The following is a 72,089-nucleotide window of genomic DNA, read 5'->3' as shown; positions in this document are numbered from 1 at the left end:
GCTGTTATGGGCTGAATCGTGTCCCTTCAAAATTCATACATTGAAGTCCTAACCCATAGTTCCTCAGATGTAACTGTATTTGGAGATAGGGATTCTGAAGAGGTAGTTAAGGTAAAATGAAGTCATATTGGTGGGCCTTAATCCAATATGACTACTGTTCTTATAAGAAGAACAAACTTCTTAGGACACAGACAGACACAGAAGGATGAGACAGTGGAAAAAGATGGCCACCTGCAAGCCAAGGAGAGAGGCCTCAGTGGAAACCAACCTTGCCCACATCTTGTTCTCAGGTTCTAGCCTCTAGAACTATGAGGAAATGAATTTTCATTAAGTCTTCCAGTCTGTGTCACTTTGTTATGGTGGCCCCAGAAAATGAGTATACTTGCTATCTTAATTTCAGTAATTTGAGGTGAATTTCTTTTAGATCTGTTTCTATAAGGCAGCATAAAAATGCTAGATAGCCAAAGGTGTCAGAAGTCACTGCCCTCCTCTTTTTCAGGTGTTTTATTTATTTAAATCTGTTCAAATAGTGCCAGTAAAATGGCAGCCAATTGTTTAACTTTTAATATCTTTATTGTATTATTCTTAATATACTTGAAATAATTTCTTTAGTGATTTCCTTTTCTTTGTAATTAGATGTAGTGATTAGATTATATTGTAAGCTTGAATGATCTACTTAAACAGTGCCTTGTTGCTTACTCATTCTCATCTTTTAAATTGCCCTGATGAGCAATAAAACCAAAGAAATTGAGACTATAATATCAACACTTGAAAATAGCATATGACTCTTTACCCTCCTCCTCCCTCGTACACAAACTCCACTTTTTGGAATCATTGTCAGGGTCCACCAAGCTTGAATGGCTTTCAACAGCCTCAGTTTGGGCTTGCTTAATGAACAGTGGGAAAGGAGCTGAGGTCCCCTGACAGCCTGTAACCTTTATCTAAGGAGATTTTTCTAGAATTTGTTATGTACTGGTTTCTTTAAAGCAAACTAAACCGAAAGGATTATATTCAGGTTTTCTTCTTTGAGAAGACAATACACAGGCCTGATCTTCATGACTTTCTCTTTACTTATTTTCTATATAAGTTTAGAAAAATCAAGAAATATGCTAACCAGCTGTTCTCAGAATTTTCTGAAATTTTTTTTCTCAGTGTGTGATTTTGAGACATGTTGGCAGGAGAAGAAGGTGTGAATATTCAAATGAATTTTCCTAGAAAGGATATAAAAATCTACTTTAAAATTTTAAAAAATCTCTTTAATACAACTTCTTCCCTGCTGGAAAGTGCAAATGCATTAGGTGGGAACAAATCCCTATTGTAAGAGCTACTTAAGGGTGTTCTACAAATATTCATACATTTTTTTCTTTTATTTATATAGTAAATATTTTTCTTTGGTTTCATAAATACAGGCATTGCCTAGGCACTGAGAATGTAGTGAGGGAGAAATATAGATAGCAACTAGGTTTATGAGTAGCTTACAGTTTAGTGGGGAAGACAGACTTCACACAAATAGTAACACAAATAATCACCTACATTATGACATAAATGATTAATTGTTGGTTCTCTCTCTAAGGGAGAGAAGTAAGTACTGAGAGAATGTGAAATAATGGAATTTGTCCTTGTCTGTATGACTAGTAAGGCTAAGAAGATTTTCCCAAAATCGGTGAGGAAGGAAGAGCCTAAATCATGTAGTGCTAGGTTAAAGATTTTGGCCTATATCATAAGAAGAATGAGGAAACATAAAAGGGCTTCAAACAAAGGAGGGTCACAATCAGAACTGAATTTTTAAAAGATTACTACAACAGCACTGTAGAAAACAGATTGGGAGCAAGAGGAGATAGATGGAGGCAAATGACCTGACTTTCATCAGTAGTCTGTGCTAGAGAGCATGGTGACCACACCGTGAGTGTTGACAGTGGGGACTATACAAAGAGAACAGATTCTGAGATACTTTAGTAGAATTGATAGGACTTAGCATGATGTGAGGAATAGAGATAACTCAAGGATGCATCTACAATTTCTGGTTTGAATAACTGAATGGGTGGGGGCGCCATTTATTAAAAAAGGATATATATTGGTTGTGCTTTGCAGACATTAAGAGATTATATATGTATCTTGAAAGTTATAGGCCCCATCAGCCCAAGGTTATAAATAGAAGTTATACAAATACTAATATTAAAATATCTCTGGTTTAAAGTCTACTTACCCAGTTAGAAATCCCAGTCTCTTGTAGTAATTCCTAGGCATTCTAAAGGGTGTGTGTGTATTTGTGTGTGTGCGTGTGTGTGTGTATGTGTGTATCTATATCCATGAAATAATCTGGGACACTGGTCCTTGTTATCTTTTGCTATTCCAGAATGCCATTTTGATGATTCCACCCCCAAAGGTTGAAGTCTCATCTGTCATATCTTGTTGGGTAAATTAGAATTAAAATATTAATGTAAAATTTATATTTTGACTGAATATATCTTAATAGTATTAGAACTAGGGTCACCAGATTAAAAAAAAAAAAGACATTCATTAAATTTGAATTTTAGATAAAGAACAAATACTTCTTTAGTAGAAAGATGTCCTGAACATTGAGTGAAGCACACTAAAAATTGTTTGTTGTTTACTGGAAATTTGAATTTAACTGGGCATCCTGTGATTTTATTAGCTAAATCAAGTAAACTGTTTAGAACGCATACTTAGAATTCTGACTGTACTTTCTAATGGTTACATTTATTAAAAAGATGTTCTTTTCATCTCGAAAATTCCTCAGTTGCCTATGTTTTCCGAGTGGCAGAATATCCTTATTAAATACAAATGTATTTGCCGATGAAAATACTGGGCAGCTCTGTGAGTCAAATAACAGGGTGGTAAGGAGGCCTTTGCTTGTAGCAGAGTTCTAAATTTAAGAAGAGGGATCTAGAGGATCTGTAGCTGCTTTGAAACATTTTCTATGATCATGGAGAGCAAAAATAACTCTAGATGATTCATGGTCAAGATTCTGAGTTGTCCTGAAGACTAAGGGCATTCGTTCTTTCTTTGAAAATAGTATTTCGACTATTTAAATTTATGAATTTACTTCTAAAGACAGCATTGGTTGCATCTTTGTATGTATTATTTTCACTGCTCGTTAAACTATTTTTCTGCATATTTCCTATGTAAGCCAATATAGAGAGAGAGGATTAAAAAATTCTTAGTATGTGGGGTTTCCTTCAGTAAAAATCAATATATATAATGGTAAATTGCTGGAAAGTTGAGCCATAGTGCCCAGGTGTACATTCAGAGTCTACAGTTTATGAACTATGTGAAATTAAGCAAATTACTTATACTTGCTTTTTTTCATATTTCTTCTCCTATGCCAAAAGATCAGTATAAAAGTTTAGAAAAAGCAATATATATGTGTATATGTGTGTTTGTGTGTGCACCTCAAACTAGCAAATGCTAAACACAAATTAGCTCAGTTTTACTTGATATTTATTTTATTGAAGAAAATGTGGCCTATATAGTTTCTTCGTTTTTATTTATGGACTATGACTGCGTGTGGTACATATCTAAAAGCCAAATGATTATGGTAATTACTCTATGGGTCAAAGCCATTCTGGTTTTGTCAAAGATGAAAGGAAGCAGATTACGATAGGTTAAAAGATAGTTGAGAGTTTATATATTTTATAGCTTTTATTCTCCCTGTGAGGTGGGAAGCAATTAGGCCTTAAGCTGGTAAGAATGGAGGGAAATTTGATGAGTAGTGGCAATCATGCAAATGCCATCATCACGGAGAAAAGAATGTGCCTAGGGATACTTGATGAATTATGGAACAGCACTGAGAGCCTCCCTTATGTTGGAGACCATTAATTTGTAGTACACATATGATGCATAGTGTTACAGTCTTGTCCAATACCGCTCAGTGATTCTGTAGAAAATATGAGTTGTTGAGGGAAGTTGGAGTGAAAAACCAGAAGGTAATAAGTTTAGAGCATGGGATAGGGCAATTAAAGTGATGAGTAGGCAAGAAATAAACCCAACTCTGGGAAGATTGGGGGTTACTATGGAATTACATAGTGCCTGTAGGGTGGTAAAATGGCATTGGAAACTGGAAGCAAAGAGCTGTGGTCAGTAACTGTGCTATTGTGATGCAGTTCTATGTGAAGACATGATCTAGGAGCAGCCATACAAGTGAGTTCTGGGTTTGCAGTAGAAAGAGAATCATGGAAAAACTTGAGGGAAATTCTGAGTTTAGGCTTTCATCATCCTAGAGATGAAATCAGAGTCAGGGAACTATACAGTTTCATCCATTTTTGACACTGCTGAGGCATCCTTTCTTCTGGCTTCTGATAAACCATTCTCTCCCTGTTCTCATTTTACCACTTCAACTTTTCTATCATATCTTTTTGGCACCTTCTCTGTTTTGGCTCAGCCCTTGAAGACTCCCCAAGGCTAAATTCATGGCCTTTTCTTCACTACAGATCTTAATAAATCCTGTGAAGATAAAAAGTGGTGCAAGAGTGCGAACTGATGAAGTAGAGACAAAGAAGTCACAGGCTTGACTGCCTGCAAGGAAGAGAGAGTGAGTAAAAAATCATCAAAACCTAAAGCCAACATCAAAAAATCACCTGCAAAAGAGCGATTATTAAATAATGCTATACTTCTCATTAGTCACAACCTGCATATTGGGGAATACAGGATAGGAAGGCTTTCAGAGTGCTGAGTGAAAATGATTTTGAGATTAGGATTATAGTCTCAGTCAAATTTTCACTCAATTTAAATGATGTCATTTTTCTATATGCTGTAATTGGGAAAGTTAATTAATTATGCATTCTTTATGATGAAGTTATTTGAGGGTATATTCCAATAAAATGATGTTGAAAAAAAAGAAGATAGGTAATACAAGAAATAGTGGAAATGATTCAGGCATCAAATGAAAAAAATCACAATATAACAGCTGTATAGTAGACCTCTTTTTAAAAATTTTGACACAAATTAAAATGGTTCAGTGGGCTCCAAGAATAATGTCTTTAAGAATGATGAGCATTTTGAGAGCTAGAGAGAACAAGTAGGAAGCTACAGACACCAGGAATATTATGAAGAGCCTATATGTCTGTTCTCTCAAAAAGAAAAAAAGAAGGAGGAGAAGCCTCAAAACTATATAAGAAAACTAATATTTCAAATATGAGGTAGATTAGTATGAAATCTAATTGCGGTTGAAGGATAGACCTTTTGATCTTGATGCCAGGAACATTCTTCTTTGAATAGCACAAGAAGAAAGACATGTATTTTCATTATATTACTTGGTAATGAATAATATCTGCATATTCATAACAATTTAAACTGTTTTATTGACTTGCAATTTTAATCAACCTACAGACAATGTATAGGAGAGATTCTGATTGAAAAACAGAATATGAATTCTATTAGCCTTGACAGTGTAGAAAAGTGAAGTTATATTGACAGTGTACTAGAAGAGGGAGAAGGAAGGGTACAAGTCTTAGTAACTGTTGAAAAGATAAAATAATTATGCCAACACAAGACATTTGTCTCCCCCAGCCACTCAGACCAATGTAGGAGAAAGAAAGAACGCTTTTACCAGTGAGTAAACATTAGAGATTGCCATGTACATAAAGCTAGTATGGAAATGTCTATAAAGTCTGGACAGACTTTCACACATATTTATACAGAAAAGTCAAAGAGAGAATAATGAAAACTTCTCTTATCTCCTTGAAAGATAAGAGGAATTACCTTGTGACTCTCTCCTGAACAACTTGTCAGAGACTTCTCACTTAATCTTGGACATGTATGTTCCCAGTTTCAAGGATCATGCAGCCCACAACCTTGCATTGTAGGACTAAAAGACCTGACTTCTTATCAGACTTATTAGGTTTTCAAGGTGACACCCTAAAGAGGAGAGGGTTGGGACACAGTGTCCTTCTTCCTCTTTATTAAACAAAGGAAGCTTGATCTTCTTACCCTTGTGATTTGAAAACCTAATGATGTTACCTTATGAAACATCATCTTACAAAGTGAGCAGTCCAAGGATACAGTCCATGGTTAATGGAACAAAAAATTAAAATTTAAGTATAATATATGTTATGAAGCATAGGTACTAAAAATAACAATCTAACTAGAAAAATTGAGGAAGAGTGGTGAGAATCTTGTGAGATAAATCCTCATCTATCATGACTGAAAAATCAATGGAAATTATCTAAGGGTGATAAGTTAAGAAATAGCTATGTAAGCGTATTACTTAGCAGTATGGAGGTAACCCATAAAGCAACTTAACACAGAAATAGTAAAAGGCGATGGCTTTTAGGAGCATAAGATTAGGGTAATGGAAGATGGAGCTGTTAATTGTTATCACTTCTATTGATTTAGAATGCTTAACAAAATGAATATTAAAATTTGGTCCTTTTTAAAAAGACATATTTGAAAATTTAAAAAATGAATGCTTCTAGTACAAGTAAAAATGAGAATGTAATATGCTTTGACACTTTCATTTCCAATTAATTAAAATTTTCTATAGTCTTAAGAGAAGTCTTAGTCAAGTTCTATGTATTTTGTCCTATATATTGATCACGAAGTTGGCACAAAAATAAAACCATATTTCCTTGAAAGGTAGAATTGAAGCTCTATTTTCTTTTAAAAGAACTTTGACATGAGGGAAGACTTAGGAAGAATTACAATGACTTCATGGTGCTAATTAAAATATCTCTAATAAAGACCACAAGTTGAGCACCATAGTGTAAGGATTGGCCCTTAAAATGAAATATAGGATATTTCCATGTTGCTATAAAGTTTTGAGATTATATATATAAAAAGAGGATGAGTAAAGGAAAATTTCAGTTGACATATTTTCTAGCCAATGAAAAATGAAAGGTTATTTCTTGTGCTTGAAGCAAGTACAAGTAAGTCATTCTGTCAACAGTGACTATATATAATCTCTTTCCCTCTTGTATGTTTCTCTCTCTCTCTCTCTCTCCCTCCCTTTATTTCTCTTTTCATCCATCTACTCTAGGTGCACACACCTTTATCTGGTAGTTGCCATAAAAAAAATCCTCAAATAATCGATGTCAAGCAGCATTTTAAAAACAGTAATAATGCATTCTGCTATTTCTTTCTCTTTTTAATGTAAGGTTTCAAGCAGTTAATGTCAGACTGTGTTGTGAGATATGCTGTTTTACAAATGTACCATGTAGAAAAGTTGTCTGGTTTGGTCCTCTAAGAAACCAAGGAGGAAAGAGCTAATAATTTCCTGGAAATTGTATTTGGTTTTGATAAGCAGGCTTATTTTTCTCCCCATCCAAAAATTTATTATACGTCTTTGTTCCTAATATTTCCTTTAATTGGCTATATTTTTCAGAGGAGATAACTTTGAACAGGATTTAATTAATGCAGCAGACATGAGAACTTACTAAGAGAAGACAGCACTTGCTTGATCACCGTGGTGAACTGAAGGGAAGTGTGTACATTGATTTCTGCTCTCTAGTAGCTTGTAGTACTCTGGTTGTAAGGCACATAAGTAACTGTGGGGAAGTGCAGAACGCTATCTATTTTAGAATAAATGGAATAAGGTAGTACTATGGGTGCAAGGAGTAAAGAGAAGTGAATTAGGGCCGAGATAAGGAATTTTAGGAGGCTTCCTGGAAGGGGGTGGTATTCGACACAGCCTTTATGAACTAGGATGGAAGTTGGTGAGGGAGATACTCCAGGTAGAAAAATAGAGTGTGAATAAAGGTGTAGGGGAAACAAATGAATTTGGAGAAGTGAGCACTCCAGTGTGTCTAAAGTTTTAGGTCTAGTTTGTCGAAGATTTAGAGGTAAGACTAAATATCTCTCATTTAGGAAGCATGAGGTAATGAGAGCTAAGGCGAGATCAGTGGGTGGAAGTAAGCTTGTGGAGAGTCTGCAAGTCGAGCACCTTGGACTTGATGAACCAGGGGCCTTCCAGGTTTTGAAGAGGAAAGTGATGTGAAGGAGAAAGAAAAGGCAGCAGAGAAGAAGATCACTGGAAGAATCGGCAGACTAATTTAGTAAATATTTGACATTTCTCCTAATTTTACTTGTTGCTCTTTGTTCTCCTCTTAAATCCATGTCAGGAAAGCAGATTTATTTTTATTTTTTTAAAATATTTCATTTTGTTTATTTGACACACACACAGAGAGAGAGAGAGGGAGAACAAGCAGGGGGAGCAGCAGAGGGAGAAGGAGAAGCAGACTCTCTGCTGTGCAGGGAGCCCGATGTGGGGTCGATCCCAGAACCCTGGGATCATGACCTGAACCAAAGCAGATGCTTAACTGGCTGAGCCACCCAGGTGCCCCAGGAAAGCAGATTTAAAAGGGGTTGTGTCCTGCCCACACCTGTGCAAATAACTCTGTGCACCTTTTAAGTGGAGTTTATAGAAACCAATGAAAAGCATAACCAATTTTGCTCTCTGCACATGCCCTGTGTATTTTCCTTCGGCTGTTCCTGTTCTCTTCTAAGCATCCTGACAGAGACCAGCCCAGCTAGCACATGATATTCTTCCCTGACTGATTATTTAGTTGTAGAAGCAAACCCAGTTTATTCTTAGCTTATGAGAATTACTACCCTATCATATTCCCTGCTCAAGCCCTGAAAGAATCCCAAGTAAAACACATCCTTATCTGTAGTCAGTAGAACAAAAAAGAGTTAAGAATTAATCTTTGTTTTATATAGCTAGAAAGTCATGCAGTCAAGTTCAATTTCAGAAAAATACTTAGAAAAGGCAGATTGATAGGTTTTTATTTCCCTAATTCACACACTAATCTTTAGGGACAATTGGTATGATAATCCATTATTTACTATTTCTGTGTGGTAACAATGTTCTCTGCAAAGAAGATGATAAAGAGAATAAAAAATTGCATTTTCTTAGAACTGCTCACAGTTGCAGTAGCAACTAGCTGATATTTAATTAAGGATCGGTCAGTATTCTATTATCGAGCATTAGGACTGGCCCTTAAAATCATACTAGATAAAAATGGGAGAAATAAGGTTTCAGACCAGAAGTGCTTTCTGAGAAAAATCATTTACTTTAAACTGATTATTTTGGTATGAATTTTCAAAGTGGTGCCTCTAATAGGATTATTGAGCAGAGAATTGAATGCTTTTTCATTATTAAAGAAGTGCCATTAAAAGTTGTGGTTTTTCAGGTGGCTTTTTATTTCCTTTGCATTAATTCCTCAGCGTTTCCTTTGTAGATTATTAATAAGCTCTGAAAAGTTTTGGCATAAAAGTAAAACCATATTTCCTTGAAACATAAAATTGAATCTCTATTTTCTTTTAAAAGAATTTGACATGAGGGAAGACATAGGAAGAATTATAATGACTTCATGGAGCTAATTAAAATATCTCTAATAAAAGACCACAAGTTGAGCGCTGTAGTTTAAAAGTCACTTCTGTTACATATTATCTTTGCTTCTCCATTTTAAAGGTGATCTTAACGTTTATTTGGGCATATTTAATGTGAAATTTTGAGACCTCTTTATCCACTCAGATTTATTTATCTAATTTTGCTTCACCAAATGTTGATGTAGGCAGATCCTTCATATGCTAACAAAATTTGTAAAAGAAATTTTTACATGTTAGTGTGAAAATTAAAGATATTAGCTAATTTACCTTATTATTGGTTAATAAACATTTTTTTGCTATATCCAATTTCATTTTTGGGTAGCAGGGCAAGTATTATTTTTCTACTCAGATAAGGAGGTCACAGAAAATTAGGTGATTGTGTCAGAATCACACCAAGAATAAATGATTGAGCCTAGGAGTCAAATCTTCCGATTCTTGGTTCAATACTCTGTGAAGAAAGCTGCCTCTTACTACTAAATCAAATTGACAGTGTAATTTGGCGTTATAGAATGGACACTGTTTTGGGGAAAAAGCAGAATGACATTATTATAACAAGTTCTGAAATATGGCATGTTCTCATCACGTGAACTATTATACAAGGCTGCAATGTACTGATGATAAAAGCAAATCATATTGGTGAATGTGGAGTTAGGCCAAATTATTTGAGTTCTGAGGTTTACTTGGAGCCAAAATATGTGTGTGTATGTCTATATGTGTGCATAGATGTTTGAATGAATTTGATAACATAGCATAAATTTTGCCATTTATTCATTTATTTATTTACTTACTTATCTTTGATATGTCTTGCCCTATGTAGACGGTGAACCCTTTGGTGGGTGACAGGGACCATTGATTCTTTATCATTTATTCCTAGTGTCTGTTGCTCTGCCTCCCTCAGTAGTCCTTTAGTCAAAAATCTGTTGAATTAATTGCATTAATAAATCTTTACTGAGAGTGAAGGGAGCTGTTTGGTTTCCTTTTCTCCCCTAAAACACTTATGTCCATGCTTTCAATATCTATAAGCAATAGTGTGGCTGGAAATGGGCTTTTATAGGTAATGCGCTAGAAAAGGCCTTTGAAGTTGAGTGTCCCAGTATTTCCTAACAGGAAATGCAAATTGGACAGAGGGCATTTCCTTCCACACTCTAAGTCCTAAGCCAAATCTTGCAATTTTCCTCAATGCTTGTTAAGTAGCCCAAAGATCCATTTTTACAATAGATTAAATATTTGACATTTTTCACTAGTTCATATTCATATTCTGAAAGAGTTCCAGTGCCACCCAGACATGCACGTTAAAGTGTTTCAGTCCCATATGTTCATTCTTCACGGGATATGTATTCCATTACTCGCAATAAAAAAAGTAGAAAATGTGTAAATCCCTTATATAAAGCCCTTAGCCAGAAACAATTCTATCTCCGTGGAATTTCATAAATCTTTTCTGATTTATAAGCAAGAACTATACAACACTCTGGTGATATTTCCAAAGCAATTCCTTATCTTTTCTCTGAGATTTCTTTCTCAGTTCTTTTAATATTTCCAAAAGGCTCAATCAATGTTCCCAATCACTAGGCCTTAGAGAAATTACAAGTGAATTTAAAAATATAATAAAAATATAATAAATGCTCTATTATTTAAAGTGTGTAAAGGTACTATCACCACCACAGAGGAAAAATAAAAGCATGTACAGCCTGATTTTTCTCCTTCAAGCTTGGACAATTTTCAAGTACTCTACTTGGCTGCCATGAAAAGAGATTCTTTGAGTCTAGTGCAGGAGATCCCTGTTGTAGATGTCATAAGGGCAGAGGCAGAGAAGACAAACTTCCCAGCGGAGTTTGGCGGAGAACCAGTCTTGACAAATATTCTTATAAAAGGTGAAGTCAGAAAGATTGAACTGGATGGAACATAAGCTTGCAAAGGGCTCAATAAACATTCAATAAGTGAATAAAATAAGAAAAAAGGGAAGGAAGGAAAGAAAAAGCAACTAAAGAAAAGTATGACTGTTTATCTCTCTGGGAGGGCTTCAGTTTTGATGTCTCTGCCGCCTCCTCAAACATTATTTCAATTTAATTGTAATTGATTTTTCTGAGAATACTTTAAATATCCTTTTAAAAAACCTCAGTAGCTTCAAAGGTTGTTGAAATTGCCATCAGAGAGGTGTTTGTCTCTTTAACTAAAGAAGCCTCTAAGTGTTTACTGGTGCTAAATGCAACATCAGCTTTTAAAAGAAGTGGGAGTGTGTTTCAAGAAACCCCTGTAGAGCACTGTTAAATTCTAGAGCTTTCATTTATAAGGAAAAGTTCTCTATTTTTAAAAAAGAGTGATAAATAATTCTTTTATAATTAAAGAATAAATGATGATAGCCATGATCTTAAATATAGGTAGAAACATATGGTTTTGTTTGTTGATTGAAATTGAAAGTTAAAAACAGAGACTGGATAGAAGGAAATAGGCACCTTTTTCTCATATCATTCATTCTCTCTTTTGGCTGAGAGAGGGAGAGATTAGATTCAGGGTTCTGATAAAATGTAAATTGAACAAAAGGTCCATGGCAATTACGTTAGCAGGAATTAAGCTGTACCCTTCCCGCTGAAAATCACTGAACAACTTGAAGATTGAGGAGGACCACAGAAAGGGACTTGTGATGCCAAACTTCATTATATAAAGTCTTTGAACTGCGAATAAGCTCCAGAAGGGATATGATTGCAAAAATGATTTCAGCATTGTACAGGTTGTACAAGATTATACAAGTGTGAAAACTAGTCTAGGAGTTTAAAAAATGGTTGCTTATAAACTTTTTAAAAATATTTAGAACTAAATATAATACTCTTTCAAATATATATATGTAATATATATAATTATATATTCTATATAATACACTTGACTCTTATTAGCCACAGTAGTTTTGTTCTATGTTACTGCGAACACTGAGGTAGTGGATATTGAACCCTTTCTCCTAGGGCAAGTCCTCAGAGCCTCTGATCACAACGTTTTCATTAAATGATCAGTACATAATCTTGTTTTATGTGTGTTTCTGTTTAAACATACCTTATATAATAGATGTTGTTGATTCATTAGCATTGAACTCATGGCCAACTGATCTATAACTCACGCCTCAATGAAGCTTATCTCATGTACACATTTTCTCCCTAATGCTCATAATAGCCTTCTCACGCTTAGAAGCAGAGACAGCACAGAAGCAATATTCTTGGGGGCCATTGTAAACACTGAAATCACCAATGAAAAGCACAAAAATGTGAAAAACGTGGCACTAGGTACACCCCTAAAAGGACACTCACAGTATGAGAGTTGAAATTAGAGGGTAAAGTGTTGCCTTGTGTCATCTCAGCTGGGAAAATATATGACAGGTGACTCAAATTTTTCACAACCGTGCATATGCCCATGCCCACAAATGACTATGAAGGACCCCAAGTACTGATTTTGAGGTTACACATGAATTTTAGCTGGCAGACAAATTCACAGATATGGAATCCATGAATCATGAGGAATGACTGTGTGTGTGTGTGCATCTGCTTAAAGAATTGTTTACTCTTCAATGGTAACTGTTCTGTGAAAATAAAACATTTTGCTAAAAAGGAAAGGAAAGCTGATTTTAAACACAGATTTTTCTATGGATTTTGAAAAATTCATAGTGTCAAATGTCCACCACCACATTTCCACCAAACCAAAGTTCTCCTGGGGTACTCTTGTGTAGACAACCTCTCTTCCTATGTCACAACCCTTAGAAATTGCTGGTCTCTTTTCTGTACTAATAGTCTTACTTTCTAGAAAGTCTTCTAAAATTGGGGCTCCTGCGTGGCTCAGTTGGTTAAGCGTCTGCCTTTAGCTCAGGTCAGGATCTCAGGGTCCTGGGATAGAGCCCTGCATTGAGCTCCCTGCTCAGTGGGGAACCTGCTTCTCCCTCTGCTCCCTCCTCCCCCGGCTCATGCTCTCTCTCTCTCTCTCCTCTGAAATAAATAAATAAAATCTTAAGAAAAAAACCTCCCACAATTATTAAAAAAAAGTCTTCTAAAATGAAATCAGGGGCGCCTGGGAGGCACAGCGGTTAAGCGTCTGCCTTCGGCTCAGGGCGTGATCCCGGCGTTGTGGGATTGAGCCCCACATCAGGCTCCTCCGCTATGAGCCTGCTTCTTCCTCTCCCACTCCCCCTGCTTGTGTTCCCTCTCTCGCTGGCTGTCTCTATCTCTGTCGAATAAATAATAAATAAAATCTTAAAAAAAAATGAAATCATACCTTATGTAACCTTTGGGTCTGGCTTCTTTTACTTGGCGTATTTATCCATATTGTTGTGTGCTTCATTTTTTCCTTACTATTACTGAGTATTCCATCATATGGATGTACTACAGTTTGTTCATTCGTGTATTTGTTGAAGAATATATGGTTTACTTCAAGGTTTTGGAGATTATGAATGAAGCTACTTTAAACAGTCATATATGGGTTTCTGTATGAACTAAAATTAATTTATCTTGGATGAATACCTAAGAGTAGAATTGCTGTTCTATTTGCATTCCTACCAGCAACATACGAAAGTTCCAGTTGCTACATATCCTCCCTAATGCTTGTTAGTTTCATTTTATTTTCTTTAAATTTCAGCCATTTTAATGAGCCTTTAATGATGTCTCACTGTGATTTTATTTTATATTTTCTGAATAGTGATGCTGAGCATCTTCTCATAGACTTATTTGCTATTCATATATCTTTTTTAGTGAAGAGTCTATTCAAATCTTTTGCCTATTTTTAAAACAGTATTGTTTGTCACCATAGTGTTGAGTTTGAAAGTACTTTAAATATTCTGGATACTAGTCTTTTGTTAGACATGGGGGCTTCTCTTCGCATTCTTTTCAGAGAAGAAAAGTTTCTAATTTTGGTGAAATTTAATTATCAGTTTTTCTTTTATACATTGTGCGTTTTTTTTGCCATGTCTAATCTATCTATCTATCTATCTATCTATCTATCTATCTATCTATCTATCTATATTTTTTTTGCCTAATCTAAGGTCACAAAGATTTTCTCCAATGCTTTCTTCAAGAAGTTTTATAGTTCTACATTTTACATTTATGTATGATTTATTTTTAGTCAATTTTTATGTAAGGAGTGAGGTATGGGTCAAGTTTTATTGTTGCTTTTTGTGATGGATGAAACTCCAATTGTGCCAACACTACTTGTTAAAAGGTATCCCTTTTCTACTTAATTGTCTTTGTCACAATTGTTATTTGTATACATCTGTGGGTCTAATTCCAGACTCTATGTTTGGACCTTTGGTCTGATTGTCTATCATGACACAGGTACCACCCTGTCTTAATTACTGTGGCCTTGTAATACATCAGGAAACCAAGTAGCATTCAGTCTGTCCTCAAGGAAGGAGCATCACCTCTTGAAAGGCAGAAGAATCAAAGAATTTGACAACATATGTTAAGCTATCACAGGGCTTTTTTTCCCCAATAGAGGTATTTTCATGCTGCAGATTTCCCCCAAGCACTGCTTTAGCTTCACAAATTTTGACATTTTGTTTTTATTTCCACTTAAGAATATTTTTTAATTCCTTTGTGTCTTTCTCTTTGTTACACGAATTATTTGGGTGTATGTAGTTTAATTGCCAAGTATTTGGGGATTTTCTAGTTACCTTTTTACTGCTGATTTTCAGTTTAATTCTGTCTGGCCTGAGAATACTTCGCATGATTTCTATCCTTTTAGATATGTAAAGGTTTGTTTTGTGCCTAATAATATGGTCTATGTGAATGTTCTGTGTGTGCTTGAAAAGAATATCTAGTCTGCTATTGTTCGATAGTGATCTATAAATACGTATTAGATTAAGCTGGTTGATAGGATTTTCTGTATCTATGCTTATTTTCCATCCATTTATTCTATCTGTGATCGAGAGAGAAGTATCGAAGTCTTTGGGTGTAACTGTCTATTTCTCTTCTCAGTTTTACTAGATTTTTGCTTCCTGAATTTGGAAGATTTGTTGCTAGGTGCATATATATTTAAAACTTTTATTTCTTATTGCTGAATTGACCTTTTGTAATCACATATTGACCCTCTTTCTCAGTAATTTCCTTTGATCTGAAATCTACTTTCTGACATTAATATAGCTATTCTAGCTTTCTTTTGATTTGTGTTTATTCCATAAATTTGTTGCCACCCTTTTTACTTATATGTCATTATATTTAAATTGGTTTTCTTGGAGACACAATATTCTTAGATCTTGATTTCTTTTTATTTAATTTGACGATCTCTGAATTTTAATTGTTCTGACCATTTTCATTAAATGTAATTATAATGTAGTTGGATTTATGTCTACCAATTTATTATATTTTCAGTTTCTCCCATCTTTTTTGCTTGTTTGTTTGTCCTGCTTCCCTGTTATGGTTTTTTCTTTCTTTTTTTTAATTATTCAAACATTTTTAGCATTTCTTTTTATTATATCTAGTGACATTTTAATACATTGATTGGCATTTTGTTTAATTATCTTTGCACTGCTTTAGCATTTTCTCTAAGGATTTACAGTATACACACATACATACACTTTGTAAGAGTTAATTTCATGTGTCAACTTGACTGGGCTAAAGGATGCTCAGATAACTGGTAAAACGCTATTTCTGAGTATGTCTGTCAGGGTGTCCCTGGAAGAGATGAGCATTTGAATCGGTAGACTAATGTGAATGGAAATGCTCCAATCTGCTGAGGACTTGAATAGAACAAAAAGTTCTCAGATATCACTGTTCCCGGTTCTGGGACCTTTAGACTCAGACTGTGGTTTATGCCATCAGCCCTCTAATTCTGGGCCCTTGGACTCTTACTCAGGCCTTAGACTTGTACTGAATTAAACCAATGACTTTTCTCCAGGTTGCAGACAGCAGATTTCTAGAATAAATTTCCCTCCCTCTCTCTCTCTCTCTACACACACACACACACACACACACACACACACACGTACACATACATAAAAATGTATATACAAAGAATATGTACACACAGACACATATATATGTGTGTGTGTGTGTATATATATATATATATATATATATATATATATTCTTTACACAAAATACTGAATAAATGCTAACTAAGCAGCGGTGCTATGTTATTCCATTTTAAAGGTCCCAGGATTTCTGTGTTTTTTGTTTTGTTTGTTTGTTTGTTTTTTTAGGTATCTCTAATCAATGCTCGTTTTAACTTGATTCTTTTAATATTTGCCTGTTCACTTAAATTTTATCTTTTATGTATTTTTGGTTCAGTCTCTTGTAGAGAACATGAAAAACTCTTTTGCCCTCACTCTCTCTAGATCATGGGAAATTGATTTCCTCATTATTTTTTGATAGATAGCCAGTTCCAAAAAGTCATGGTCTCAAGCTCTGCTACTATTGTACAATAACCTGCATGGTAGATAGAGTAGTGGCTCCTGGAAGATGTCTACAGCCCAATCCTGAGAATCTGTGAATATGTTTTCTAAAGTGGCAAAAGGAACTGTACAGATGTGATGAAGTTAAAGATCTTGAGATGGGGATATTATTCTGGATTCCCTGGGTAGGCCCGGCGTAGTTAAGAGTGATCTTAAGAAGGAGACAGGAGGTCAGAGTGAGAAAATCACTGTAAATTTAATTTTATATAATATATACACACACATATATTATGTTTTATACATATACATACACACACACAGACACACAAACGTGTATATATATATATATTTTTTTAGTTATTTATGTTCTGATCTCAAATTTGCCAATCTCAGGCATGATAGTAAGGTATTTTCAGGAATATAACTTTCAACAATTGGGAGGAATTGCCTTACATTTTGTATCAGTGTTTCTTTCTTATTCCCTATTTGTTTAATTAATTATTCATTCATTTTGCTTATTTACTCATTCACTTTAAAAAAATTCAATGAGTACTATTTCTGAACACAACAAAGCCCTGACTGCAAAAAAGATTAGAATTTAGTGGGAGAGGTCAGGTGTTAACTAATAACCTTAACAATAAGTCAGAATTGAATCAGTACCACATAAAAGTGTACGCAATGGACCTAGGGAGTGTAAGAGGGTTGATTAATTGTGCTTGGAAGGATAGAGGGAGAAGGGACTTGAGTTGGATCCTTGAAATGTAAAGCATTTCAACAAATGAGAATGAAGAGAGAAGAGCTACTTAAATTTTGCTACTCATGATCCAGCAGCTCATCCTCTTTCTTTTCTATCATTTTACTGTATTTCTGCTGTAGTTCTCAAGAATTTAATGTTTTTAAAGTCAAAATAAAATAAAACATGATCTTAAACCACATTTTGTTTTTTCATGCCTTATTATGGCTTAATGAGACACTTGGAATGGAAAAAATGATTAGGTAATAGCAATATGTTTTAAACATAAGTAGCATACAAACTTGTGCTTAGCACTGGTCACTGTCTTTGTCTGTCTCCTGCCATAACAAAATACCACAGAGTAGGTGGCTTAAACAACAACTTATTTTCAAATAGTCCTAAAGGCTGGAGAGCCAAGATCAAGGGTCTGGGAAGGTTCTTTTTCTATTGAAGGCTCTTTACCTGGCTTGCAGGTAGCCATTTTGCCCTCACATAATCTGTCCTCTGTGTGTGGGGGGGGGGGGGGGCGGGGGGGGGGGGGGGGGGGGGGGAGCAGGGAGAGAGAGAGAGAGAGAGGGAGAGAGATATCTTTCTTTTCTTTTAAAGCCATCAGTCCTGAGTCCTGTCAGATTAGAGCCTGACTTTACAACATCATTTAACATTAATCATCTCCTAAAGATTCAAGTTTGGGGGACTAGAGCTTTAATATAGGAATTTGGGGGTCATAATTCAGTTCATAGAGGTCACCCAAAAAACCAAATGGAATTAGAATAAATTTTGTTAAATGTAGTGAGTGCCTGCTAAGTGCCAAGCACCATTTCTGGTTTTGGAGATAATTGTGGGACATCCTTAATTATATGGGTTAATATTTTATTGGAGAAAGGCCAAAGATTAAGAGATAACAACTAAAGAAAAACATGTTTGTGGCTTACAACAAAGTCTATGAAATAAACAAGTAGGATGATAAAACAGACTAAGAAGGGAAAGGAATACTCCTTTAGACACATTAATGCTTCTAGCCTCTCTAAAGAAGTGATATTTGGACTAAGATGAAAAGAATGAAATAGAGCCAGCCATGCGAAGATAAGAGAAAATAATTTTCTAGGCAGGGGAAGCAGCAAGTGCCTAAAACTTGAGGGGGAAAAGCATTTCATGTTCTAGGAAATGATGGGAAGCCAGGCTGACTGAAGTGTGATAAACATTTGGGGGATAGATTTAAGACAAGCTTGTGCAAATAGGCCAGGGTCAAGTTCTTTAAGGTCTGAGGAGTGATGGTGGGGAATTAGAAATTTATTCAGAATATAATGAGAATCATAGCAGGGGTTTAAAAAAGAGGATTAACATAATCTTACACCTGTTTAAAAAAGATTATTCCAGCTTGCTATGTGGAGAATAGATTGTGGGAGGAAACAGAGATGACAATAACCTGTATAATGCTTTTTTGTAAATTAGAAAAAGATATCTATTAAGATGCTTTACTTCTACCTGTCAGAAAATTTGTATTATTGTATTATTCAGATTTTTTTGGCATATGACAGCTTTTCCAACTTAAGTGTTTTAATAAATAAAAATATACCATGTCTATTGGAGGAATGATGCCCCTCCATGTACATGAACAATACTTGGAAACACTGATAGAAGCAAGGAAACCAAATGAATGTCTTGCATTGATCCAAGGGAGGGAGGGGGTTAAATCTCTATGTCTTAGTGCCTAATGGCAATGGAGAAAAGCAGCAAGATTCAAAACATATTTGTAGATAAAATTACGAGGCTAATGATGAACAGAATTAGAAGATGAAGAAACAATCTAAGATTATATAGATTTGAGTCACTGATATATAAAAGAAAAGGTTTTGTATTTTATTTTTTGTTGTTGCTCCTGGTGTTGGTGGTAGAGGAGGAAGGAATCAAGCCCTTTTTTGATTCCATGATTATTGAAGGTATAATGTTTGAGAGCAAGGTAATCAGTTATCGAATGTTGATAAGAGATAAGGTAGAGACACAGTCATGAAGGACCTCCCACACCAGCTAATAGGAGGTGATGCATGTAATACATCACTCATTACAAACTGCAGGATTTTTGCAAAAAAGAAAAATGGAATATAATCTTTGCATTCACGTATTTAGCATTCTGTGTTTTGATTATCTTAAGCAGATAAAGTTGTGTAAGTTTGGTTGAAGAATAAATTGGAGAAGCAGCTGCTTTGGGGCTGCCCATCAGGTTGCCCAGGACCTTGATTCACTGCCGTCCAGAAAACTCAGCTCTGCCTGTTGACCTAATGAAAACTTCATAGCGACTGTGTTACTGTTTTCTTTTACAGATGAAGAAATTAAGGCTATCGTAAGCTATGATGTTAGTTATGAAATCAGGTCATCTAGAAGACCTTTGCACAAATTCTTTGCTAAGTCCTTGCTACCTTAGATTTACTACCTAAGGTAACTTGGTGCCACCTGAGAAATTGGTGGTGGAAACTGTACTTCTAAATATTTTGACAAGGAGTTGGCACTGAAAAGGGGTTGATTGGAAAATTCCCGTTATCATATATTTATTCCAGTACATTCTGGTAAATAATATACTAGACCATGGGCATTCTATTTCATAGACAGAAATCAGTGATGGAAACTCCAGATCCTTGCAAAGATGCTTCTGGGTATGCTGAAGCCTGGTTTTGCTCAGTATACAAGGAAATTTAATGCACCATTGTTTTCTATGGAGAAGAAGAGTTTAAATGATCAAATAACCAGGCTATGGAATGCACATGTTTAGAGGTTGCCAAACAAATTTTATATTTACTAGGAGGGAAGTCACTCTCACCTGACATTTCCCAGAAAGGATTGCTGCAAATATATAATAAGATATTTTGCTGTTGTTCACAAATTAAAGGAAAAAGCTTATTTTGGGGGATAATAACTTATTGAATTATCTATAAGATAGAATTCTCATCAGCATCAAATCACCTATAAAATTCTCTGGAAGTATATTGAAAGCCTTAGTGAAAACTAAGAAAAAATAGGCATTTAAAAAAAGTTCTCTTTTTTTTCTTGCCATGGACTATGAAAATAGTTCTAAAAATATCAACAAAATAAAGTTTTTATGTGCATTCATATCAAAATAAGAATTTTATTTTGGAATATATGTCATATGTTCCTAACTATAAGAATATATTACACCTCAATAAAAGAAAACAATCTGCCATTGTGAGCATTAAGTCACCTCTCCAAGTTAAAGACCACAAGAAAATGTGTATATTAAATTAGGGCGGGCTAATCATTATGATTTTATTAGCGACTCAAGTCTTGATCTCGCTTTGAAAAAGAAAGAAAAGAGAAAATGAAGCTTTAACAATTAATATTTAGTTGTTTCTTTCTTAATAAGTAACTTTAATTTTTTCCAGTCTTTTTTACATTATGAGTTTCTAAAATTCTGTTCCAAGTACTACCAAAGGTCCCGTGTCCTTAGCTAATCAGCTACATGGTCAGGTTATGCTACCAATTTGGCTGGAGTCTGGAAAGGCAGCTTTATTATTATATATAAACAAAATCTCAACCCCAATACCAAATGATAATATTTTGGTTGAAACAGTGCTTAATAGGGGCGCCTGGGCGGGTCAGTCGGTTCAACGCCTGCCTTCAGCTCAGGTCATGATCTCAGGGTCCCAGGATCGAGCACCATGTCGGGCTCCCTGCTCAGCGGGGTGTCTGCTTCTCCCTCTGCCCTCCCCACTCCCACCCCTGCGCATGCTCTCTCTCTCCAATAAATAAATAAAATCTTAAAAAGAAAGAAAGAAAGAAACAGTGCTTAATAAACGTGAGTCTAAAAGACAGTATAAAAGAAAACCAAAATCAGGTAGCTTTTACCATTTCTTCTTACCTGTAATTTTTCTTTGTTTTTTCTTTCTGGGAAAGAGAATCATAAAGATGAAAACATTTAATGAGGCGAAAATTTTAAGGACAGTTATAATATAGTTTGAATTTGAATATTCTTAGGACAGATTATATGGCCACATATAAATAATGCACAAATTGACATGCATCTGTGGCACTTCTAATTTTTTTAAAAGATTTTATTTACTCATTTATTTTAGAGAGAGAGTGCATGTACATGGGATATGAGCAGGGGGAGGAGCAGAGGCCAATGAAAAGGTAGTGGAAAGAATCTTGAGCAGACTCCACACTGAGTGCTGAGCCTTGCTTGGGGCTCAGGCTCAGGACCCCGAGATCATGACCCAAGCAGAAACCAAGAGTTGGCAGCTTAACCAACTAAGCTATCCAGGCACCTGACTTCTTTTTTTTTTTTTTTTAAAGATTTTATTTATTTATGTGACAGAGAGACAGCCAGCGAGAGAGGGAACACAGCAGGGGGAGTGGGAGAGGAAGAAGCAGGCTCCCAGCAGAGGAGCCCGATGTGGGACTCGATCCCGGTATGCAGCGATCACGCCCTGAGCCGAAGGCAGACGCCTTAACGACTGCGCTACCCAGGCGCCCCAGGCACCTGACTTCTAATTATTTTATTTACCTGGATGGATGTGAGACTTCTTCCCTTACCCGTATTTCCTTTAAAGCCAGAGGAACATTGGAGACCACTGTTTTTCTAATATAATCCCACATTAAAAATTCTGAATAAAGAATAAGATGAGAGGTTAGACCTTTACTATATGGATTTAATTCAGGGAAGAATGATTATGCATTGCAGATGTAGAGCCTGTGCATTTGGAAAGACATTTAATTTTTTAAGCATCAGTTATGCATAAAATTAACTTATTTTCCTCTTAGTTATATCAACTTTGTTCATCATGTGTCAGAACTTGCTCTTCTCCACACATGGTTCACCTGAGACCACATAAATGTGCAAGAGTGTGTATATATGTGTGTGTATGTATGCAGTGTGGAGTATAGAGTAAGTATGATTACCCAGTAATCAAATAAATTAAAATATGTAAATGAATATATACATTCAAATATATTGTATAATGCATAGTCTGTGCGTATGTGTGTGTATGTGTGCATGTGTGTATGTACACTGTGTAATCAGGTAATCTACATTAATTTGTAGGATATAATCATTGATGGGTCTTATCAACTCACTGTGACATATCTAAATTATAAAGTGTTTGCCATGCCAGTATTAAGAGAAACTGAGCGGTGCATGAACACTGATCACCAGGAATTTTGGAGTGAAGATATGGTGCTTGAACTGGAATGACATTTCTATGCCATGTGACCCAACTCTGAATTCTATAAAAGTATACGAAAATGCTGCTCTACTCAGAGAAAAGACTGCAATGAGATTCAAACCAAGAAAAATGGGTCCTGGCCAAGGGAGAAAAATGGCCCACAGCAGACTAGCTGCTGCTATCATTGGGCAATGACAGCTGTTAAGTAAATGTCATGCCTCTGTTTTTCACAAATGAATGAGTCACAAATTGTTTGAAATAAAATTATGCATAAGGTTTTGGCTTTAAAATTGTAAATAGTTGGTTCAGTTGATGAGTTAATTACACATGGTGTCTTTATTAGAATAAATATATGAATCTTGCAAATAGAATTTTTAACAATTAGAGTAGAGAAGGAAATTTACCTTTCTTCTCTTATGTCTATTTCAGGGATAAAAGTAACACAGAGAAAGAAAGAGTTTGGTTTTACAATATGCTGTCTTCTTTCAGATAGTCAGACAATAAGACTTAGAGCTGAGTACGCATGGAAGTAATGGCAGTATTATTAGGCTATCTCCCAGAACACTGTTTTTTCTATTTCTTTTAATTAAACCACCTTATCAGTTCCTTTATGCTTATTCCAAAGAATAAGAAATAAAAAAGCAGAAACCCCAGCAGTTTATCAGAGTGCTAGTGGATACGTATTTCTCCTCCAGTTACCACAGATTGCTTTTATATCTGTAATAGCATTTCTGTAGCTTAAAATATAATTTAATAACACTTCCTTATGATAGATGGGAAAAGAATGTTTGCTTAAGTTTTTCATCCCCTTCTGCTTCCTACTTGATTTTTTTTCAAAATTCAAATAATTTGCATCAACCTGGTTATTAAGATTTAACTTTGGAAGCCCTTGAAATTTCTACAGGTTTCCATATTCATATCTATCTGTGACATAATTAAAAACAGTTTATTTTTAATGTTTTTTCAAAATTAGGTAATATACAAACAAAATAATTTAAAGAAAATTATAATATCGTCGATAAAGCTGACCAGCTTCCACCTACCCACTTCTCTTTTCTTTTGATATAACCATATCATAACTTTGGCATATATTATTTTAATCCTTCTTTAAAAAGATTTATTTATTTATTTGAGAGAGAGAAAGAGAGCATGCATGTGCAAGGGGGAGGAGCAGAGGGAGAGAAGCTTAACCAGATTCTGTGTGGAGCCTGAGGAGGGGCTTGATCTCAGGACCCTGAGATCATGACCTGAGCCAAAACTAACAGTCACCCAACTGACTGCACCACCCAGGCTCTCCTACTTTATTGCTTTAAAAATAAGCTTTATAAATGCCCATATAGGTATGCATAGAGAATTTATAATATTGTTTCATGGTATTCATACAATTACATAAATTGTATTCTGTTTTTGCACTACTGAACAACTCTTGTTTTTACTAAAAATTGTTTTTAGATTTATCTATGTTAAAATGGCCCATTTCTTTTACTCTTTTATTTACTTATATGTATATACCACCTTTTATTTACCCAATCCTCTTCTGATAGATGCTTAGAGTGTTCACAATATTTTACTATTACAAACTGTGGCAGTGAATATCCATGTACATATTTCATTATTTTATGTGCTAGTGATCTCTCTAGGAGTAGATACAAGAGGAACTGTTAGGTCACTTTTTTTTTTTTCTTAAATAGTAGTCACGTCTTGAACTTTTTTATGTGTTACCTAATTGGTTTCCAAATTGGTTGATCAGTTTCCATTCTGAGGGAGTATCTCTCAACATTTAACATTATAGTGACTTTTTTTTTTAGTCCAATGGGCAAAAATATTATCTCCTTGTTTTAATTTTCATTTGCCTGCTTATCAGTGAGATTCAGTATCTTTTCATTACTTATTAGAATCTGAATTTGTTTTTTAAAGTTTTAGGTTTGTATACTGTTTGTACTTCTATGTTGGGTGATTTGTTTTTTTTCTTATTTATATGTAGGGTTAGAACAATTATTTACAGGTCATTTACGAGGCAAGTATTTTCTCCTAGTCTGATTTGTTTCAAACGTGAAATTGACATATTGTTAAAAGAAAGTTTTTAGTTACATTTGTATGCCTTTCTCTTTGTTATGGTGCTTTTCAGTTCTTTTTAAAGAAAGCTTTCTTTCTCTCATTGCTGGCAGTGTGCTTAAGAGCTCAGCTTCTGAGGCCAGAAATTTGAATGCTTAAATTTGAATCTTGATTCAGTCCCTTATTATCTGTGACCCTTCAGTAAGTTTATTAACCTCTCTTGTCCATAGTCACCTTTTCTATAAATTGAATAATAATGAAAATAATAATTGGATTTCCCGCTCTAATAGGGTTATTGATAGAATTAATGTTTGTATAGCACTTGAGTGTCTAAGATACAGCAAGCACTATATAAGCGTTAGAAAGGTATATTATTTTCTAATCATTAAAAAATTTTATCTCCCATATTTTAGGCCATTAATTCATCTGGAATATATTTTTGGTTGTGTTGTATTGTAGTCATATAAGTTTATTTTTTCCATATGGATAATCCATTTTCCTAATAACATATTTTAACTAGTTTATTCTTTTTTTTTTTTTAAAGATTTTATTTATTTATTTGACAGAGAGAGAGACAGCCAGCGAGAGAGGGAACACAGCAGGGAGTGGGGGAGGAAGAAGCAGACTCCCAGCAGAGGAGCCCGATGTGGGACTCGATCCCGGAACACCGGGATCACTCCCTGAGCCAAAGGCAGACGCTTAACGACTGCGCTACCCAGGCGCCCTTTAACTAGTTTATTCTTTAACCACTGCTTAGTGAGTCTTATTCTGTTATTCATTATGTATATATAGATCAATTTTGAGTTCTCTATTCCTTTCCAGCAATCTATTTGTCTAGTGTTATGGCAAGATTACACTTTACATTATTAAAACTTCATAAAATATTTTGATATTTGTCAGACCACTGACTCCGATATTGTCTTCTCATGCGTGAATATGGTAAATTTCTATAAAATTTAAAAAAATGTAGGCATAAAACTTCAACTCTGAATCCCTGAATTATGGATGTATAAGGTAAAAGGGCTGAGAAAAAACTTGTTAGACACCTAGTCCAACTCCCTTTTTTGACGGATGAAGAAACTGATGCTGAGAGAAGTAGGGAGGTCATTTTTCAGGATCAATAAGGTAGTTAATGATTTTGGACATAAACCTACGTCATCTGATTTACTTCAGTTTATTCTAGTCATGTATTTGGCCAACATCCCTTGCTTCTTATCTAGTATCCCATTACCCAGTGCTGAGTGAGAGGGTCCATGCATAGCGGATGAATAAAATCTATCCTTACCATTGCGGGGCTTAGAGTAGAAGAGGAAATAGGAGAAGCCAGCAGACACTTTCACTGCTACATAATAACTAGTAACAGTGACTATGAAAGGGAATATAGCAGGAAGCAGCAAGCAATCATTTGTGGCGTCATGGGGAAGGAGATATTAGTTAATGTGGATATTAAACAACGGATAAGCTTTCTTCCAGGAGAAGGTTGGAGGGAAGGCGTCTGAGTGCACCAGGAATAGCCTTGTGGCTGCATGGACAAACATGCTGTATTTAGGATTAGAGCAAAGTTTGTCTGGAAAATAGGTGAGGTGTTGAGGACAGAGATAGACTTGGGCCAGATGGAGATGCATAGTATGCTTTTTAAAAGAGTTTGAATTTTTTTCTGTAGTTATTGAAAAGATACTAGATACAAAAGGCAGTGGCATAGATTTGCAGTTTAGGAAAATAGATTTGGGTTGGAGAGAAAAGATCACAGGTGGAGAGGTAAGTAAGAAGCAATTAGATCCTTATCTAAGGCATTTGTAATAGAGATGGGGGAGAATGTGTTTTGATCTGAGCAGAATATACCACTTCTAGACCTTGTGAGTGAATAGAGTGCCTGTGTAGAGAAGTGGTATTTGGCTGGAGTGAATGGTTATTTAATAAATTAGTAATTATAGGAAGAATAAATTAGAAGGGGAAAGAAGAGAAGAGAATAATGAGAATCATTGAATACAGATGAAATGTGAAGTATCTTTGAGCCTTTCTAGTTGTGGTTCAAGTGGGCAACTGGCAAAACGGATCTGGAGAATTCACCTGGGGCACTGTTAGCATAGAGCTAGATTTGAAATCATGGATAATGGCACTGCCTCAAAGAAAGGGTTTAGATCAGTATGAGAGGTGACCTGAAAATGGAATCCCAGGAAAATCCTGAGCATGTAAGGATCAGGCAACGTAATAGAAAACCATTAAGAATGGCCAATCAGAGCAGTAGATGGAGTAACAGGTGAGAGTGTCATAGCATGAGCCAAGGAAGCCACAACCATTGTATTTTCAGCTCCCCTTTTTAAAAGGGCTCACACTTTATGCAGTGAGTGTATCTACAATGACAAATTCATTGACTCAGACAACCTGCACAGCAAGTTCCCTTTAGAGCTTCGTGTTTTGAATTTTGGGACATTTTAATTCTAGGCTTGTTCATGAAATGGCCATAATTTATCTTCTCAATTCCTTTGTCTCGTAGCAGTAGAATGTTTCATTTCCTTTAATAATCATGCTTCATACTTTCATTCTTAGCCCACGTTACCAAGTAGCACATATTTTTTCCTATTCAATTTTCATATTTGATGTAGTCACATAAGGGTGCTATACATAATAAATATGTATATATCTATATAATATGTCTACAACCTGTGTATGACATTACTATTGTCATTATGTTACCAGTAATTTATGCCTTCTTACAGATGGAGGAGTTCTGGCACAACACAGCTGAGCAACTTTCTATTGGTAGCAGGGGGTGGATGGTAGAGCCTTGTGGGTGTTTAATCCAACAGACCGTGCTGTCTCTATTGCTCTTTTCTTGGTCATTGGGTATGTAGCACCATCACTCCAAGTAACCTCAGTCTTTAAATATGCAATTAGAAGCACACTAGTAGACACAAAAACCTTCATTACCTAAAAGTGCTTAAATCATTTCCCTAATAGCTCCTCTGCAGTGCAGTGAGAAGCCAGTGCTGGGCAATGACTAAACATCTTAAAGTTTCTGAAAATACCCATTAAAAAAAAATTCAGACAATTTTATTTCTCTCTAATGAATATGTGTTTCAGCACATTCAAAATCACATTACCCTATTTCTTCGGGCAAACCTTACAAGCAAAGCCCCCACAGGCAGACCTGCTGAGAAACAAGGCTCAGAGCCTGGGGAGGTAAACAGCCCTTTCCCATAGACTGCTGGGCTGTTGCTTGAGACATTCTCTAAAGGAGACACTTTAGGACTACCAGGTTGGATGGCTTTTTAGACAATTGTAATTCTCTGTTATTTTGTTCAAGAACAGCCTGTTGTTATTTCCTCTCTGGTGGCAGTAGCAGATTAAGTCAGTCCACACCAATACGAATTGCTGACCTGCTAAATCTCCAGAACATTTCTTTGCTTTGCCATTTGTTTTGATATTCATGAAATTGTTGGAACTGTGGTTATAATGGTCCCACTTGGGCTAGTTACCTCTACTTAGTCATTTCAAAATGGTCTCATTTTCCCATCTTGTAAAACTCCCTGAAATTAAAACACCCTGGGTGCTTACTATAAGAAGTGACAGAGCAGCTCTGGTTAAATCTAGGCACAGGGTAGAGAATGTCAGTGAGAGGGGCTTCTGCTCAGCTCTGCCAGGCCATCTGTAGTGGACATCTGCTCTATTTGCCTGCCCAGAATCCATTCGGCCTCTTCTCTGCTATCAGCATCTAGGTGATTTTTCTTTCTGTTGAAAACATCCCTGCCCCTTTCTTGATGTAGGTGATTTGTGTGAGGTTAAATTCCCAGCTTCAGGGCGGTCATGTGACCAGGCACAAGGCAGAATACCAGGGGACTGGTTCAAGGATGACACGCCTATTGGTAAAATCTAACTGTGTGTTGGCTGTATGAAAAATACAAGAAAAATACCTAATTTGTAGGGTTACAAAAATGGCACAAACACTGGACAGAAGTTGTGGATTCAAGGAGAAAGTAATAGAAATTAAAGCATTTAAAATCTTTGTTTCATTCAGGAAGACAATAAACATGTTGACCAAATTTAGACTTTGTTAAGTGAAAGATACATATTAAATTTGTGGGGGAAAACCTTTAAAAGAGTAGAAATAGAGTGACTAACTTATGAAATAGTACAAAGGAAAAATAGAATGATGTGGGAAAAAATGCAAATTCCAAAGGAAGGCATAGAAAGACAGCAGGACAAATAGTACAAAATGGAGTGGTTGATAGAATTCACATGTATTACAATCACAATACATGTAAGTGGATTCAACTCTCTAGACTCTATGTATCTCTAAGTTATATATGTTACATATTGATAACAATTCTAATTCATCAGAATGATATGAAAATTCAGAATTTAATGTGCCTGGTAAAAATATTTCATTAATATTTACTATCTTTTCTCCTTTTCTTTGCCTTTGTTATTATGTCATCCACTTTCAAAGTTCTCAAGTTGGATTCTTCACAATGTAGGTTTTATCTTTGTCATATTCTAATGTAAACACTTACAAGTATAATTTCCTAAGTCCCAATTAAGCAGCAAATACAAGTTTTGACAGGAAGCATTTTCGTGATCATTTATTTCTAAGTATTTTCTACTTCCCAGCGAGGTTTTACTTAGGAAGAGGTGAAAGTCTTCCCAAAGAAGAAAGCTCAGGATGAGGAAGGAAAGGGGAACTAGCAGTCTAGAGTAACATAGGCTAGAAGAAGAAGACCAGGAAAGTTCCCGAAAAGGCTGACAAGACAGTGAGAAAAAGCAAAAGGAAGGTTACATCATAGAGATCCGCATCAGAGGAATTTCCCCATGTATGTAGGGAGGCTGCTCCATGAGGAGGTGGCTACTTATTCCAGGACGTTCCTTCCCTTATTGGTTTCTGTTTCCATTTCCATGTGTTCCGTTCTTCTCCACTGCCCTCTATTATGTACATTATGCAAGTATGTATCTTCAAGGGTTTCCTATCATCCATAAATCTTTTATGATCCTAACACCCCTTGAAATACTATCTTCATCAATCTCTCCATTCACTTTCAAATTCTTTATAAATGCCAACTATGCTTTACTCAGGAAACAGACTCAAATGCTTTGGGGATCAGACATGTACATTTAGGTATATATAAATAGATAAAATAAGTAAATAGATAAATATACAAATACCGATGGGGATTAAAGAAAGACAAAATTTGCCCCTTCTGAAGATACTCAAATTAAATTTTGTAGAATATATAAGCAGTTGAAAAAAAAACAGACTTTGGTGAACTTATACATGGGCTCATGGTTTGTATTCCCTGCTTTCCAGCTTTGCTTGGTTGTTTCTAAACCCAATCCATTTTTAATCCAATTTTTTCTCATCCATATATTAGTTGATATAGCTAGCTCATTAAGAATGATGGCATTTAAAAATTTTCTATCTCTCCATTCTGCTTTATATTTCAACAGGCTTCTATTAGGAAAAAAGCAGAGAAAAAGATAGGTAGGAATGTTTTTCTTGTCTTTAGCTCTAGGACTCCCCAAATTACTCTACTAAATGCCTATTCTTGGTGCTTCTCCCCACCCCACTCCAGACAGTAGTTTGAGATTAGAAGACAATTGCTTTTATTTCAAAAAGTTCTTGGCTTGGGTGTTTTTGTCTCATTCAAATGCTTCTACTTGCTAACTTACTTATGTGACCAATTGCAAGACTCACACCTCTTCTTTGGGCTTCTGTTGATAAGGTCATTAAGGTCAGTGTTCTCTAAGGGTACTTCTAACTCAGGAATTCTGTGATGACGTTACAGAGGCTATCTGAGAGCAGTCAGCTGGGCTTCACATACTTGTGGAACAAGAAGGGGGGAGCACTGCATAGATGTTAGGTGGACACTTATTCTGGAGGAATGTCTTGCTGTCTTTAGGGAATTGATCAACTCACTGTTTCGACTGGAACATTTTCCTTAGAGGTCATTACACAAAAATGCCCAGCCAATGTGATATACTTTCCATTAAAAGAGAAGAAAAACTTTACAGGAGCTAAAAAATGAACTTTTTACTTTGAAATGCAATGTCTATCTGAGGTAGAAACATGAGAAAGACTTAAAATATAGTTACAGAGACAGACTACACAGAACTTACCTAAAATTAATATACATTTGTTTTGGAATTGGAAAACTATTGTTTTTTTGTTTGTTTGTTTGTTTTTAGGATTTGGTTTGTTTGCTGACTAAAAACACTATAAATATTCATAATGAGTAGAGATTTCAATAGGAAGTCGGATTGCTTGAGTGGTAGACAATGTATGAGAATCAATGTTTGCATGACAAAGTGGATAGATCACGAGCTTCATTTACGATATTTAAGCCCACTTTTAATAATCACTGAGATTTGCCAAAGTTAGAAACTTTTCCTTAAACCCTGTGAATAGCTTTTTTCCTCAAATACTAAACAACTTCAGATAATGAGTCAGATTTGGGGAAGTGGAGAAAATCCTAGCACACAGTAGGTAGTTGATAGTAGGCACTCATTAGGTTAAATCAAATGACTGAACTTTAATTCAGTCATAGATTCAAGGTCTGACTATTACTGGCTTCATAATCTTGGAGAGGTCACCAAGCTATCCTGAATCCAATTTCTTAATCTCAATGTTTTCAAGAGGATAGAGAGTCATACATGTAAAAATGATTTGAAAACTATATATTGCTATATAAATTAAAAATATTAATATATGTCCTATAGCCAGATGTGTTTTGAATTCAAATATACTTAAATTTTAGAAAAGTAATGTATTCTAATGCATAATACCAACAGCAGAGACTAGTGGAATTGGATAATCAAACACATTAATAAAATATTTCTGCAGGGATATTTGTGAATATTCATACTAGGTAGGACAAAAAATATTATAAATAACTTTATATCAGCGTGAGCCAGGTTAAACGAATTCAGACTGCATACGTGTTCAGACTGCCTCAAAATAAATTATATATTTTTTTCAATTTTTGGAGACTTGGGTATCAGAATTGCAGGTAAGAGACTGGGGACTTGAATTAATATTAAAATGAAGAGGTGGACTCTAGGTGAGCTTCAGTTGACCACTGGATCACTTATAAAATATTATCTCTAAACTTTAAATAAAGATGGGATTGGAGATTTTTAGCTTTCTTATGTGTTAATGCATGTATATGGCTATCTCTGTCATACCAGAAAGGCATCTTTATGACTTCTTTTCCTTCTTATATAAAGTCTATTTTTTTCTCGAAGTTTTTTGAAAAATTGTACAGATTGAATGAGTACTCAAATCATTTCCCCAAATATAATTTTTTAATACATAGAAAATGATGTGATTTTTTGGTTTGCTTGGAACTAATATCTGGTTTGTGTGATTGGTTGCTACAACGTAGTCATGTTTCCCCCGGAGTTCCTTAGGATTGGGCTGTTCTCATTGTTGCACAAGGCCATGCCTTGCTAGAGTTATGTAGCTCTAGTATAGAAACACAATCTCCAATTGCTTTCATAATTAATTTGGCATGCTTTTATAAGGATGAATAACATGAAAGCTTTTCAGTAGATGTTCCACAGACAAATATATTATTTTCTGCTTAATCCATATAGTATTTGATTCAGGTACAGAGAAGAAATAGAAATATTCCAGGACTAAGTGAAGAAAATGCAAATTCATATAACCAGCCCAGGTAAGGAATAAAATGAAAATTATGTAAAACCTAGTCAATAAGTTATACATATTTTAAGAATTACAGAGTAAGGCAAAAGGAATAAGCAAAAATTCTTTAGGTAATAGCATGGGAAATCACAGATGGATGAAGCTAATTAAACAGTATAATTATTTCTCATTAGATATAACAAATAAGGAGACTAGAGGGTATGCCTGAAATATTAATCTACACAGTTGATGTAGAGAAACTGTGGAAATTGTATCATAATTGAAAAACATACATTAAAACCTCTAGACATTTATAAGTTTTATTCTTGAATACTGATAGAAGAATACCAGAGTCTAGAAAAGAGACAATTGCAAGAAATTGGTATGTACCACAAAATAATAATATCACTAATTCTATCAGAATATAATTGTTACCTGCTCTGGTCCTTGGGCTCTCTAAGCAATAGAATTTGACTGGGGCCAAAAAGGGATTTCCAGGCAAGGCTTTTATTGAGGTTTATGCTCCAGCACAAAGGAGACAGAATAAAGAAAAGGGTGCTTTCTGCTGGCTCTCAGAACAAAGGCCAGTGAATATTTGAAAGAGGCTAAGCGAGGCAGGAAAGGAGTGACATCTGAGCAAGTAGGACAGGTAAAGATATAGGAAGTTGGGTGCACAGGCACAGTGGACAGAATATGCAATGTGTGTCTCACTTGCATGTTGCATCCCCACCCCTGGGCATTATGTTTAGTATTACAATGAAGGGAAAGTCAGTGAAACGTCAGCCCTGGGGTGCACCTTGGCGGAGACTGGTTTGCTATGGTCTTCACCAGTCTTTGTAGTTGAGCCCCTCCTTTGGTTAGCATTCTGCTTCCATTGTCCTGCAAGAGAAGCTGGCTACTCAAGAGGCACTGGATTTCAGCTATCCAGGAATGCTGGATCTTGCAGTCGGGACTGGGAGGACCCCAATCCAGCCTCTGCTCTGTCTCATATCAACAATGATATTTAGTAAGAGAAAAGGAAGCTACAAGCCAACACATTGAGTTTTCTTTGATCTTGGGAGATAGCAAGTCCTGGATTCTGAAAAGCCAGTGTTACACATTTCCACCAAATGGATTTTAGATACTTATGTTCTAGACTGAGCTGCTGTTAACTATTATGTGATTTGGGAAAAATCACCTTTTATCTCTAGACCTTTCTTTCTTCCTTTGTAAAATAAAGAGATTAAACTGTATTATCTCTGAGATCCTGTTTAGCTTTGAAATACCAGCTTAAAACAGTTTGAAAACTCTCTGATGCACCTTAGAACTGATGGGTATCAGGAGCTTTTTTTTTCTCCCCCGACATGGATGGGGCATAAAATGAGGGGATGCAGGAACAGTAAAGATTCAATTTCTGGAATGGGACTGAAGAAACTATCAGAAGCATGTGTAACAAAGCAAATGCCAAACTGTGGTTTTTATTTTTATTTTATTTTTTTTTTTAAAGATTTTATTTATTTATTTGACAGAGAGAGACAGCCAGCGAGAGAGGGAACACAAGCAGGGGGAGTGGGAGAGGAAGAAGCAGACTCCTAGCGGGGAAGCCTGATGTGGGGCTCGATCCCAGAACGCCAGGATCACGCCCTGAGCGGAAGGCAGACGCTTAACGACTGCGCCACCCAGCCACCCCAAAACTGTTGTTTTTAAAGACTGTTTTATTTACATGGAATATACTCATCCCTATCCCAGATCACTCAAATCTTACTTACTTCTCCAGGTCTCATCCCAGTCCTACTTCCTTGATTAAGCTCTTTATGACTTTGTGCTACCTCTTTTTTGTTGCTGCTTTATATTTCATTGCTCTGTTATATTCCATGGTAGTTTGTATATCTTCTTTCAAATTAGATTTAACATTTTTTGAGCAGAGCACTATTGATGTCAGGGTGGCTTCGTAAGAAAACAAGGAATATTCTGGACTCTTCACTCAGGCATCAAGAATCTGTAAACATAAATATATCCCTTCCATCTGAATTTCCTTATTTATCTAAAATAGAACCACCCACTAAAACCTTCACTTAGTTTTGGAATGATTTTTATCTCCTTCAACGTTCCTAGTAGGATGCAGACTCTTCTTATTCTGAGTGTTTGTAGGATGTGATTTGAAGCTGACGCATATGGTCAGACAGGTAGTCTAAAGGCCATCTCAGTCTGGATATCTTATTGCCACTAGGGCAGAATGAAGGGAAGAGTATTGCTTTTACTAATTAATGCAAGCCTTTCTCATCACTATGCTTTAAACCATATGAACACAATTTAGGCCAGAAGATTCATTTGTTCACATGTTCATCCAACACACAACATTTTTTTGTGTGTACAATCATTCTGTTAGGCATCTGGAGAATATTTATTTGCAGTAGGCATGACCCTGACTTCAAGAAGCTCTCTAGTGGTTGAGGCACCTGGATGGCTCAGTCAGTTAAGCATCTGACTCTTGATTTAGGCTCAGGTCATGATCTCAGGGTCTTGAGATCAAGCCCTTTGGGGGGCTCTGCGTTCAGTGTGGAATCTGCTTGTGCCTCTCCTTCCCCCTGCTTGTCCTCTCCCTTTCTCTCTCTCAAATAAATACATAAATAAAATCTTAAAAAAAAAAAAAAAGAAAAGAAGCTCCCTAGTGGTTAAAGACTGTAGATCCATTGGATACATTTGTAAGTTTCTGTAGAAGTTTCTAAAATAGAGGTCTCTGAAGAACAAAGATAATTGTCATCCTGTACTAGATGGAACAGCATTCTTTATCATCGATGGCATTCCAGGTGGGTTACAAAGGGCTTCTGCTTATTGACTAACATGCAGAGAAAACAGAGCATTTGGGTATGCTTAGCAGCTTCCCCATCCACTATCTCTGATCTAATTTGAACGGTAAGGAAAGAAACTTTCGGTAAAGTTAATCTGGTCTCATTTTGAGATGATCACTTACATAACATAATAAAATACATAGCACTTTTTGAACTCAGATTTTGCCAGTCAAATCCAATGACCACATGTGCATGATACGACTGATTTCTCTCTGGGCTCGCTTGCATCCTCCTTTTAGGGTTTGTTTTTTCACTTGGTGCATTAAAACCTTGTAAAATAACTATGGATTCTTTCTATTTTAAATTGTTACACTGAAGCTTTCCTGTAGGTTGGAAACTCTTTTAAGGTTGTTTTGGTTTAGTAGAAAAAGCGATGTATCTTATGTTTTATGGCCTTTAATACATAATAACATGGTAATAATTCATACAGTCACATTCATTTGGCCCTTCCTTTCTTGCTAAATGTCCCTACCTTTCTCTCTTGTCCTCTTGTCCCTACCTTTCTCTCATTTCCAACGTGTACCTCTTCTCCTCTTTCAAATTATGCTTTATCCTTAAAGCTTTCCTAAATCCCGTGGCAGGATGTAGGTAATAACTCTATCCTATGTACAGCATTATAGCTCTTGGCATATCTCGAGCAGCATATCACCACAAAAAGAAAAGATGGAGAGACTGTCTTTCCTACTTAACTTCAAGTATTTCCATTTATCTGTCATTTTCTGACAATGTCTGGGTATTTGGTAGTTCTCACTTGTGGATGAAAACCATTTAGAGGTTATATTTAGAGGGACACAGCCTAGGCCTCCCTCGATGGTTTCCTCTAATATAACAACCAGACTTATTCATGTCTAGAGTTTTTTTTTTTTTCATAATAGTGTTACTTCTTATAAGAATGTGAGCTTTTAATTGATAATTCAAAATACAGAAAAATACTTTTTATCCATCAGATTTTATTATTTTTTAATTTTTATCATTTTTTAAATTTTAAATTTTATTTATTTATATATTTATTTTTTGGCACCAAAAAGCTTTACTGTTCCATTTGGTCCAGGGCTTGTGAGAGGGTTCCAAGGTGGTTAAAATGCTACTTAGTGGCTGCAGGGAGAAGCTCAGGCACAAGCCCTGGCACCAGGGGGAAGCCAGAGGGTCCTTGAAAGGCTGCTGGGCTTCAGAGGCTCCTAGTCAGGCTTGAGAGTGAGCCTTTCGAGGAGATCCTTGCCCAGTCTAGCCAGCCTACAGAGATTAGTCAGGTGGTCCCCCATCTTCTTGATGAGCTTCACCTGCTCCTCTAGGAAGTGGTTCGCCAGAAAGTCACAGAGATGGGTGTGTGTGCAGGCTGAACCCAAGGCATACAGGTCCCAAAGGGCCTGGTTCAGGTTCTCCAGAACCAGGGAAGCTTCCACGGCATCCATGGTTTTATGCCACTCATCATGGGATGGCTTCTGCACGTCCTGGAAGAGGGTGTCGAGGCTGAGCTGGTTTAACATCTTCAAGAGCAGATATGCTTCTCCTCGGCCAACTGGAAGAAAAAAGGGCCCACACCCTCCAGAACCACATCCTCCCGGTGGAAATAGAAGCCCAGAGAGAGGTAGGTGTAGGAGGCCCACAGATGCACATGGACCAGGCAGTTGATGGCAGCCTCCCCCTTGGTGGAATAATTCTTTTTTTTTTTTTTTAAGATTTTATTTATTTATTTGAGAGAGGGAGAGAGCACAAGCAGGGGGAGTGGCTGAAGAAGATGGAGAAGCAGGCTCCCCGCTGAGTAGGGAGCCTGACACCGGACTTGATCCCAGGACCCCAAGATCATGACCTGAGCCGAAGGCAGACGCTTAACTAACTGAGCCGCCCAAGTGCCCCTTGGTGGAATAATTCTGACAAATCTGGGAGTTCATGGTTAATCGTAATAAGGAGCTAAGCTCAAAATAGGGTGTTGGCTGGTTCTGGAGGCAGAGGGTGGCCAAGAAGATGTCTCTGAAGGTTGTGACTGGAAAAAGGTTGGAGGGTGGTCTCAGGCTGGTAGAAGGGGCGTCCCTGGGTCTATTCAAACACTGTTGAAGCTAGAGACAGATCCACAGGACAGCTGAGTGCCCTGCCTTTATGCACTGGATTTTAAAAGTGATACTGTCTGTTGAGAAAGAATAAATACTTCAATGTTTCATTTGATTTACACTTTCAAAAATCATTTTTTATTTCTCTTAAATATGATACAATATTTTGTTGACTTAAAAAGTACATTAAGCTGATTGTTTCTGTTTTGCAACTTAGTCAATGTACCTAATACACTAAGAAAAAAAGGTAGAATTTAATTAATTACCATCAGTAGCCTATTTCTGAATTTCAATTGGCTGACAGCTCTTTAACGAACTGATTCACTTTTTACCATTTTGCAGAGGTACAGGCAAAACTAACAATCACAAACATTGCCAAGTCCTAAGAATTCACCAGGGACTCCTATTTTTGAAGAATGTTATCTAAATCTTTATCTGGGGACATCACTAAATGTTGCCCTAGCTAGCTGAATAGCTTGTCAAATATAATAAATAATATTCGATTTATTTTTATTAAAAAATCATGGTTCATTTTTCAAAAATGAAAAACTATCTTGATATTAATGCATTGCTAAGCATAGGACAGGGTGATTCCAAATTAGCATAAAGGCACTTCGCTCAGTATGTCGCCAACATGAAAAAACTGGGGCCATTCACATTAGAGGAAAGGAGAAGCACAGTTGAAAACAGGCAAGTTCTTTGTTAACTTCTGTAATATTTAAAATCAACCAATGTTTTGATACATTGAAAAACTTCTGAAGTGCAAGTCAGAAAAAATGACAAATTTTTCCAGAGAAAAACTAAATTGTATTTCAGATTTAATACTTTGTGCATTCCCATGGTCTGACTTTATATCCTGTGAACCTAACAATTCATTTTACTTACAATTAAGTTCAACTAAGTACAGAGACTTCTCTAGGGAGAAAACAGGTGTGTTGGGAACAACTTTGAAAATTTAATTTTTATGTAAGAGGTATACTTTTTGTTCTTTGTATTTTTCCTTTCGTTAGAAATATTCTATCTACAAGTATGGAAAAGGCACCCTGACAAAGAGTACTCAATTGATTTTGCTTGGTGATTGTCTTGACATATTTGTTCATAACTTCCATTCCCATTAAATAATACAGATAAGATTTTAAAAATTAAAGAAAATACTGCACTACTTACAACATTTATTTATTCAGTAGAGATGTGTGAGAAAATAAAAATCTAGTGCATAACAAACATCCAAGGCCTTTGGGCTAGGTCGAGATTCACAAATAACTTACCGTGTCGGCCTCCATTTTACTGTCTTTCTTCGCAGAAGTTACCTCTTGGAAAGAAAAGCTTCTGTGTATATAGAAACTGCCAGAGTTAATTCTTAAAATTGTGAAAACAAAATCATTCAATGAAATCAATTCCATAAATTCCAAAAATGGTTCTAAGTGGAAGAAGATGGAGAAAATCTTTAACTTTGAAGGGACTATTTCAGATGAGATTGGGTGCGTTCAGGGTGGTATGACCGTAGACTGAAGGGACTATTTCAAAACCTTTTTTTTTTGTTTTTTTCAATGAAAAACCTATCTGTGCCTTTTTCCAGACTGAAAAGTTTTATTTTTTCATTTTGTGGGGGCAGATATGATCAATAAAAAACAAACAAACAAAAAACCCCAAAACCCAGGAGTCATGGAAAGAAATCTTGAAGAAGTATGTTTTTAAAATGAGACCCAAACAACACAGGTTTACTCTGTGCCAAATAAACTGAGCTCTAACTACCTTTCCAAACATCCCCTTCCCAGCGTTGTCCTGGATTATGGATGACAACAAGATGAATTTGCATGTGATTTGGCAGGCAGAAGTGAGGGAGCAGTGATAGTGTTTTATGTCTTGGAGTTTGGTCTGGGGCACTGAACACGTGGAAATGTTGACTTACTTTGTTGGCAAGGGTCAACATGCAGGCCTGCAGCTCCTTTCTCTCCTGCTGGATTTTCTTCCATGGGTTCTCTGAATCCTGAGCCGGGCGCATGAACAGATCTATGCTCAAGAGAGTCAGCTTTTCCTGCAGGGCAATCCTAGCATTGAAGCTGATAGCAGAGGCTAGAGAAAGATGCAAGTTCCAGCTCATCCTCGTGGTTCTGGTTTCTCATCGTTTTCCTCCATATTCAGCTTTTCTTTCTGACCTCTAGACCAAGAGAGTCATGCCTCTTCAGGCTCATCCTCAGACTCGGAGACAATAGCTTTGCACAGACTTCTTCACCACGTTCATTCCTGCTTAGAGTTGAATTCCTTTAAGTTCTTTATTCAGTATTATTTGTAGTCGTTCTTATCGACAGCGCCCCTGATCTGATTGAGCCTTCAGTGACACACACAGAGTTTTGCAAACAGTGGATTACCGAGTGTCTGGAGATGAGAGAGAATTTGAGATGATGATGACAGAAATTGAGACAGAAGAGTTAAATATAACACAGGTCATCAAACACCTTTTATTTTATGATGGATCTGTATACATTTTATAGAATGAATCTCTTAGAAGGAAAGATGGACTATAGAATAGAGATCGAGTATGTGGATGTTTTCACTAGTTCTTCTTTAAGAACAAGTTTCCAATTGTTACTTATTAAGAGAATCTAATTTTTAGCCTGACTTGTGACATTAGGGGAAAAAATTGTATTTCTCAGCCACCTTAGAGTTAAAGATAGCTAATTTATGGCCAATAGACTCTAAGCAGAGATGTGTGTGCAATTTTTAGCATGTATGCTTAGAATCAGGAACATATCATTTTACTTTTTAGCTCTTCCTTTTTCCTGCTGGTTAGCATGTAGAAGACATGGCTGGAGTTTGAGCTGTTGTCTTCAACCATAAAGTGAAACCTGTATGCTTAGACCAGTGGAACAGCAGTATTGAAAGAGTCCATTTTTATGAAGCCTCCTGGTCAGTCCTGGAGTTCTTATATTCAAACTCGACACAGTAGAGAAATACATATCGACTTTATTTTATTCATTGTTGTTTTGAGTTTTGGGTCTCTCACTTAATCATATACGATTAATAGGGGCATTTTAAGTAAAATTATGCATTTAAAGTATACAACCTGATGTTTTGATAGACATATATAGTGAAATGATTACTGTAATCAAGCTAATTAATATATCCATCTCTTCTCATAGTTAACTTTTTTTTGGTGAAAGCTTCTGAAATCTAAGCAAACTTCTAGTATACATTACAGCGATATTAACAATAGTCATCATGCTGTACATTAGCCCTCTAGAACTTATTCATCCTACACAACTGCAATTTTGTACCCTTTGACCAACATCTTTCATCTCTCCCACCTTTCTACTCTCTGCTTCTGAGAATCAATTTTTTTTTTTTTTTTAGATTTTGGATATAAGTGACATTATGCAGTATTTTTCTTTTTGCATTATTTCACTTAGCATAAAGTCCTCCAGTTTCATCCCTGTTGTTGCATATGGCAGGATCTCCTTTTTTAAGGCTGACTAATATTGCATTGTATGTATGTATCACAGTTTTTGTTTTTGTTTTTTAAATCCATTCATCCATCAACAGACACTTAGGTCACTTCTGTATCTTGGCTGTTGTGAATAGTGCTGCAGTGGACATGGGAGTGCAGATATCTCTTTGAGGTACTAATTTCATTTCCTTTGGATGTATACCCAGAAGAGGGATTGCTGGATTATACAGTATTTCTAATAGGGTTTTTTCTTAAGTAGAAGGAGAAAACAATGATTTCCATTACAACCCTGAAAAGAAGAAAGGAAGTCAGAAGTAGGTAAGTTTGTAGGTAAGACCAAGGACTTGGGAGAGTGCATATCTATATTCCTGGTGATGTAGAAAATGATAATTAGTGACAAATTTTGTCAGAGAGGCAACAAGGTGGAAATAAAATTGGTGGGAATTTATTTTAGACAGACCTAGGTTTAAATCCTTTTCTGGTATAAAGTAGGAAATGCTAAATGGATTTAAGATAACAGTGTCTGTGCTACGACTGACCTAAGTTTGTAATAAGTACTGAATTGATTCTTAGAGTTCCTGGTACATAATAAACTCTCAATAAGTATTAGCATCATTGATATGTGGCCAACAGATCTTTGTTAACAAATTATTACAGTGATAACATGATATCACGCAATTCTCACTGAGAATTAAGTTGGAGAAGTTTAGAATGCTGAGGCAATTCCCCCTAAAAATCCCTTTCACAGACATTTTTTTAAACTTTTTTTTCTTTCTTAAATGTCTATCGAATCAATCAGAGTTCGGGTAACAGAAAGTACTTTAGCATTCCGAACAGAAAAATATTAAGATTAAGTGATTTTAAAATCACTGGATGCCTAAAGAAATGAAAGTCAGGAAGTCACCACTCTTTTTGATTTCAAGAATATACACTACTACAGATGCAACCCAGAGGTTAGGAACTGACTGCTTTCTTGACCACTTGATGTCATTGCTTCCCCATACCCATGAATCTGGTAAGATGGAGAAAAACATGGACTCCAGCTACTTCCTAGCCCAGTTGTCCAACTGTAAAATCCCAGGGTAGTCCCTACTTCCTTGACACCTTCCAAATGTGGTATGATTAATCTCATTGAAAGAACATAAACTGTATTGAGAAACCTAGCCATAAGGGAGTTTAGGAAAAATAGCTCTAGATTTCCAATTCCTGTCACTCTTAGGGATAGGGGGAATAGAAGAGTATAGAAATGAATGCCAAATGGAAATTGACAGTATCTAACATGTGAAACATCCCTATGCAGCCATTAGAATGGCTAAATTAAGAAGATTAACAGTAGAAGTTTTAGAGAGGATATGAAGCAAGTGGAATTTTTATACGTTGTTGGTGGAATATTAAATGGCACAAACAATGTGGGAAAAAGTTTGGCAGTATTGTATAAAGCTAATGACACACTTACCATGCAGCCTAATCATTCCACTCCTACATATTTACCCAAGAGAAATAAAATGTGTTTCCATACAAAGACTTGCAAACTAGTTATAGTAGATTTATGATAGTAGCTCCAAACTGGAAAACAGCCTGGGTGTTTCTCAGTAACAGAATCCATAAGTACATTATAGAATATTCATACACTGGAATACTAATCAATAAAAATGAGGAATGCATTGCTATAACAAGCAATAACATGTCTGGATCTCAGAAATCACAAATGAAAATAATCACAAGTGAAATAAACCAAACACAGAATTATATACTGCATGATTCCCTTTATATGAAATTTTAGGAAAGATCAATCCAATCCATAGTTTAGAAAATATTTCAGCGATTACCTGTATCTGAGGGTATGGAGGAGATTGATTGGAAATAAACACAAGGGAAAGTTTTTGGATGATGGAAGTATTCTATATCATGATTATCATGGTGATTACATGTGCATATACATGTGCCAATGCTCATCAAACTATTTAAAATGATTTCATTTTATCTTATATATGGATATCTCATTAATGTTAAGTCAGAAACTCTAAGGGATCTGAGGTTTTACCTAACTTCATCTGAACTGTCTTAATCAGTTTGGGCTGCTGTAACAAATTACCATAGACTGTATGGATTAAACAACAGAAATTTATTTTTCACAGTTCTAGAGGCTAGGAAATCCAAGATCAAGATGTTGACAGACCTGGTGTCTGGTGAGGGCTCCCTTCCAGGTTTGCAGATACCGCCTTTTGATTGTGTCTTCACATGGTGGCGATCAGAGAGAGAGAGAGCTCTCATGTTTCTTCTTTACAAGAGCACTAATCCTATTCATGAGGGTTCCATGAGGGTGGAGCCCTCTTGGCCTAATTATCTCCCAAAGGTCCTACTTCCCAATATTTATGGTAAATATAATTTTTTTGATGGGGGAGGGAACACACACATTCAGCCAGTACCAATACATGTAAAATCACAAGACACCTAGGTTAGAGACAAAGACTGTTTATTAGTTACAGCAAAAGAATCAGCTAGATGCTAACTTCATAGCACCAGTTCCCTGAGTTCCAATCCCACAGGGTGATATGCTGGAAGTTGAATGGTACCTGTACCTGCAGAATAAATAACAGGGGATAAATCCTCGAAATAGAAAATTCTGATTATATATACAACTGCTGGTGAACTGCTCATCTACTTCTGGAGATAGAGACTTTATTTTTACTCTAAAATATAAGTAAATCTCCTCCAGAGAGGTTTTTATCCCTCTGGAACATCTCAAGGGAGGGAGGTATCTCTAAACTTTCCTCTCCCGTGATGTCACCTTGTATAAAAACATTCTTAAACGGACTGTAAATGCCTTTGCTCAGAAGATCTAGATCATGCAGAAATGTGAGGTATTTATAGATAATTATTTCCCAACATAAAGTTTATTTTAAAAATTGGCCAAAATGATTGACCTGAAACATGTTCTGTTAGTTCAAGAAAATATTTCAAAGAATATGTGCAATTTAAATATACCAAGTTGATTTCAAGTCAATTGTTTGTGCTTCATATTCAGGAAATTCATATTGCCTAATTACATTTCCAAATGTTTCAAAATGAAGTTTAGATCATTAGAACTTTGGGAATTCTTTAGATCAGTCGCGAATTTCATAAGAAATTCTTTTCCAATTTATATTAAAATTGTTTACAGAATTTAAAAAAGTCATCATGTATTTAATGTAGAATTTCTCCTTTCTTTTGTGTTTATTGCCTCTTGTGGATAAAAGTTATAAATTATACAGGAGCATTATTAAGCACATGAAAATATTGCAATATTCTTTGCTATGCAAAAATTTTTGCATAGCTAATTTTATACACTTTGTATTCATCCAACAGTCCTTGTTTAACTGACCACACAGCTTGTATCTAGGTTGATGCCTGGTTCTTGGGACATTGTCCCTAGAGAGGAACTAGGTAGTCCAGTTACTGGGAGCTCTTTAATTTGCAGGAACTGTTCTCATGGTAGCCCAAAGCAGCATAGCTTGGATTAAAAAATAACGTGTGTGGAGAATCAGGATTCTTTTCAAGTGAGTCAAGGTTCGGAGTTGAGAAGAAAAATTACAAATGTCAAGTTTATGGATAAAGAAAGAATGAAAACTTGGAAATAAGTTAACAACTTCATGACAACATATGTAAGAGTTAGTGGAAGAAATAAGTTAACAACTTCATGACAACATATGTAAGAGTTAGTGGAAGTAAGTTTTGATTACTGGTTAAGGCAAAATGAGAGTAAGGGTCTTTAGTTCAAGAGTTATTTGGGATAATATTGTGTGCCTGATGGTCCCCTAAGAATGCAGTGTCCTGGCTTAGGAGGCAGGTAGAGCAGCTTGGTGGAGTCCCAAAGAATGGACTAGAAGTCTAGAGCACAGTGCCAATGGGGGAAGCGATATAGGAGGGTTGTGTTGATTGCTCTGTCTGTCCTTTGGACTTCTGAGGCTGAATTCAGCATGGGGATAGTAACAAATTTTTATCTAAAACATCTGAATGAGAGATTCGGAAATGTATGAGAAGAAATCAAGATCGTGAGGATTGCTGGAATTCTAGTAGGCACATTTCTACTTACAAAAAGAAACCAGGAGACTCTGGGGGGTTGTGGGGAGAAGGTAATGAAATCATGGATAAAATGTAAACTTGAACAATATCATAGCTATTTATTTGACATTTTTCTGACCATAATGGTTGGGAGTTCTGGATAATAATAATAATGATATGAACACAATATTTTCCTAGTATTTACCATATCTTGGGTAATTATCAAATGATTTTATACCTATCGACTCACCTAATTATTACAAAACCTCATCATATAAGCTCTGTTATTATCCTTGATTTATAAATCACTAAACTATGGCACAGAGAGATTGAGTAACATGCTCATAGCCACAGAAAGAGCTAGTAACTAAAATAATCAGTATATGTTCTGATGTGTAAACTCATTGAAAGAATTACCTGCCCATAGGAATCTTTAGCTGTTAAAAAAAAAATCCCAGCCCAGTTTATGTATACAATGTATAACGTTCTTATTTTATTTTATTTTATTTTATTTTATTTTATTTTATTTTATTTTATTTTATTATTTTTTAAAGATTTTATTTATGTATTTATTCCAGAGAGAGGGAGCATGTGCACAAGCGAGTGCAGGCAGAGTGAGGGGCAGAGGAAGAGGAAGAGACAGAGAATCTCAAGCAGACCCTGCTCTGAGTGCAGAACCTGAGGCGGGGTTCGATCTCACGACCCTAAGAACACGACCCTGAGATCATGACCTGAGCCAAAACCAAGAGTCAGAGAACTTAATTCTCCTCTGTTTCTGGTAGTCTTGCTTCCCAAATGGTTTCAGATCAGTTTGTATCTAGATGTGACTGTCAAGGCATTAACCTCAGCCTCTAATTGTCTGACTTATAGTTCTAAGACTCAGACAGAACTGAAAGAGTGCTAGATTTCTTTCCTACCCAGTAACTACTAAAAATTAGGTAGTATTGGGATTTTTTTCTTTTATGCAGTATTAAGCTAGGCAGTTAAGAGCATGGGCTCCAGAACCAGGCCAATTAGTTCATATTGTGGATTTACCACTTATAGATACTTAACTTCTCTATGCCACAATTTCCTCCCTAGTGCTTCAGTATATCTACTTTAAGGGGATGTTGTGTGGATTAAATGAGTTGATATAAATATTGCATTTAGAACAGTACCAGATACATTGTAAGCATGCAATAAATATTCACTATTATCATTATTTTTCTCTCCATATTCTGTGAATGGGCTCACCCCTACTGGAAATGACAAAACTTATGTTTCAAACCTCCTCTTTGAATATTAAGAATATAATATAAATAAGGATTTGAAGAACATCTTTGGAAATTGTAGCTTCTTATTATTCACATGATAGGATTCCATAAGTTTCTCATTTGGCTGGTTTCTTCTGATTTTGAGGCTGCCTAACTCTTGAAATGCACCCAGAAGACCAAAGGATAATATCTATTAGTTGGAAGCACACAGACTAAGTGTGAGCTGAGCAATTCTGTGTGGGCCTCTATGTGGCCTAGTTTTATAATTTCTGTAAAGTATGACTCCCTTACCAGAGATTCATTTAAAAGACCACAACACCTTGTCTGTTAGTAAACTTACGTATATTATTGATTGTCTCTTCATTAGGTAGCTAGTGGTTTAGTGAACAAATCCTTTATTGGATGAGACATCCTTGGACAAAGTCGTAGTCAGGTGATAGATAGATAGGCTTGCACGAGGGCATCTGTCCACTAAGTAGGCAATGGGAGGGGTCAGATGACAATCAGCACTCTCCTCCTTGCTCTGAAATCAGGGGAAAGATGCAGATTCAATACAAGAGTAAGAGTTCATGTGCTTTTGGCAACTATCAGACCCTATACAGAAGACCTTTCTTTGAAGATTTCAATAGCCAATTATTTATGTTCCCTCTCAAGAAAGACATTTAGATTTACTCAGATACACCAGAATTATTTAGGGGGTGTCGCTAGGAGTATGCATGTAACTTCTTGGAAAAGCCCAGTGCTAAAGAATCAAAGTTAGAAGAACCCATTTTGCAGAGTACTCATTACTCCCAGAACAGGGAGCAAGTTGACCAAATGAACATGACGATAGAAATACTATATTGAGAGGGACGCCTGGGTGGCACAGCGGTTAAGCGTCTGCCTTTGGCTCAGGGTGTGATCCCAGCGATCTGGGATCGAGCCCCACATCAGGCTCCTCCGCTGGGAGCCTGCTTCTTCCTCTCCCACTCCCCCTGCTTGTGCTCCCTGTCTCGCTGGCTGTCTCTATCTCTGTCGAATAAATGAATAAAAAAAATCTTAAAAAAAAAATACTATACTGAGTGGGGCCTCTGGCTCCACATAAATAATGAAGTCACTCCAGGATTTCCAAATCTGTGCTAGTAGCTTCTCTGCAGGATAGATAGAAATGTTTTTTGTTTGTTTGCTCTTAATACAGGGGCCATTAGGAAAGAAGAGGGAGGGCTTCAGCCTTCTCCTCTGGTGGGTGGAGATTTTACCAAAATACCAAAGAATATGGCCAGGAAGAAAGAACGATAATATACCAGATGATATAACTGAATTAAAGCATTTAAATCTGCAAAGAATATTGAAACAAAGTCAGGATCAGAGATTTATACAGTAAAATTTGCCTCTAAAAGTAGATGAGATGTTAATAAGAGGACTGTGATAGATGAAAGGATAATGTGATGAGAACAAGCGGGCTATTTTTTTTTTCCAAATCAAACCAAGACTGTATCAATTTATGAAATTATCCAGGGAATATATATATAATCAATGAACACTGTCAAACTGGATAATTTACTTTAAAAAAGTGAAGCAGCCCCAAAAACTCATGCCTCCCAAATTTGTTTACTTGATTAGCAAATGAATTGGAAAATTGTTACTGTGTCATTTTTATTGCGTGTTACTTAGATATGGCTAAGTAACTAAGACACAGACAGTAACGGTGTTGGCACTCATCTGGACATCTTCTGCAACCTACCCTCGGCTCTCGTGGACAGACAGGGTTAAGCACTGAGAACACTTGCTCTTTAATGCCCAGTATAGCAAAGTTCTTGGATCACTAATTCCTAATGATTTCACAGTGTAACTGAGCATAAGTAATTGACTAGAGAGATCAGTATTGGCTTTGGGTTTCTCTACTGCTTTCTTTATAACTATTTTTCTCAAAGTACAGTAGAATTATGTGGAGTATCTTACATACAAATTATGCAAATCAGTTGCACATGTGAAAGAAGTACTTAGGGATTTCATTGTATCGAAGTCCCTGAGTCATAATCAGAAGTGACAGATAACTATATTTGTTGTTAGAAATACACTGCTTTGTGGGTTAGCTTTGAGTTGATCTGGCCACTCTATATGTCTGATTGATTTGTCTTTCAAGTTGGTAATCAAATCAGTTAACCTCTAAGTCTCACTTACTAAACATTCCATCAGCCATAAAGATGGTTAAAGAATGCCAAGATCTAACATCAGAGATCTACCTTATTGTCATCAAATAAGTTAGAGCCAGTCTTTTGGCCACTTAAAATATTTATACAACTTAGAAATAAGAAATGCTCAATATATTGTTCAGCCTGGAGATGTACTGCCCTCTAGTTAAGTTGCTTAATTCCTGGAAAACACATTTCTGGGAAGATGCAAATAAATATGCTATTTTTTTTTAACACACCATTACTCTTACACATAATGAATCACAAAATTCTGGCTCAGCAGCCCCTCTCTGTCTTTGTCTAGACCTAACCAAGGTTATGGAGATAGTCTCCCTTCTCATTGCTTTCCTCTGTTTTCTTCTCCTGTCTCCATCTATGTTTTGTGTTCTTCTGATTTACCATTTATCCTTAGCTTAGGAAACTTCTAAATATAAATTTGTTTGCTTTTTAATTTTATTTAATGTGGCTCATATAACAGAAAAAGTTAATAGAAAAAAGTGGACTTGAGACTATTAGCATTGTAGTGTACCTCACTATTATTCATAGGTGGGGTGAAGGAGTGAACATACAGTGAATCTCAAAAGATAAAATGGAAACTATAAAAAGAAAATTTATATTACCTCACTTTACTTGTTATGTACCCCATGTATACTATAAAACTGTTTATTACATTATTATGTTATTATATAAGATGTATTGCTATATAATTGATTATGTTACGGCCTTCTTTGGTTAATAAATTTTGTTCACTTTGATTTTACTAAAGTGATTTCAAAGTACATGAACATACAAACTACGTGCTCATTCTGTGGGTGCTTATGACAGAAATGCTGGTATTTACAGTAGATCAATGGAATCTGGTAGAAAAAGAACTCCATGTTATAGTTGCTATGCAAACTAAAAGAAAGATATGGACTAAAACATAAGATAGGCTCAGAGTGAGCTGTAGAAATTACATGATGATTTGCAATATATAAATGGTAGAAAAAGGTATTATCTGGAAATTTGGTAGAATCATGACTTACTATATATTTATTTTATAACTTTTTATAAAAACAAACCTGAAACCAAATCATATACCTATTGGTATATTGAGGTTAGGAAAAGAAAAAAAAAAGTAGTATCTTAAAAAGTGGAGGAAATTTGCCTGAACAGATAAATGTGTTCAAATTCTATTGCCTTAAGGATAATTGAACTCAATTCCAAAAATAAATTGTTTATAATAGGAAAATACTTCAAAGAATTTTATGACTCTGAATTAAGTAGCTATAAATTAAATTGAAAAAAAATATATATCAAGAAGTCCTACTAAGATGTAAATTCAGAATGGTACTAATTTCTTTTAAAAATTTCCAGTAAAGTCAAAGCATTCACTTTAAGTAAAGTGAAGGTATAGACATTCACAAATAGAAGGGATTTCAGCCCTACCTGGAGGACAGAATTATTTCTCAGTGTAGATTGCCTGAAAAAACATTTTAAGAAAAGTTGTCACATAATGATGGACACTTTATTGAGTCTGTGATAATTTTTGTAAATTTTGAAATGTGTTAGTTGGATATGTTCGTGTAATATTTGCACTGTAACAATTAACAAAACCATGAGATGAACAAAAATAATAGACTAAACCAGGTGACATCATGAAAGGTCTGATCTAATTTTTGTCCCACCCAAGACAGTTTATGTGCAAGAGAAGAGGAACTACTGCATAAGAAATCAGGGAAAAATCACACACTTATGGCAGGTATTGATTTTTACAGGTATTACTGACATAATGAAAGTTCTAAACTGTAACTGCCAAGATTAATAGTCGGTGAGTTTATCTTGAACCTCAGTTCAGATACCTTGCTTTCTTTCTTCTGCTCAAAGTAGTCTTCCAGTCTGATAGTTACCCAATAACTACTCTGTTTTCCAGCACCATCTCTTCTTGTACATTGGAATTTCCATACTCAACCTCTTATGAAATATACCTAATTTTGATATTCAATCACATTTTTAAAAATGTGTGTGAAATAAATCAATTTTTCAAATCTTTTTAAAGATTTTTTGTCACTTAAAATCGATATATCCTTATATTACTTTTGACTATTAAGAGGAAGTGGTTTTAAGGAGTAAAAATAAGGAGTGGGAGGAAAAACTGGACAGTAAACAAGTTCTCAAGTAGAAAAGTATCAATTTCATCTATAGAATTACCTATACTAATTGAATTAAACAGCACAAGATAACAAAAACCACTACCATCCACGTATACGGAGGGCACACACTTTTTGGCACTTTTAATTCTTCTTTCCAAGCATTTTCTTATCCTTTGTAGCCTCTCTCCACTCCTTTACCCATCTCCTGGGGAGGGGTGAGGTGGCTAACGTAATAGGTAAACTGGGAAAAATGAAGTGCACATGTCAGCTTGTGTCAGCCCCCTACCCTTTACTTTTTTATGAGAGCGTTTAACTTCTATATTCCTCTTCCTTTATCAATATGTCAGTATCAGGTGGGCTTTTCAGCCCCCTCCCCTGTGCCCACACCTCCAATAAACAGGCCTGCCTTCTTCCTATCTGGGTTGACACTCATATTACACAGTATCTGTGATGGCTATGTGGTAGGGAGGAGGTGAGCTCCTCACATTTCCTTCAAGAGAGTCTGCTGGGGAGGGCAGAGTTGCCTGATTGCCTCAGTTGCTCCCATTGTGGATCCACCACCATGTTCTGGCCGATAACTGAGAACAGAGATGTCCCAGTTCTAGCTTATCCCAGTCTGACAGCCTATTCCTCAAATAAGCATCTTTTCCTCGGGTTCTCCCATCAGTCCAGCTGAGACTTTTTTAAAGCTGCTGATTCAGGTTGAATTGTTTCTATTGGCTGCCTGCCCTGAAGCTCATGTTACCATCTTTTTGTCTTTAGGGTCCAATCTGCTGTTTAGCTTCCAGTGAAGCTTTCATTTCTGAGACTGATTTTTTTAATCTCTAGAATTTGTATATTTAGATTTTGTACTTTTTTTTTTGAGATTTACTATCTGTTCACTCACTAATCCCATCTATTCCTCTAAATCCCTGGACATATTTATATTAGATTGCTTGTTTCTTTTTTTGTAGCTAATTCCAACATCTATATCATCTCTGAATCTGTTTTATTGACAATATTTTGTCCAGTTTTTCTGTTTTTCTTCAATACTAAGTGATTTTTTAATCTTATGCTGAGCACTGGAAATGCTACATTGTTGAGAGTCTAGATTTTGTTGTCTTTCTTTAAGAGTGCTAAGTATTGATGGGGCAAATTTATTAGTCATTTCCTTTTCATCTAATATATTCTTTATTTCAATTTCACAAAGATATTCTTCTATTTTTTTTCAAAAACTTTTTAATTTTTTCCTCCATATCTTATTTGGTGTTTGTTCTGTGTATATTATGAGGTAGGAATTTATGTTTCTTTTTATAAATAAAATCATTTGTCTCAGCCACATCGTATTATAAACAAAGTTATAAATCAAATCAAAGACTGTGAGAAGATACTTGTAGTACATATAAGCACAAGCTTTACGTAAGAAAGAAGGCCTCGAAGAAGTTTAAAAAAAATCACAATAGAATAATGTAGAAAGGTAGGTAGGACATGGAGAACATGATTCAATGGCCACAAACCATTGAAATTCATGAAAATATGCTCATTCTCACTAGTAATCAAAGAAATACAAATGAAAACAACAATGAATAATTGTTACACATCTACTTTATTTGCATTCATTATAAAATCCAACAATCCTAAATGTTGATAAGAATGTAGGACATGTGCTAGATGCTAAGAGGCTAAATTAGGTTGGTGATTTAAAAAATAATTTTTCAGGGTGCCTGGGTGGCTCCATCAGTTAAGTGGCTGCCTTTGGCTCAGGTCACAATCCTGGAGTCCTGGGACAGAGCCCTGCCTCTGACTCCCTGCCCAGTGGGGAGCCTGCTACTCCCTCACCCTCTCCCTCTGCCACTGTCCCTGCTTGTGTGGGCACTTTCTCTCTCTCTCCCTCTCAAATAAATAAATAATCTTTAAAAAAAATAATTTTTCAATATATAACAAATTTGGAAATACAAAGCCTCTGTAACTAATTCTTTTTCTTGGTATCTACTCTAGGAAAACTTGCTACATGTTACAAGGAAACATGTATGAATGTTTTCTTGTTTAGAATAGCAAAATGTTGGATATAATCTAAATGCCTATTAACTGGAGAATGGGCAAATAATAAATTAGAGTCTATTTATCAATACAAGATAAGATAATAGTTAAAATAAATTAACTAAAGCTATATGTATTGTCATAATTTTGAACGGTAAAAGAAATTGCTGGATTTTGTTTATTCTTTGATATATAAGCATGTGTAAGTGCTTAAATATGCAAAGCAATCTGGTTTTCTAAGTATATATGTAGTAAAAGTACAGAAATAATCTAAGGGATGATGAAACTCTAAATGAGAATGGTGGTTACTTCTGGAGATATAGAAGAAAAGGAAATATGAATCAGTAGTTGTGTACTGCAATATTTGACTGTATCTGTAATAACTTATTTCTTAAGAAAAAAACTGAAACAAATATTGCAATAAAGTCTGATACATCTTGGTAGTGAGTAGCTGTAGAAAGAAGTTAATGTTATGTTTTTTATACCTTATTTTTGAAGTATGTCATAATTTTTAAATGTAGGGGAAAGAAGACAAAAAATTCCATCACTGTAAGGTATTGTTTTTGGTGATGAGTCTTCCTTTACTCATGCCCTTGGAGGTCCTGTATATTATACCTCTAGGTGAGCCCAACCTTGATTAAAATAGCGTCTTAAGTAAGATTTGAGGACTATTTGGAGGATACGTCTATCACAAAACATATTGTCCTTCCCACAGTGTCTAGGATTTCCCTCACTGACTTCTTTCTTAAAAGCATCCTTGGGATGGTGTGTGTTTTAAATTTAGACTTGGAACATTAATATTTCAAGATGAAGAATAATATTTAGAATGAGTTTATCAGGTTAAGTTTAATTTCTACCTAACAATAATTTGTGTTTCAGGGTATTTGAACAGGAGATAGCTAAGTTTAGACAGGATTTAAAGGAGTAGCCAAATGTTAGTCTGGGCTCTTGTTACCTGTCAATGGTAAGGAAGCAAGAAGAGAAAAGAATTGTCGAAAGTTGTTTCAGAGGACTCTGTTAGAAACCTCAGGCTACCTAAGGAAAATGCTATTTCCCAAGCAGTTTACCTCAGGTCAATCTCTCAAATGGGGGTGAACTCATAAAAAGCCCAGACAATGTTATTTAGCGTTTGTTTGAAGGGCAAGGCCAGTGACTTCTCTCTATGGCTCTGCACTTCATCTGCTCCTGTGGGAGACAGAATTGGGCTCAATATGTAGTTAGAAGAGATTAACAGTTTCATATGTCATCTCCCACTTCTGTGATTACTCACTCATTCAACCTATATTTTAGAGACAAAAATGATTCTATCTTTAAAGCTACATCTTTCTATTGCCTTCTGTGTATTTGCTCACTTGTTGTCTATGAGTGAAATTGAGCTATTACATTTGAGCAAAAGTCACGATAAAGGAATATGACACGGTCACCTGCTTTCACTTTTCACACAATGATTTAAGTTTCTGGAAGTAACCTTTGTCTCAAAAATAGTGGAGACTTTAGAGTTAATAATTTCTAACGCCCCCTCAGTTTAATCTCTTTCCTTGAATGATTCATGGAAAGAAACAATCTTTCTTACTCTTGATAGTCCCTGGAAAACCCAGGTAGATGGACATAGTGGATTATGCACCTATTTGGTAGTCTAGAGATGTTTGCTATTTATTTTCTGTCACATAGCAATGATTTAGGCAGTCAATTAAAATCCTCAGTATGGAAAATGAGGGATTCCTTTTTAAGAAAAGGCTGCCTTTTGCAGAAGGATATTATGAGATATACATTATGGCTTGGCTTACCATTGATGTGGCTATTCAGTGAGTCAAACCATCTCTCCTAAACATCTTAAAAGCTTCATAAAATAAAGTTTAATTAATAGTGTGTCTGAGCCATCTCATGTTATGGGAATGTACTGTGAGCATCTCTTCCTAAATGCATAGTCAGTTACATCACATTGTAGCTTAAAATCAGCCAAACCATGTGAAAACCATCAAACACTATAATTTAGAACTTTTGTCTCTCCCCTGGAATGCTAGTTGTTAAATGGTTAAAAATGACCTATTTTGACCTTCAGCTTGAAGTAATCCTAAAAACATGGATTATACATATACTATATAATAGCATATTATAGGGCCCTGGAAGTTTAGTCAATGAAGAGGACAAAATGTTTACGTTATGTGTAGCCACATCTTCAAGGGCTACCTGTTAAATAAGTCCTCAACACATTTATATTAATCTCCGATTTTGATTTATTTGATTCAAATGTGCCATGTCAAATAACTAATATTCACAAAGGGTACTATATAACAAGTGAAATTATAAGGTAGATGCAGTCCCTGTCTTTCATTGCCTTTTTTTTTTTTTCTAAAATGAATCTTTCAGCTATATTCTCTTAATGTGTTCCCATGCAATGTTTTGATGCTTTTAAGGTACACCAGGCTCTTACAGGAATATTTCATGTACTTATACATAAATATAAGTGGTAACCAGCTGTATCTGTTTATGATTGCTGAGTAGTACTAGCTAAAGAAGATAGACAAGATCATAAAGGGACCCCTTGAAATAGCTTGGTGAATTATACTAACACCCACCAAGTCATCCAACCAGAAATCCAGAAGCTGTTTTAGCTTGCTCACCTGCTGCCACATACACACCAGTTAATCAGAAAAAAACCTTGCCAATTCTTTCAACACAGTGGACACCTAGTGCAAATATCCATACCTCCCTGAACTACGGCCGTAGCTTCTTTGCTATGCTTCCTGCCTCCATTCTTGGCCTTCCCTCAGTGCTGTCATACTAAAATGCAAATCTTATCCTCTTTTTCTTTCTTTTTTTTTTTTTAAGATTTTATTTATTTATTTGACACAGAGAGAGAGACAGCCAGTGAGAGAGGGAACACAAGCAAGGGGAGTGGGAAAGGAAGAAGCAGGCTCCCAGCAGAGCAGGGAGCCCTCCTTTGGGCTCGATCCCAGGACCCTGGGACCAGGCCCTGAGCTGAAAGCAGAGGCTTAAGGACTGAGCCACCCAGGCGCCCTGCAAATCTTATTCTCCTGCTCAAATTTGACTTCAACAGCTCCTTCCTCATTTGAGCCCTCATCATGCTTCACTTCTTTGTCTTCTATACTCCAGGAATAAACAAGTATTTGCAGTATCCATTCCACATAGAACTTTTTCCTGATTTTTTATGCTCTTTGTCCTGATTTCTACTTGATTTTGAATTCCTTCCCTTTGCCCATTTGTTACCTACTTATACTTCTCCCAAGACTCTATTCTGCTTCCATTTCATCTTGTATATTCTTCTTATTATAATTACATTTATCTTTTACTGACATTGTAGTTTTACATGTTTTTGTTTCTTTGAACCTATAAGCTCCTTGAGAACTGGGACATAGTTTTTTTTTAATCTTTGTGTTGCTCATATATGGATCTAGTCCATACTCTCAACTGAAAATGGGGATAATACGGCATTTATTTCAAGGTTATTTTAAAAGTTAAATGGATTAAAACAAAGGAAGTCTTTAGAATAGTGCCTAGTGTATACTCATACATGGGGAAGCTCAATATTAAAAGATGTAGATTTTCTCAAATTCACTTAAATATTCAATTGAAACTCCAAAATGATTTTCAGAGACTTTTAATAAGCTGACCCTAAAATTCATATGAAGAATAAAGTTTCAAGATCATCAAGAATTTTTGAAGAGTTATAACAAAGGGATTTAACTCTAGGTAACAATTATTTTTTAAAAAAGCTATAGTAATTAAATCCGGGTGATATTTGCACAGGGCTCTAGACTACTACAATAGAATTCATAATTAATAAATAGATCTGACAACATAAAATATAACAGAGGTGGTATTACGCATCAGTGGGAAACTGGTGAACTATTCAATAAATAGTCTTGATTAGAACAATTGAATATTTATATAAAAGTAAATTTTTTTCTCATATCTCAATCAAATCTTGATAAATTAAATATCCAAATGTGAAAAGCAAAACTGAACATTAACAAAATAAATATATGTGAAACTTAAACTGCTGGAGAAGTATTTCTTGAATGATAGTAGTATTACCACCACTACTAATAATAATAGCAATTATAATAATCACTAAGCTCTTTGGGAGAACTGTTTTCCTTGTTTTAAGGCCTTGTTTTAAGCACCTGACATGCTAAGTGATTCAATCCTCATAAAGACCTTAGAAGTAAATTCTATTACCACTCCTATTTCCAGATGAAGAAATAGCATTTAATTTGCAAAAAACATTTCTCCAATATGTGGCAGAGGTGGGTGTCTAATCCTGGGAGTCTGTCTCCTGAGCCCATGCTCTTTAATTACTATTATATGCCAATTACAAGTTACAAAGGGAAATATGAACCAATTTGATTTCATTAAAATTAAAAACATTTGAATAGCAGCAATCACAACAAGGCACAAATTAAGAAAATATATATGTAGTATCATGTATACTAGATTAAAAGTCTTGCATATCAATAAGAAAAAATGACAAAAAATGGGCAAAAAATATGAACATGCAAATCACACAAAAGAAAACCTTCATATCCAACAAACATATGATCAACTTTCCTAATGGTAAGACAATTTAAATTAAAACCACAATGAGATACCACTTCAAGCTCAAGTTAGCACTGTATTTTGGCAAAGATTGGGAAGAAGTAGCGAATTAATATGCAGTGCTGGTGGGAGTGTAAATTGATAGAACAACTTTGGAGAGCAACTGTCAGTACCTCGTGAAATTGAAGATATGCATAATCTAGAAACCAATTTTATTTTTAAATGTTTATAGAGAGAAATGTGTCCTCATTTACACAAGACAATGTGTCTAAATATGTTTATTAAAACAATATTTTTAAGTCTTTAAAGTGTAAACAGCCCAACTATCCCTTAGTAAAATAAGCTGTAATTTCTTCATTTTGGAATGCATAGTAATTAATATAAATTAGACACATCTACATATATGAATATGGTATAAAAGCAAACTGCAAAAAGATGCATATGGCATGATATCATTTATATACATTTTAAACCATGTAAATGTTTTTAAATATAAAACATTCAATGAGCATAATATACACAATTCATAATAGTGGGGGTTTTTTGGTTGATGGAGGGACAAAAATTGGAAGAGTAGGGCTTTAGTTACTTCTGTTATATTTGTTTCTAAATAAAATTTTTGAAGTAAATATTGCAAAATTCTAATATCTGTTAAATCTGGGTGATAGGTATATGGGAGCTATCACACTATTTTATAAGTTCTTGTACTCTCATATTATTTAATGCACTTTGGTATATACTCTTGATATTCACTATTAACACTCAGAAACAACACAAATACCCCTCCCCCCAAAAAAAAGGAAAAAAAGAAAAAAGAAGAAAAATGATACCAGTGGGCTGAGGCACATGTTTTTCTCATCTTCTGTGGCAGAGGCATTCAGGCTGGAAAAATGTTGCTTTATCACTGCTGGTTCCTTCTAGTCCATTACTGCATGTGAGCCGTCATTCATTAATTCCTTAAAAAATATATATTGAGAGTGTGCTACTTCGCAGACATTTCAGTAGTCTGTTGCGTTTGGCGTATTAGAGTTTTAAGCAATGTTTTATTCATGTGGGTACACTGCAGTATCAGGGGAAGAATGTAACGAAGCATAGTTTAAAGGCAGGACTTTTTCCTCCCAAGTGTTTGTATTTTCGTTGGAGTCTTGGGGACAATTTCTATTAGAGACAGCACTACAAAATTCCATAAGCCCCTGTCACTGTCTGCCACAAAACTCATTATTTGTTGTCCCCAAACTCAACTAAGGAGGTCTTTTCCCTATAATACATTTATTTGTTTCAGATTTTTAAGAATTTACATTATATTTATAATGAGAAATTATTTATATTGGATTCTGATATAATAGTTAAAATTTTGAGCATCTGACATTGAGAAAAAAGGATTAAACTATAGCAAAATTAATCTTTTCTACCTCTCCTACCTTCCCATCCCTGTCCTCTACCCTCACAATATGTAAGCCAAATAAATAAAGCAGAATTACTAGACAGTTACAAATGCAGAGAAAATTTAGTATGTTTTTAAATTAAGAAATAAAAGCCTATGATGTGTCATTACGAAATAGAAAATCAATTTCTCAATGGAATGTTAAGGGTAATGTCAGAGAATTTGAGTCCTAGGCCATGCAAAATTCAAGTGACATCATAGACATGGTTCCCTGGAAGTGCTTTTGGGCAATATACCAATTCAAAAAAATAAAGGGGGGGGGGCAATGAAGAAAATGGCAGAGAGAGAAACTGATCAGCAGTGCATTTACAAATGAGGCCTTAGCCAATCATATTGCATGTTCTAGGGCTGGCATGCTATTTCAAATACATCCCAAATTTATGTGTTCTCTCATCAGCCAGGCATTAGCCATGGCCACCTTCTGGGATGAAGTATAACTTTGAGCAAGTTACTTCCTTGTGACCAAGGGAAAATTCATGAGGGAGGTAGCTGTTGGGCTACCAGTAGGGATATTCCTGATAGCTAGGATTTGGGTGCATTGGCCATGAAGAGGGAGTCTGAGTGGAACAGTGCTTTTTCACTATAATGATTTCCATGTTCACACCTACCCTATCTTCAATCTCTTGAAGAGGTAGGAATTTGATTGGGTGAGACATGCAACAATGAAGCAAGGCTCGAGGGTAAGTTAAAAAAAAATGTTTCATAGATTACATGGAAATATAAGACAAATGAGTTCAAAGGCTTGTTTTTAAAACCTCATCAGAATAGTCACTCATCAGCGTAACTCCATCAAAGCAACTGTTTCGTCATGGTTACCCTCAACTGCCACTTTGAAGTGTCCCATAGCCACAAAAGATATTTCACAAAGAATACAGACCCCAATGGCAGCACAGAGGTGGGGAGAACAAGGATACCTTATCGAATATAGAATGTTAAATTTAATTAATTTTTTCCTTGATCTCAATGATTCTCTGTTGAACTTCCTGAACTTTTGGGTAAAATTCTTCCACCCTTTGATTATCAGATGGAATTTTTCTCATGGACTTTCTCAAAGATTTTAACACTATTTCTATTTCTTTTTGAAATAAATAAAATATTTATAGAATAAATGGATGAGCTTTTATAGGTGGCAAGACTAGGTGTCTAGATTTATTTTAATTTGCAAATTTCTAAATACTGATCAAACACTAGCTTCCTGATTATAAAACTTTTATTGGAATTAATGTCTACTCAAATGAATTAACCTACAGACACTTATATTTGATTAATTGGTAGAAATTCCTAAAGAGTAACCTTATTTTAAGTTAGTTTGTTCAAATTAATGATTCTGTGGTTCTAAGGCTAGAATGTGGACTAATGGAAAAAGCATTCATTTTTAAATCAGACACTTATGTTAGATTTTGAACCTATTATTTATTAACTTTGTGAAATTGGGCAAGCCATTTAACCTCCTTACACCACAGTTTTCTCATTTGTAAAATGTGGATAGTTACAGAACCTATTTTATAGTTTTTAATTATACAGAATACCTGGCATAGGAAAAGACTCAGTAGGTGCTAATTGTCTTCCTTTTGTGAACAATTTAGTTAAAAGTGGGATTGTACTATCAATATATAGAAATTAAAAATTGCATTTTGCTATTTAATATGTCACATGTTGATAACCTTTTTGATAACCCAGTTAAGAGTTACCTGCCAATAAAATGTTCCATGCAAATTTTTCATTTAATTTAATTAAAGCAATAAAATACACCGATTGTAGATCTTTGGCAAGCTATATAGGTAGTACTAAAGTAAATATATGTAGATATTGTCAAAGCAAAAAATGCACTTAGCAAAGTTAAATAGGCAAGGAAGACTTTATTCAATGCTATTGCAATAGGGGACAGAGACCAGAACACAGTTTGAATTCAATTCCACTGAAAAAAAGAAAGGATTTTTAAGCTCTAAGGTGAGAGGAAGAACACAGGCCAGCTGTGTTGTTAATTGGCTTTACCCCAAGGAAAAGTAAACTTTCCAGTATTTTTTATGACTAGAGGTAGTTTTACAACCAGAAGCAAAAAACGCACCAAAGGAGTCTTCTACCCTCCCACAGAGACTGAGAAATAAGGATGCTCTCTCTCTTGATGTTTACATCTCAAAGAGAAGGGTCCCAAGTCCTGAGAATAATATTCCTAGGTTATAAAACTGGCAAGAGGCTTAAAAAAAAAGTTTACATCTTAAAGAAGCAAAGAAAAATGTACAGTTGCAAGTTTTTTCAAATGCTTTGAAAAATGGGAAGTCAGGCCAAAAGTCAGGAAAAAGCCAGTCTGAAGTTTAGTCAAGCTTATAGAAATGTAAAAAGTTGTCTTGGTCAATATATAGAAACCAGTCTTTGAGAAACATCCACACAAGTCCTAAAAGTCCAGTTCCATATTAGCAAATTTAAAGAAGTAGTTTTTAAAAATCTCGTAACTTCCATGTCACTCTTTGCACTTTTGTGATTCTCAGCCCTGTTCTTTTAATGATATATATTAAGAGGAAGTGGGAATCACACTGTATTATTTTGTCCATATATTTACTTCCTAAGTATGGCTGCAACGCTCATATTCTATTAAGAATTGCTCTGTTAAATTTGTTTTTTACACATTTCATTCACAGTGCAGACAAACCCATATAGTAATCAGATCAAGAAACAAAAAATACCAGTACCCAAAATCCTCCTATGTGCTCCTTCTAGAACTACCTCCATGATTTCTGAAGTGTACGTTAATTTTGTTTGTTTTTGGATTTTATATAAATGGAATCATGCAGTTCATGTTTATTTATGTCTGATTTCTTTCAATCACTAAACATTATGCTTTTGAGTTCATCTATATTATAAGGAGTTATTGTAAATAATTCATCCCCAGTTTTGTATACTGTCCGATTGTGTGAACACCAAAATGTATTTATCCTTTCAACTGTTGATGTGTTTTTAAGTGTTTCCAATATCAACTATTACAAATATTATTACTATGAACGTTCTAGCACATGTGTTTGGTTTATATATGTACACATTTCTGTTGTATGTTACATTGGGTCATCTGGTATGTACATGTTCAGCAATAGTAAAGAAGTAGTTTTCCAAAGCAGTTGTACTGATTTACATTTGTATCAGAATCTATGACAATTTCAGTTACTCCACATACTTGCACGACATGTTTTTTTAGTCTTTTAAAAACTTTAGCCATTATGATAAATGTGTAGTGATATGTCATTCTGATTTTCATTTTCATTTCCCTGATGACTCCCTTTACACATGTCTACTAGCCATTTGTATATCTTCTTTCATAAAATATCTTTCAAGATCTTTGTCCATTTTTCTACTGGGTTGTTTGTCTAAGTTTAAGGTGTATAGGGCAATGATTTGACTTAAATAATTATGAAATGATTACCACAATAAGTTTAGTTAACATCTGTCATCTCATAATGATACACACACACACACACACAAATAAATGTTTTTTTCTTTGTGATGAAAACTCTTAGGATCTATGCTCTTAGCAACTTTCGAAAATACCATAGAGCAGCATTAACTATAGCCATCATGTTGTTATTTCCAATCCTTGTACTTATTTATCTTATAACGGGATGTTTATACTTCTTAACTACCTTCCTTCAATTCTGCCCGTCCCCCCCACCGTACTTCATTTCCGAAAGCACAAATCTCTTTTCTTCATCCATCTGTTGACAGACATTTAGGTTCTTTTCATATCTTGGCTATTATGAATAATGTTGCACTGAACATGGGAGAGCAGGTGTTTACTCAAAATTCTAATTTCAATTTCTTCAGATAAATATCCAGAAGTGGGGTTGTTGGATCATATTGTAGTTCTATTTTAAAATGTTTGAGGAGCCTCCATATTATTTTCCATAATGGCTATATCAATTTATATTCCCACCAACAGGGTACCAGGGTTTTCTTTTCTTCATCCTTGCCAGCACTTGTTATCTTTTCTTTTTTAATAATAGCCATTCTAACAGGTGTAAGGTGATATTTCATGTAGTTTTGATTTGCATTTTACTGATAGTCAGTGATGTTGAGAACCATGTAACTGTTGGTTATTTGTATGTCTTCCTTGGAGGAATGTCTATCCAGCTCTTTTGCTCCTTTTAAAATTGGGTTATTGGATATTTTACTATTGAGTTGCATGAGTTCCTTGTATATTTTGGATATTAATCTCTTCAAGTTATGTGGTTTTCAAATATTTTTCTCCATTCCATAAGCTCATTTTCCATTTTGTTGATTGTTTCATTTGCTGTGCAGAAGCTGTTTAATTTGATGCAGCCCCGTTTCCCTATTTTGGCTTCTATTGCCTTTGCTTTTGTTATCATACTCAACAAATCATTGCCAAGACCAGATTCAAGAGATTTCCCTGTTTTCTTCTAGAAGTTTTACAATTTCAGGTCTTAACATTTAAGTTTTTAATCTATTTAGAGCTGATTTTTGTGTATGGTGTAAGATAGTTATCCAGTTTTACTCTTTTGCATGCATATATTTTTCACAACTGGATTTATTGACAAAACTATTCTTTTCCATTTTGTGTATCTGGTGCACTTGTCAAAGATGGGTTGACTATATATGTGTAGGTTTATTTCTGGACTTTCTATTCCATTCCATTGGTCTACGTGTTTATTTTTATGTCAGTACCATACTGTTTTGATTACCTTATGTTTGCAATATAATTTGAAGTCAGGAAGTATTATGTCTCCAACTTAGTTCTTGCTCAAGATTGCTTTGGTTATCCAGGATCTTTTAAGGTTCCATATGAACTTTAGGATAGTTTTTTTTTTTTTCTCTAAAATTCCTTTGGAATTTTGATAGGAATTACATTGAATCTTTAGATTGCTTTGGATCATATGGGCATTTCGACAACATTAATTCTTCCAATGCACATACATGGAAGGTCTTTCCATTTATCTGTGTCTTCTTCAATTTCTTTCATCAATGTTTTGTACTTTTCAGTGTAGAGATCTTTCACCTTCTTAAATGTACTCTTAAGTGTTTTATTCTTTTTGGTGTTAATGTAAATGAGATATTTGTGTTTATTTCTTTTTAAAATAGTGTATAGAAACACAACTGCTCTTTATAGGTTGATTTTATATCCTTCTACTTTACTGATTTCAGTTACTAGTTCTAACAGTTTTTTGGTGGTGGCTTTGGTACTTTCTTCTTTCTTTTTCTTTTCTCTTTCTTTCTTCTTCTTCTTCTTCTTCTTCTTCTTCTTCTTCTTCTTTTTTTTTTTTTTTTTTGGTGTTTTCTTATATAAGACCATGCCATCTGCAAACAGAAACAAAAAGCAAATCACTTTTGCAATTAGTGAACAAATCTAATCCAGAGAGTGTGAGTATACAATGCACTTTATTTTGCACATCAGAAAATTACATTGAGAAAAGATTTAAGATAGCTAAAACATAGTAGTGCTCCTTGACTCCAAAATTGTTGAACAGATTCCAATAATCAGTAATGTGAACTATAGCTTATCAAATGAAGAGGATGGGAAAACCAATTAATTTTCTTTGTCATTCCATCTTAGAGTTTTAAACGAGGGTGAATCATGGTCACATTTTCTTTTTAGAGACAACATTTTGGATTACTGTGGATAATAGTATTCTAGACAGGCAAGACATCCCTGAATGTGGCTATATGGGGGAATACTTGGAATTAGTAAACAATAAAGATTTGGACACTATAAACAGTATAACATGCATGATAAGATGTGGGGATTTGACATTCTTTCTTCTCTTGACACAAAAGGGAATGTAATATTGTAGCCTATGAGACAGAGATTTATATTGATTTTTTCCTTGTTGCAAAGGTAAAAGTTAATTTAAAAGTAAAAACAGAAAATAATGGTGCTAGAGGAACTAAATAAAAGGAAAGAAGACATTATCCTTTCTCACTATAATTCCTTCTTCATATCTTCATGCTATCTATATTGATATCTAAAAGTCTGCAAGAAAAATACTTTGGTATGGAATTAAATCTGGGGTCCTAAACTTTTCTCAAATAGTATGTATTTTTAATTTCTCCAAGATCTTCTTGATTCAGAGAATCTGTGTGTGTCTGTATGAAGGTGAAAATATGTGTTGAGGTATAGTAGAGGCTGACTTCTCCCTTGTGGGAAAATTTGAGAAACTGTACTAGGCAAGGCATCTTTACTTGTAAGCCGATCTAGAAATTCTTTGAGGTGCTGCATTCTGGCACAGATAGAAGTACTTCATCATGTTCTTCTGAAACAGACTCCTGAGGTGTTCCAACTGAGAAGTACTGACAGCTCCAGCAGGAGGGCTTCCTTATATCCCACATCCTTGCCAAAACTACAACTGCCAAACACATTACTTTCCTCACAGTTAATTTTTGGGCAATGATTTTTGACTCGGAGATAGCAAATACATGGAACCAGGAATATGAATTCTACTCACAGATTAAAACATTCACCTCTGACTACTGTGATACTCTAATATTAAGAATGATAACATTGTGGCTTACTTTTACCCAGTGGTTGTCATGTACTATGCAGTGTGAGGCACTTCGTGAATTCCATCTCCTTTTATCTTTATAACCAATACTATCTGATAGCATGGTAAATTCAGGTTCAATCACAAGGGGTAGGAAACACAAAGTAACAATGGTTTAAACAAGTAGAAAATTTTTTTCTCACTTAAATGAGCCACAGTAGAAGGTTGTGATCATCATTAGTGTTCTTCAGTGATGTTTCTGATTCTCCTCTTTCAGGTACTGGGTAGGGTTCTAATTCTTCAAGCCCTTGATGTTAGATATGACCATATGACTTGTCTTAGCCAATTAATTATGAGTGGAAACAATGTGTCATTTCTGGGAAGGAGTCTTTAAGATCAGACACACACTTCATTCTCTTGTCTTTCTCTTGTTCTGAAGATGGTATTCTAATGTGGTAAAGTTTCCATCAGCTTTGGTCTCTGATTCAGGTCAAGATGAAGCAGAGCCTTTTATTGACCCAAGATGGAAAAATATCATGAGTAAGAAATGATCCTTTCTATTTTAAGCCACTAGGCTTGTCCTCAATGACATAGATATCAGGTGCTGGAATGATGCCCTATAGTGTCAGAGACCCAGGCTCCATGTGCCTCATTGCTTTAATAGGGGTAAATTCTGTTCTCAAGTATACCAGTGGTCCAATATGGCTACTGCAGGTGAGGTCCTAATGTCTGCATTGCAGCCAATTAATGTAGGAAAGGAATTAAGAAGGGTATTTTCTTTGTTCTTTAAGAATGTTTCTTGAAAATTATACTCATCTCTTCCACTTATATCTCATTTGCTATAACTTACTGATACAGCCACACCTGTGGGGAGGAGGGTTTGATAAATGTTTGTTTTTGTTTTTGTTTTTCCCCAAGTGACCATGCACTTGGCTAAATGTTAGGTATTACTTTAAAAGAAGAGTTGACAATGAGAGAAAAGTAATAGTCTCTACAAATGTAGTTCCTACAATCATTTCCATTTTAAAAATGAGAAAACAGGGACCAAGAGGTGTTACTTAAGTCAAGAGTATATAGCTAATAGCCAGTGGTACCTGATTAAGAACAGGTAATGTGAGTGAAAGCCCGCATGTTAATAAATATTATTCTACTTCCTCTGTTAATCTGTGAAAAATAGATTATTTTATTTTTAAAATATTTTATTTATTTGACAGAGAGAGAGAGACACCACAAGCAGGGGGAGCAGCAGACAGAGGGAGAGCGAGAAACAGACTCCCCACTGAGCAAGGAGCCAGATGAGGGGCTCCATCCCAGGACCCTGGGATCACAACCTGAGCCAAAGGCAGACACTTAACTGACTGAGCCACCCAGGTACCCCACATTCTTTATTTTAATAGCAAAAAAGTTCTATGGAATTTAAATTGATTTGACTTTTCTATTTTCTTCCCTTGTCTTCAAACTTGGAGAGAAGATGTACTGTAGCTGCTAGTCCCGATATTCACCAAGCCAGTTTAGGAAATTCACAGGTTAAGGGGAGAAGTAGCTATGTCAGGTCAATATAGCTTCCTCCTTGGTTACTCCAAATTTGAAATACCAGTTCTAGCACTGGCCTGTTAGTAATGGATGGGCTTAATGACTAAGGATGAATATAAGTATTAAAACACAGTTTTGAATCTTAGAGATCATATTTTAAATAACCATTTAAAATGTAAACTCCATTTCAGAAATAGATACATTTTTAAATAAAAATTCAAATTGACTAACAAGATGGTTTAATACTTTTCTACCTATTTTAATAGAGTGTGACTGATGCTCATAATTCTTTATAACTCTCTTCTAACATTTCTTATACTAATTCAATTTCTTCCTTGTTTATAAGCTATATTTATCAGTGTTTTCCAGATGTAGCAAAGAAATTTTTCCTCACTGTTCAGCGAATTAATCAGGAAAACTTTAGTGAAAGATTATATTAATCGTATTAAGATACACTAAATGATTGTTTAATTGCCATTTAAATTTTTCTGGCTATAATCCATTCCCTGGACTGAGAATTCTGTTGTTGGGTTTAAACATTTAAATATAAAATTATGAAAATCAGTGCCACTATGTAGATACAGCTCGTTTCTTACTGGAGATGCTGGCTCTATTATATTGCTGTACATAAAAATACATGTAGTAGGCTACAGAGAAGACAGGAAATATATGCAGAGAGAAAAAATACTATTTTTTCTTAGCTTCTGAAAAGTGTCTGATGCTGTCTCAGTAATTATTTTTGCTAATGTGACAATATTTTGATTCTAAGAGTAATAAAGAGGTTGGTAGAAATTTTGCACCTTTTGTATCTTGTCCTTGGGGATCCTCTCTGGACTGGCAGAACATGAAGCTATTAATTAAATAGTCAGTGACTGTACAGTGTAAGTTGATTTATGACATTAGAAGGTACATGAATTCCACAGCTCGGCCAATTACAAAGTGGTTTTCTTTAATCTTCATTTACAGGAATTTCTCTACAGCTTGGGCTAATATTTATGGCATGCTGCCTGATGCACCAGCCATCATAGGGCCTTCAGTGGTGGGAGTACTGAGTTGGCAGTCTAGAATTCCAGAGCAGATGTCAATGGGAAAGGCATTTAGGAAATGGCAATGCACTAAAGAATTTGTCACACTGAGAGTTCTTCTGTGAGTGCCGTTCAGTGTTCACTCTGATACTGAGGAGTGTAAAGTATATCAAGAAGAAAAGGCAGCAGGCAACTCATTTTAATGTTTGTTGAATTGTCCTAAGAAATCCTCCCAGGAGTCATCTCATTCAGATATAGTGCTTCAACCAACATTCCAATCTTTGGGTTTAAACTAACTTAGTTTTTAATTTGCATCAAGCAGAAATATAATTTGATAAGGAAGCTAAGACTTTAAAATAATTTTGTAAATTCAAACATGAAGTAAACCAATTCTTTATTTGATAAATTGAAATAATCATGTATACGTGTATGGTATTTAATTGTACCAAAACTAGAGTACCCAAGGCCCTATTTGACCTTTCTCTTTCCTAATATGTATAACACCTTATTTTTTTTAATTGTCACAAAACTCTATATGGGAAGTAGGTTTACAGGACTTAATACTCTTTCTTTTCTCAATATAGAAACTGTATCTCAGAGATTATGTGGCAAAACTAAAATTCAAACTCAGAACTTCAAATTTGTAAATTTATGAGTTCCAAAATGTATAATAATATCCAAGAGCATGCAAATGAAATGGTGAAGAAAGAAAACTGCTAGCATATTTTTACATTCCTTCTTTTCCTATTCTGTAACCCTCTCCTTTCTTTACTGCTTTCATTCCCTCTTTTCCTTCTTCTAATTAATACTTTAGTGCCCCACAACACCCAGATTCTGAGAAGCTGAGTAAGAGTTTAATAATCTGAAAAATTATTGTTTGTTTTTAATTTATATTGGATTACATGTACAACTTCTATAATTATTCTATAACACTTTTAGAGAGCATCCTAGACTGCATACTACATATTGTATTAATCCAATGTATGAATGATAAATACTTTGTAATGAATTAATTCTCCAACAATTTTTTTTCATGATAGTGTTCACCAATGTACTTCCATTAGTATCCCTTTTCTTAAGTAAATAACCTTCCTTTGCTACCCATTCTCTCTCCAGTACAGTTACCATAGTCACTATATCCACTTGATCACCTTCTCTCTTCAGTCTACTTCACTCTGGTTTTTGCACTATTACACCACCAAGACAGCTCTTGTCAAGGTCATGTTGCTAAATTTGGTGGCCATTTATCTGTCCTTTCATCAATATTTGGCTCAACTAACCAGTTCCTACTTGAAAGAATTTCTTCTTGTCTTAGTTTTTGTGATCTAGCTCCTTTTCCCAGGCTCTTTGCTGATTTCTCTTCCTCAGTTTAACCTTTTTATTCTGTGGTCCCTTCGCTTTTCCATAAATCCGGTTTCTTGGCCTGATCTCTCATTGGATTGACTAGTTCATTTCTATATCTTTTAATATCCTTTTATGTACTTATGACTCCAAAATCTATATTTCCCTTCATGATCTTTCCTTGTACACCAGATTTGTGTCCAGCATCCTGCTGAACATTGCCACATAATTGCCTTATAAGCATCTGAGGATAACCATAGCCAAATGAAATTCTTGATGCCTATTTCCCCATCTGAATCCGCTACCTCCATTCTTTCCTATACCGTATAAATGGCCCTTTAATCTCTCCATTAGCCCAGAAAAAGAAAAACTAAAATTTAACTTGAGTTGCTCTATTTAGCCTATTCCCCACATTAAAGCAATCAACACGTTCTATTGACTCTACCTCTGAAACTTATGCCAAATCCTTCTGCTTCTTCTGAAATGATTTTTACATTCATCCAGGCAATGACCATATTTTATGTAGACTAAAACAGTAGCTCTCTTTAGTCCTCTTGCTTCCACCCTTACCCTTATATCATCTAATCTTCACATAATAGCCTGAGTGACTCTTAAGTCAGTAATTAGGTCATGCCACTCTCCTCCTTAAAACTAGGCTTATTATTATACTCAGAATTAAATTCTAACTCCTCATTCAGGCTATAAAGCTCTATATCGTTTGCCTCCTGCTACTGCTATCACTTTCATATAATATCATTCTCTTCTTTTCCAAGACTATGTAGTCACACTGGTCTTCTTTCTGTTCCATAATCATTAAAGATTAGTTTCTTTGCAAGATCTCTTCATTCTGAATCTGGGTTTCCCCAGATCTTTGGGTAGATTGACTCACTCTTATCATTTAGAACTCATCTTAATAGCTCAAAGAGGCCTTCTCTGACCACCAATCTACAATAGCCCTCAGTCTCCATCACATCACCCTATTTTACTTTTCAGCATAGCACTTATTCCATCCTGGTATTTTTTTGTGTTTTATTTGTTATCTAATTAACTAACTAATCAGCATGTATATCTCTTTAAATTTTATATCTCTAGTAGTATGTATGCCCCTAGTAAGCAGGGTATATACTTCTCTGTTCTTTGGGGCATTACTAATGCCTGATGCATAAGCAGTGATGCTTAAAAAATATTTGTTTAATAAGTAGAGTTAAAAATTTTTCTGATATTTCTAAAATCTAGTTGGAGATGGTGATTCATCTAACTCTTCCCCTTATTTTTCTTCTGAAGGGTAAGAGAATCACTCAGCTGCGTTCTCTTTCTCTCCCCACTTTCAAGCTCTTTATAACCTGCAGCCCATTTGGGGACCACAAGAGGGCAGCCTCCCAAGAATGAGGCCAAAAAAAAAAAGAAGGTAGGTGAGAAGTGGCTCCTGTTCACTTTGAACCACAGGCATAAATCTTGCCTGAAATGAATCGTGTCTCTAAACTTTTTAGTCATATGGGGCTTTGTTGTTTCCTTTCATGTTTAATTTAATTGGGATTTGCTGTTCTGTTGAAAGAAACTGAAAATATTGTGTCTTATAAGATAAATCACATCCATCTGAGAATAGATTGCAGAGTTTGAATTGGTGGCAATCTAACTTGGAGCCTATTTTATTAGGCATATTAAATTGTATTGATATAAATTATATAAAACATATATTTATGCTTGAGTGATAACACTCAAAAGATCTGTATAAAGAAAGCATCTACTCTGCAAACGAAGTAAAACCCACATATGACAAAACAATAAATAAAACATCTTTTTGGATTCCATTCCTCTTCTTTTCTCAAACACATTTTACCAGTCACCCACTTTGTCTTACCATTTTCCCTTTCTTTACTTATTGACAAGTAGTTGATGGTTAACTGAATCAAAGATTTTTAGGCAAAAAGGGACTATTTGGAGATAAAAATGTGACACAAGGCAAGATATCTGTCCAGATATTTGACACAAAAACTCAGTAGCAAATAGACTTTGAAACTGAATTTTCATTTCAGTTTTTACCTATTGAGCAGTGGACTTTATTAATTCCCTCCATCTTCTGCTACAAAATCCCATAGTTTGCTTCTGCCATTACTGTTTTCCCTGAGTAGTGATATTTGACACTCTTAATCATAAACTCTTTCTTGAAATATTGTCTTCACTTAATTTCTTAGAACACTACCCTCTTCTATTTTTTTCCCCCTGTATCACTATTCTTAGTCATTTGTCCTGCTCCTTCTCATCTCCCTTACCTCTAAATGTGGGAATCATTCAGGACTCGGTCCTTGGGTCTATTTTCTTTGAAATATTCACTTAATCATCCCTAGTGATCTCACCCAATCTTACAGCTTTAAGTATTATCTAAATGGTAATGATTGCTGTCTTTGTTTAGGTTCTCCCAGAAGCAGACCGCTAGATGAGAAATCAAGTGCAAGCAGTTATTTGGAAGATGATTCCAGGAAACTTTAATAGGGGTGTGGGAAAGTGAGGAAAGGAAGTGAAGGAACCAATGAATGGTACCTTTTGGATAAGTTATCACTGTGGGAACTAGACCTTAATTTCCACTGGGGATTCTGGGAGCCAGTGCACAGCAGGTACTTCAGATTTATCCATTCCCTGAGGCAGATTTATCCATTCCTTGCATTTCCCTGGCAGTTTAAACCTGCCACATGGATAAGCAATCCAATGTCCAGAGAAAGCCCTTAAGCTGAGTCACAAGTACTCACAGTTGGAGGTTGAACAAATACAAGTACAAATGGTGGGTCCTGAGAGGATATAGGCTGGCATCAACAAGGTCTGCCACAACTGCTCTATATTCAGGCTAATTTTCTCCTATGAACTCAACTACCTGCTCAAAATCTTAGATACCTAGTAGGTATCGCAAACAGACATGCCTAAAAATACCCTACTGGTTCCCATTTCTCAAAACCAGTTCCCCTAAAATCTCCCTATTTCTGTAAATTGTAATTTCATTCTTTAAGTTGTTCAGACCAAAACTTTGGAATCATCCTCAGTGCTACTTTCTTTATGTTCTACCTCCAGACTCATGAAGGCTCATGAAGGCTGTCTCTGAACAGTTTCTCTGCTACCATCATCTCGTACATAAGTTGTTGCTGTCACCTCCTAAATGGTTTCCTCTTTCTATCCTTGCTCTTGCACTTACTACAGTTTTTTATCTATGGAGCAACCAAGGTGATATTTTAAATTTAAATCATACTATGCCAAAGGCTTCTAGTCTCACTCACATTAAAGGCCAAGGTCCACACTGGTTTCCTAACATTTCCTTAAATATATTAAGCTTCACCTCAGGATTTTGCATTATTGTTTACTCTTCTTGCATGACTTTATACCAGATGGCTATATGGCTGATTTGATCACTCACCCACTTCAGGTCTCCTCTCCGAGTCAATTTCATTTCATCAGATAGTCTT

General features: G+C 35.4%; 1 protein-coding gene across 1 annotated transcript; it reads right to left on the bottom strand.

Annotated features, from left to right (window-relative positions):
- Positions 1 to 36,233: 36,233 nt before the first annotated feature.
- Positions 36,234 to 39,286, bottom strand: LOC103661469 (ferritin light chain-like). Its single transcript, XM_040625592.1, is given in 3 exon segments — positions 36,234 to 36,635; positions 36,638 to 36,809; positions 39,095 to 39,286. Coding segments are annotated over 3 exon segments (687 nt in total). The 3' UTR covers positions 36,234 to 36,312.
- Between the last annotated feature and the right edge of the window lie 32,803 nt (positions 39,287 to 72,089).

The sequence above is a fragment of the Ursus maritimus genome, unplaced genomic scaffold (genome assembly GCF_017311325.1).
Source record: "Ursus maritimus isolate PB19 unplaced genomic scaffold, ASM1731132v1 scaffold_9, whole genome shotgun sequence".
Lineage (NCBI taxonomy): Eukaryota > Metazoa > Chordata > Mammalia > Carnivora > Ursidae > Ursus > Ursus maritimus.
The sequence above is the reverse complement of the archived record's forward strand: the minus strand, read 5'-3'. Positions and strand labels throughout refer to the sequence as shown.